The sequence below is a fragment of the Schistocerca serialis genome, chromosome 5 (assembly GCF_023864345.2).
Source record: "Schistocerca serialis cubense isolate TAMUIC-IGC-003099 chromosome 5, iqSchSeri2.2, whole genome shotgun sequence".
NCBI lineage: Eukaryota > Metazoa > Arthropoda > Insecta > Orthoptera > Acrididae > Schistocerca > Schistocerca serialis.
In genome coordinates, this window is record NC_064642.1 from 302935693 (window position 1) to 303007781 (window position 72089).

The window sequence follows — 72089 nt, forward strand, 5'->3', positions numbered from 1 at the left end:
CGAGATCCGATCCGGCGACCCTCGGATTACGAACCCGAGCGCTTACCGTTGCGCCACGACGCTGCAGGAAAGTATAAATCGTAGAGAGTATTTCACCGCAACGGTTTCTTTTAACTGTCGATTTTCTCGACAACGGCTGAGAAGTGCATCTTGGTGCTCTGCCACATTACACCTCTGGCCATGAGATTTTATTATGCGCAGTATTAATCGAATCTGAATTTCACAATTGGCGGCCTCCCCTTGGTTTTACATAGGAATCCATATACGGAAAAATCATCCAACGACTCTATAAACCCTTCAGAGTCCTAAACGACGGTACCTGTAAATGTGTATGCTGTATATACAGGGTGTTTCCGTGGTGATGTGTATTTTCTACGTCTATGGAGAAGGATAAACGTATCAATTTGAGATAAGTGCCCTCTACCGGTAACGAACGTTCGAAAGTTATAAGCGAAAACCGTTCTGATACCGCTGACAGTAGAATACATGTACCGGTACTATTGTTGCTAAGACTGTAGGATAGGCAGCTTTCAGAGGTGATAGTGTGGACCAAAACAAAGAAAAAATATAAAGCAAACACGGGTTCTAAATTGCATATCTGAGGAGCTTTGAGCACTTGTTCGTCTTCGCTACCGTGAAACATTTCTCCTCTACTGAACAAGTGCTCATAGCTCCGTAGAGGCGTTAGATTTTGTTTCCGGATATGGATTCTTTTGTATCCCGCCTGGATAGGCGCCATGTGGGTCTGCTCCTGTGAACTGCTTCTGTAATATAGGCCGAGAATGAAGGAAGCGAATAGGAGCAGGAGAGGTGAAGTACTTCGGTACTTCCTGTAACTTTAGCACTTTTAATAGAGTTCAAAAACATAAGTAAATATCAAATGCATACATAACGTTGGCTAGAATGAGCACGTAGGTGTGAAGCCGTAATCCATGTCTAATCCTGTGAATTTAGGATGACTGTTCTGTATAATCTCAAAACTAACAAATACTCGTTGCTGTCCAAACTTTAACTGAACATAACTAATACAAAGTCTCAATAGCAAGCTAGCCCAGTCGGTAGTAGAAGCGATATTTCCAGGCCGTCTGCTCTTGATGAAATGGGTCGTAATCAAGACGGCACTCGCTGAGCTCCACAGCGTCGGCCAGAGGGCGCTGTGGTCGGCGCAGTTAGTCTTCTCTCGTAGTGCCAACATAAGAGAGCGTGCACCTACGTTGTGGCATCGTAGCTATCGACGCCACAGATCCCTATGTAAAACTTCGTCTAAGTCCCATCTACAACATCTAGAAGAGCGTAACATGAATTTTGAAAGACCCTGTATATTAAAGAAAGGAAACAGTTAACAAGATATTTGGAACATGCAATAATTTTTCAGATATTGCAAGACCTATATGAGAAATGCTATCCTGTACAGCCTGAAAAATTTACAGTGGTAATAAATAGTCTTCTTTAATAAAATCTATTTCAATTTTTTCTCGAGCAGTCTGTATTTTCATAAGCAGCGTGTATCATTTAACTCATCAAGTACCTCATATTAAGATATCCGCAGCATTAGGTGTTTTATATTACAAAGAAACTAATTTCTGCTTAAGCCTGTATGAACTATTTCAATGATGTGTCTACGTTCACTGATATGAAGGGATAAGAACGCCGACGCCAGAGTTGACACGTACCTGCTTCAGGTCAGAAAAATCTAAGGTTGATTGGTCTAAACACTGACATGTAACAGCTTATCGTTCGTGTTTCGTAAACAAAGAAAGCCACGTTGCGAGTAATGGGACGAGTTTCTTGACGTATGTGATCTCTTTAGATCAATATGTTGCTGCAATTACCGGTATTTAACAAGAGATTTTTTTTTTCAGACACATTCCATGGGTTTCCCAAAAAGAAGTATAGTAATACTATAATTTCGATGTAATGCTGTTAAACGTCCATGTGATCACAACTCGCTTTTCAAATGGGTCATTTACACTTTTTGTTGCATCTCTTGCTGAATTCTTCACAGTTTCGCACTGACACAAACGTGTTTTTGACTTGAGAGGCGTTATAAGTGATCCGATTGTGTGTGAGAATAACTAAATGCTCGTGATTAGTTAATATAAAAGCGCGATGACAGTAAAATACTACTTTCGTAGAACAAGTGAGAAGCATTCATCTGGGTCGCGTAAAAGGTTTACTATCAAGATTTGCTTGCACGCATTTTTTTGCGAACTTAATGACACACCCAACTTCCGCCAGCACTAACTGTGCAACGCAGGCAGATGTCGACAAGCTTCACTACAAGTTGTTTTACAATAGTTAGTTGCAGTGAACACTGAAATCCTCTGCTATACCCGCAGGACAGATAGTATAATTTGTGGAAAGGGGCCAAAATGAGGGGCTGTCAGTTGCACTCGAACATACTACTTTATTCATTTGACAAACATTACAAGAGTAAAGAAAACATTAAAAACAGAGCAAGCAACACATTAATTTTATAACTTAATTCCCGGCTAAATGCGCCAGTCTCGCGCCTCAAGAGCAAAACAACTTTAATTTAAAACCAGCCGAAGGCCAATCACTTAAGACTGAAAAACAAGAATTTGAATTTTAAAAGGCAGAAGTCCTTATTCTAAAATTTCTTTGACGCTTATTTCGTGAGATATTTGGCCCGGTCACGATCAATGTTCCACCCCTGTGTATGTTAGTATGAACTCTCTACAGACGCCTCTCTGATATCTTTACGCCAATGGTAATGTACTGTGGTAACTGTAAGCCACCAAAGGCGGTAATGTCCATGGTTCGTGGTGGTAGGTAAATAGTAGAGTAGTATTGCCACACGTACCTAAGTCCATCCATTTGTTATGCGACCTCTTAAATTCTGTGCGTACAGGAACCGATGCCCAAACAACCTCACGCCTTAACGGCAAAACAAATTTAACTTAAAATCGGCTAGAAGCCATACACAAACAAAAAACACGGACAAATAAAAAAAGACAGCACATCAAAGGACTCTCAGAAGTTTCCAAGGGTCGGCCTGGAATTCAAACACTAACGCTCACTTCGGTGAGACAGGCAGTCAGCCCAACAATTCTAAGTTCGACGGCAACCCAACCAACAGACATTTAACGGACCAAGTGACAGGATATCTTCCACTCCACCCGACCAGCACACAACAGGTAGTTCAATGGAACAACGCAGAAGGTATCGGCGCCCACAACGAATTACACATTCAGCTATCAAACTACACGCCATGCTGGACAGTCACAACACGACAAGGAAAATACACTGCCTGAATTTACGTCAACGGCCAGGGTAGGTAACTGGATCGTTAACGGCCACAAGGCAGAAGATTCCGCTGGTGCAATTCAAAAATAATCAAGTTAAGTTAAACTCCACAGGAGGGCGGCTAGAATTTCGCCAACTTGAAAACACACGTTGTTGCTCGCGGGAATGTCCCAACAGCCCACAATGAAATCCAAACGACACATTGTGAACAGTTGGGGCTGGCGGGTAGATGAAGTAAAGACTCAACTTTCGTGTCTGGGATCGGTGAGCCACGGAACTCGTAGCAACGGGAACAGCCTCTCACACTCCGTCCGAGCGTGGACGCCGCCAGCGGCTCTGGCCTGACTACGCGACACGGAGACTTCCTCGCTGCTCCTCGCCACCCGACCAACTGCCCAGGCCCGAAAACGGTGAAAGGACCAAACATACGTCGGCCGATGAGACGACCAACCAACGGTCGTCCCGCTCCAACCTCTCTCCGTCGGACAGTTCATGTGTGTCACCAGCGGTCGGCGAGCACTGGCTGTCCGCTCCGAAGCGGCGCTCCATCCCCAACTTCACTGCTGCTGCATCCCGAGTTCACTGCTGGTCCGTCTCCAGCCAACTGGCAGACACACGACGACCCGGAAATACTATCAGTCGCTCCAGAGATTGTACGACAGTGCACTTATCGATACGCGCTGCTGCTGCCGCTCACGGGAAAATAAGGCAGGAAGTTAGTGATGCCGGTAAATGGAATAACGCAACGAGGCGGCAGTATCGTAACTGAAGATGACAAACAATAAATGGCCTGAACACGAGCAGTGCACGGCTCACATACACTTCTATATCTCTTTCGGAACTTGTATGTTCATAAGTTTCCCTTTTCCCAGATGTTTCAGCTGAAACATCCATTTCTTTATTAATCAGAAATTTTTGAGAATGGCAACTTACGGATGATATTCATATTCTATCATTCAAATGATTAGTAAGTCACTTTAATGTTCAATGTAGCGATTCTAGGTCCTTGGCGAAGTTCATTAATGCAGCTCTTCCAAAAGGAATAAAAGCCGAAACTGATACGCGTTTGAAGGAGTCATCGGTTACTAGTACACACAGAATTATCGTATAAGAAATGGATGGACTTAGGTACGCGTGCTAATACTTCTCTTTTATTTACCTACCGCCACAAACCATGGATATTACTACATTTGGTGGCTTACGGATACCCGTACCATAGGCGTAAAGATATCAGAGAGGCATCTGTAGAGAGTTCATATTAACATATATTTCCTAAAGGGAATCGGTAAGATCTTCAGCAGTTGCACGGACGAATGATTAACTGATGTGCCTTGTAACATTATCTAACGTTACCGTGTTATACAAGGTGGAGAAAAATTTGAATGGCAGCGCTGTGGTTGTCGGTTCACACATACAAATGTCCGTAGCCCCTCACTGCCCCAACGTGATACGCGCACGTGTCGACTACGTCTTGCCTTTTGTCTCCACCTCTAGTCAGAGGCATTCACACGTAAGCTTAGCTTCGGAGCACACACATGTCACCTGCGATTTAGTCATACAGTAAGCATGGCGGCACAGTATTCGTTTGAAGAACAACGAGATATGGTTTTAGTTTATGAACTAGCCGACGGTAATGCGCATGAAGCTCGACGTTTGTATGAGGAACGGTACCCAACAAGACGCCACCCACACCCGCAAACGTTTACAGCAGTTCATCGGCAACGTGGCGAAACAGGCTCGTTAGCGGGATATCATGGTGATGCTGGAAGACCTCGAACACGACTGGATGCTGCATTTGAAGAGACTGTTATCGAGCGCTTCAGATGGTTCAGATGGCTCTGAGCACTATGGGACTTAACATCTTTGGTCATCAGTGCCCTAGAACTTAGAACTACTTAAACCTAACTAACCTAAGGACATCACACACATTCATGCCTGAGGCAGGATTCGAACCTGCGACCGTAGCGGTCACGCGGTTCCAGACTGAAGCGCCTAGAACCGCACGGCCACACCGGCCGGCTAGAGCGCTTCGAGGAAGCACCTACGACAAGTACTCGAGCAGTTGTACACGACATGGGAGTCTCTCATCGGTTAGTCTGGAAGGATTTGAGGGATGACGACCGGCACCCATTTGGTTTCCACCCTGTCCAAGACCTAAATCCTGTGGCGTACTATGAACACAAGCTAGAGTTTTGCCGGTGGTTTCTGCGACGTGTTGCACGAGATCCCGACTTCCCCACCAATTTGTTGTTTACCGATGAGTGCACCTTCCATCGGGATGGCCTTTACAACACTCGAAATGTTCATGACTGGGCAAGGGGAAATCCTCACGTCACGTACGTCCACGGACACCAAGAACGATTTTCGTTCAATCTTTGGCCAGGCATTATGGGTGACCATCTAATTGGGGCGATCTGACTACCTCCTCGACTTATCGGGGCAAATTACCTTTACTTTTTGCAAGGAACTCTACCCAGCCTGCTGGAAGATGTTCTCCTGGACATACGGCTACGCATGTGGTTGCAGCATGACGGGGCGTCCGCACGTAACAGTCGCGCTGTGCGCGGATATTTAAATGATCGACAGCCGGGTAATTGGCAGACGTGCTCATAGGACATGGCCCCCGCGATCACCAGACCTCACGCCACCGGTGTTTTTCCTGTGGAGGTTCTTCAAGGTTGTAGTTCACCCACCCGGACGCGAACCACCTATAAACGAAGAGGAATTAATGGATCGCATTCAACATGTCGCCAATCTCATCAAGGAATCTTTGAAAGAGTTCGGCAAAACACCGTTCGACGTTAACAAGCCTGTGTCGCGTCAGAGGGTCGCCAGTTTGAGCACCTGCTTTAAGTAAACAATGTCGTAGCTACAAAAAAGGTCCTTTTCAGGACCGACACAATTTATAAAAGACTTTGTTTTCTAACTAACAGCTGTTGACGGGTTTTTATAATGAAACTACAATGGATTCGCCTTCAGGCAACCAGAGTTGAAGGCTGGCGCGCTACCACCGAGCGTGCGGGCCGCCTTGGAAACATCGCTATCTCCGGCAGGCAAAGCATTCGCGGTCATGCGTCGTCCAGAGCATCTGGCAACAGGGCAATCCCGCAGCCAATCGGAGCGTGTGGCGCCAGGATTCCGTAGTTTAAAAATTGTACGTTGTCGACATACACAACATGAGTAATTTTGGTTCCTACTGGCATCAGCTATACAGGGTTAAAATTTCGTGACAATTTTTCGCCCCCCTGTATATGTACTATGGCAAGCCTTTATATTTCCGAATGACATACAGCTCTCTTACAGGGTTCAATAATGATAACATTTTCAAAAATAAAATATTCAATAGTTAAGATAGTTCGCCACTCTGACAGCCAGGTGGAGATTACTCAAGAGGGAGTTGTTATCACATGAAAAATCTGCTATTCTACTGGTATGAGAGCTGAATGTTAGCTCCCATACAGGATAAGAGAACTTGAGAAGAGATATGAATTGTCTGAAGCCGGATTTAGCAGGAATTACTCAAGTGTGGTGGCAGGAAGAACTCGATGTCTTGTTATTTGAGTATTGGATTTATCATTACAAAAAGAAATACGGTTAACGAATGCAGTCAAACAGGTAATAACGAAAAAGGAATGTGGTTGAACAACTACGATCAGAATAGCCGATGTATCATCATCTCACCACAGTAGAATATTTGCCTCAGAGCTCTGCAGGTAACGAAGAGTTTTAAAAATGTAAGCTGAGATAAAAGAAATTGCGCAGAACGTAAAAAAAGACTAAATGTAATTTCAATGCTGGTTTAAATTCGATGGCTAGCCAAGGGAATGAAAGAAGAAATCGTCTGGTAGATTTTGTACAGGCCATAATTAAACCACTGCATTAGGACTCATGATAGAACGCTATGTATGTGGACAACACCTCGAGGCAGCGGACGGTTTCATACTAAACCTGCGATAAACGCCCTGCGCCAAAGCATCCACCTGATCCTTTGGTTAATTAAAATTAAATTTCAGTAGAGTTTCTTAAGAAACACAGATCAAATCAGTAATTATCATGGTAAATACTTTTGAATAATAATCTTATTTTAGCTAATGCGTTTACCAGAAACGTCGTATAACGTAGCAATGTTACTAACTTAAAAAATATATTTCGACATTTTTTAATAATTTGTGCCAATGTCACAAGCTTTAACAATTATTTCAACCTTTTTTGTAATTCTTAATGTTCTGAAAGGAGAATTTCTCAGTGGTGGGTTTTTGATCGTGAATATTTTAATGGAAAATGCGTTGTAAATCGTCGAAAAATTTACAGTCAATGCACCCAGTTTCAGACTATTTTCAGACCTCTCTACTCAAACACGAAAATGTATGTAAGATTCTACAGCTTTTGCTACGAATTGTTAGTTATTTATGCCAATAAAAGACTAAATAGCCGCTTCCAGGCATTAAGTTCACATCACAAAGTATCCAGTTCAGAATTTTATGCCATCAGTGTAATTTTGACACTTGCAATGCGGAGATTATTATCTCTAATAGTCTCAAAGTCAACGGGACGTAAACCACCAATCTTCCATCTTTCGTTGTGTGTGCAACCTGGTCAGCTGACCTCTATTCTATTGTGTACACAAATGCTATTCCATCAGGTGGCGAGGTGGAGGGTGCCTAGGATCCGTCTCCGGTCATTATCTAGAAGTTGTGGGCAGCGGCTGAGATGTCAGTGAATCTCAATAGGTCCCTGCCATTTGCAGTATGCCATGAAATCAATGCTATGGCGCACCACCACCGTCGTCAGGACAACAGAAGGTGTTGCTCTAGACTAGGCTAATCCAGTAGCACATGAGTGTAGAGCTGTTGCGACTACCAACACAGACGTAACATATGCGAATAAATTTACTATGGAAGAATCTCGTGATTGGACTTTAAATAGAATCAAAGCATGGTGAAATCTGATTTTGGAATCTAACGTATGAAGTGAACCTAATTCCATGCCAGCTGCTGTCGATCTGAAAGTTACGGACTAATTTCTTAATGGTGGCATTTCTATTTCAGTGTGTTCGAAGAACTGTCGGTTACAGAGAACATAGACTCCAAAAAATAAAATAAAAAATACAAAGGTTAATGATGCTTGAAAGGGAATATCAGTTCTCACAGAAACAAATCGAAAAAGAGCATTGTTGTAATTAATGTGAACAGTAAGCTGCACACGAAGAGATAACTAGCGATCACAGGGGAAACAAGAACGAAAGCAAAGTTGAAGCCTGCTACGTGTCTCTTTCTCTTCAGTATTCCTGTTAAATCATGTTTGCGTATATGTTGTTAGTTTTCTAAAATTTAATCAAATTCTGGATTCGCTAGTATGGAATTAACTAAGCTGGGAGGGTATTTTCAGTGCCTCTTGTATCACGACGTGTTAAGTTTTACATCAGACAAGCAGGTGGGAATTGGCCTGGTGAACTAACTCGCAGTTTTTGCATGTCGACCCAGGAAACATTGTTTTCATCTGCCTGCACCAGCAGTTGTTTTCATCTACACTGACGTTTCTAGTTGCGTCACAGTCTTTGTACACGGACAACTGAGAACGCTGTAAGACATTTCCTTTCTCCGCGTAGCGAGAGTAAGGTTACTGCATAAAAAATTCAGTGTACTTGACGTACAGGAGTAACAACTGAAGTCTCAAGTTTGTATATGCTGAACAATATAACAATCATTACAGACGCAACAGCTTACGCTACCTAATATGTTCCAAAACGTCGCGTATAAACGTGGGGTTTCCCGCGTCTCATGCCTCGGTTTCTGTTGGTGACAGAAAGGGAGGGTCATGTGTTTAGTATAACCCTTGTGCTAGGGACCATTTGTACTCATATACTCAACCGAAGGATTGTCTTAGTGTCACTATCCTACAGCACAGCGTCAAAGTATGACTATTACATCCTTCCCCCTGCTTAGGCAAAGCAGCAAAGCAGTTGATGCCTTTCGTATTTGATGTAGTCTAAGGTGGTCCTTAAGTTCAAACGTCCCCTACCCCCCCTCAACAAAAGCTTTTGTTTACCACTGTTTTCGTACCAAAACCGATCCGCCGACTCCGAGACGGTTATGCACAGCGAATGGTACTACTTATAATTTTTATGATGCATTGCAAAAGTCCCGATTTCGAACAACCTTGAAAATTTTCATGGTATCTTTATCCGTTTCCGAGGTGCAGAGATTCACTCTACACGTAAATTCCTGTACAGTCCGAAAACGTTTTTTGTATATTGATGTAACACGGAGAAATATGCTATAAAGCGTCTTCGTTATCGTCAGAACGATTCCGGGAACCCCATATTGTAGTACTGAAGAATATGCAAAATTTTTGTGCCCGTAAAACACAGTTTGAGATGTAAACTTACACTACTGCCCAAAATTAAAGCAACAAACCACTATTTCCCCGTCCTGTGTCTAATTCACGATGTAATCATACAGACTGTCAACAGATGTCCGTACAATCGTGTCCTGCACGGAAGATGACATTCTGGTCAACGGACAAGACGCCAACAATGATGTCAAGGCACCTATCAAACAGGATAGTGTTTGCTGCTTAGTCCCACACACACAGTCGCCATGTACACAGTCACAGACGGTGCAGTGCGGCACAGAGAAGACGCCTCTGTGGTGGAGGGCCATGGGAACAATGGAAGCGGGACAGTCGCAAACTGATATGGCACGATGGGGTAATGTGAATTGTTGTTTTTCGAATATGGCGACAGTTTGCACCCCGAAGATCGTGTAGCGTCAGAAACAGGGAACCGTTATGTGGCTGTAAGGGCACGACACTATCGCCTTTTTACTGCACTGCAACTGGCATCTGACCTCGCAGCACCCACTGGACGTGTTGTAGAGAGGCCTTTATAGTCAGAGACCGGCTGTATGTGTTCCTTTGCCGCGTCTTCATAGAAGGGAACGTCTGGAGTGGGGCCGTCAACATGCCAGCTGAACGGTCGAACAGTGTGCCAATGTTCTTTTCATAAATGAGTCCCCATTTGCTCCGAACAGTGTTTCTCGACGGATTGGCATGTGGATTAAACGTGGAATACGATTTCGGGACCCAACCATTGCGGAAAGAGACCGATATCGAGGAGGATCCCTAATGGTGTGGGCAGGATTCATGTTGATCCCTTAAACACGTCTTGATGAAATTGTATGGTTGAATCGGCAAGGTTTAACTGCTGTCAGGTATGGTGACGAGATCTTGGGACCTCATGTGTGGTTGTTGCGAGATGCTGTTGGCTCAGACATCGCATTGCTCGACCTCATAGAGCAAGGGTGGCTGATGTTTTCCCGGAAACGTAAGATATTGCACGCATGGCATGGCCTGCTCACTCTCCCGATTTCAATCCCATAGGGCACGTCTGGGATCCAATAGGGACACGGATTGCATCACGTCAGCATTCACCAACGACTCTCCAAGCGCAACACAAAGAATGGGCGTTATTGCCTCAACATGAGACTGATGACATCATTCACAGCATTGCCCGTCGTTTGTCAGACCTGTATTGCTGCCAGAGGTGGTCACACCCCATACTGAGCGCATTAACCAGTTGTCGGAATGTGTGTATAAATCCGTTAAGTTGAAAAAAAAACGAAGAACTTTTTGTCTACCGTTATGCATGTTGCAGTTGTTTACGTTCTCTTTTCTTTATATTGTTTCTACTTCACTGTCACCTCATTATGCTGTTTCGTGGCAAAATAAAGGCTACCTTGCAAAATTTCGGTTTGTTGCTTTAATTTCAAACAGCAGTGTACTTTTCCGTTATTTCAATTGTACATTCGTAAACTATTAAAGTTTTACTGGCTCACAAAGTTCTTTCCATACGAGTGACATCATCTGCTGAGACAGAGAAAATATGGAGACCAGAGGAAAAATGATTCTATCCGAGCGCAAAATAGGCATATATATGCCTGCTTAAAATACTAACTGAAAAGTGGGGTACCACCTGCCTCATTCTATCTTCATTCCCCTTAAAAATTTTCTCAAAAATTATGGTATGCGAACATATTCGTGTTTTTTATACTGGGGTGAACGAGACAGAAGCAGTGGGAAAAGGACGGAAAAGAAATACTGGACGATAATAGACAGTGATTGTGGTTTAGAAAGAGGGAAGGGCACAACAGCAGTGAGAGAGGAACAGGAGGACACACTGGCAGTGTAACATATCTGACAGTGACAGAACAGTGCTAGGAAAAGAGTGGAAGATTCATTACCTGTGACACAGGAGGAAAGAGAAAGAGAAAGTAGGTTTGGGTGAGAGCTAGTGGTAATGAGACAGTTTATGACAATGACAAAGAGGGAGGGAGAGATAGTGAGAAGAGACAACAGCAGTGGGAAGGAAGGTATGAAATATAGCAGGTAGGTAGTGCAAGAGGGAGATAGAGACAATGAAAGGAGAGTAGTAGTGGGACAGAACGAAGGAGACTGTCACCGTGAGACAAAAGACAGTGGCAGAGAGACACAAAGAGATAACGAAAATGTGTTGGGCTGAATGGGTAAGTGAGAACGGGCAAGTGGGAGGGGATGGGTATGACTATTGGGTGAGAGACAGTTACAGATGACAGGAGCTTTTGGGAGCGAGGGTTGAGTTTCATGTTAAAAAAAGCGCGAGTATATTCGCATGCCAAAACTTTTGGACAAATTTTTAAAGTTGCTGAGGAAGGTAGGATGAGGCAACTGGAAGCCATTTTCAGTCTTTTAAACAAGAACATATTGGCCTTTACTGTGCTCCGATAGCAGCATTTTCTGCTGGCCAATCTATACTTCAACCTCACAACAATGTTACACAGCTGTAAAACTTACTTTCACTGTCAGTGATCCGCAGTGGAAACCAGACGTCTGAAAATTCATCTAATGTCTAAATTAAATACTAAATTCTTGTAGTTCTGGTTTACGATTCTAAAAGTAGTTGAAATCTTCTGAAGCTCGTGAATTATCTCAGTGCGAGGCTACTTTCTTACGGCGTGGCGTTGCCAGCTCTTTGAATTTTAATCTCCTCAACTGCTCCGTGTTTTTATGGTTTCTCTGTCAACACCAGTCACGAACCTCCAGTCAAAGAACAATTTACTGTTGTGACACTATTTTAAGGCTGCATTGAAGCTGCTATCCAAAATATTGCTATAACATTAACTGCCTCTCCTTATTTGAGTATCTAATTTACTTTGTAAAGGCGAGGAAACGATGCAGTCTTTCACTTCAATCATTTTACCAATATCGTTTCTTTATAATCTATCTCTATTTTTTCATTAGTACGTTACCATAGCGAATAAATTGGAGGCACACAATACATACCTATAGTTATTCGTCAAATAAATTTGTTCATAAGTCATTTCCTAATTTTCTACAATGCTGCTACGTTAACTTTTACAGCATCTACTAATGTTACACTGCTTGATAATTAGTAAGGAACACCTGAAACTTGTGAAGGAATAACTGCCAAATGCTACGGATCAGCCGACAATTGCTACGTAACACACGACCAGCTAAAAAAAAAAAAAAAAATGTAGACGGTGGGACGCGTTAACTGCAGCCAGGCGTGTGCACGAAGAACTGTATAATTTCGACAGTTCACGCATGATTGACGAAGATTGTTGTGGAACCGATTAGTGCGACATTCCATGTGGTACGGCGACATATCTACAAGAAATCATTTGATTGCTTACGACCTTCGAAGAGCAGTTGCACGGCGCGAAGCAGGTTATTACTGTGACCACAGAAAACCGCGTGTCCAAAAGTGCCATCTCGCGATTAAATAAGGCGTCAGTGGCCGTAGACGGTCCACCACACGGCACACAAAGCGCTAGTATCGATACGTACCCGTAGTGGCGAAAAGAAACAGACATCTCATTCCTAGGCAGACCGCTGCAGACCTTGCAGCCGCTACTGGTACACGTGTCTCTACAAGAACAATATCGTGGATATTAAATTAGGCTGGTTTGTATGCTCCGAAGCCTGATGCATACATCCCACTTCAACCACGCCAACATTGTTGGTGTAGGGAGCATGTTGGATGGGGTCAGCAACAGCGGTCGAGTGATCTTCTCCGACGAATTCCATTTTACTGTGACAAGTGATGCTGGCCACTAACTAGCGTATAGGGGGAGGGGAACATGTTCGTGAACGCCATCCATATAGAATAGGGATTATGCTGTGGATAAGCATTATGCACTATGTCCGAATATCGCTGCGTGTCTTCGAACGAGGTACCGCCACAGCAGAGCTCTATTGGAGGGGAATATTGACGAATATGTCTGTCTGTTAAGAGGTGCGTCAGGTCCAGACTTCCTGTTTATGAATGACAGTGCCCGCCTACACAGGACCGCTGAGATGTCGGGAACAATGGAAAGTGAAGGTATTGGACGTATGAAATGGCCTATGTACTCCCAGGGCCTAAACCCTACAGAGCATGCCTGGAATGCTCTTGGAAGGCTTGTTTCTCAAAGAACACCCCTTTCCCGAAGCGTGAGAGCTGAAAACGGCATTGATCGGGACAATATCACCCAAGCATTCAAGAGCTTGGTAGCCAGCATGAATAGCAGGTGTAAAATTAGCATTAGTGTCAAATTTGAATGTTTTTATGTTTCTTATATCTTTTATCCTGCTTTACCATGTGGTGGTGTCCATATCACTTTTCATTATAAGTATACCACTACACATCTTCTTTGTATGTACTGTGTTTATGTCTTCCATCATTACCTGCGATTGTTCCTGTCCAACTATGTCACTGTTCCTTAGCAATTGTCAAGCATTGTACATGACCTTGTGTGCAACTTTCCTCTGTGATCGGGTTCTGTTTGCTGTCGGTCGTCTCTTCATTCCGAAGAACAAGTTATAAATTTCTATATTGGCCACAGCCAACCTCTACACAACCTCGTTCTATTGGTATGGTTGTGTTACATCACCAATTAACATGTTCTGTTACTGCATTTATTACGATTACTATTAGCATCGTCTAACATCGACACTGCTACTTTTCCCAAGTACTGCTGGTTTCAACATTACTACTTCCACCATTTTGATTTTAGTCTGAAAAAAATCGCTACTGACACTTACAGTACATCAACTATTAAACTTTTTGAGTAAAACGTCTGCATTACAAGCTGCACTGTTTAACTTTGCGTAGAGGTACTATCTTGTCTCACAATTCCCTAGGCACTTTTAAGTTTAGAAGGGTATGCAGTTTTTATTTCGAGATTAAAACAGTTATTAACGTGTTCCATGACAAATAAGCTGTGTTGACGGATTCAGCTTTGTTCTGCTGCATGTAGATCAAATGGCGAGGAATCAGAAACACTTGCTATCACAGTAGCTTGTCTGTCATACACAGGGTGTCCCAAAATGATGTATACACTCTTTAATTTAAGGAGACAGAAATAAAATTTTTACGAGTAATAATTTAGAACGCGGGGAAAAACATCACAATGCTTTCTTTTGTTTCAGGATTGTCAGTGTTATATCCTAGCCAGTAATGCCACCCGAGCCCGCTGCCAAAAGGTTGGCAGCATCAAAGTCCGGACGCCGTCCGCATAATCAGCGCCAGCGAGACAGGAAATCGCCGCAAGTCTGCGCGCGCCACCGCTGGCTTCTGGTTTCTTAAGCGCTGGAGTCGCGAGCGCTAGGACAGTTCTGTATTCGCCGCTCAGTTGTATACTCGCCACCGAATTGTGTACTTGCTAGTCAGTTGTGTGTTCATCGCAGCAGAGTTGTTGTTTGTCGTCAGCCGACGCTGACCTAGCCGCTCCGACTCGAACTAGACAGATTTCTGTAGACACGGAGTTCACTACTGTGTTTCTGTATCTTCGTTAATAAAGATAAGTACCGACTTTTATTTAATCAGAGTGTTTGGGTTTTCATCTTTCTGTTCACTGTTCCAGCGGACCGGTCGGCCCGCTATTAAAAGTGTGGCGGTGACTGTGTAAGCCGTTTCCACAACGAATTGTTTGTCGCTACGAACGCCGCCACAAAAGTCAGCAAACATCGCGTTATCTTTTGAACAACGGAAATGGGTGCTAAAGTATTACTGGAAAACAGAGAATGTGAGTGCGGTACGATGATGTTGGAAAGTTGAATTTGGAACGCCACCACCGACAATAGTAACAATTACAAGAATCAGAGGTAAGTTTGAAGTCGAAGGAACGGCACATGATATGAAGAAGGGACACAGCGGACGAAAGAGAAGTTCAACAGACAATGAGAGTGTTGATGCAGTAATATAGGCATACACATGATCCCCGGAGAACTCTGTGAGGCAATGCTCTCGTGAGACTGGGATCTGCAGCAGCAGTGTTCATAGAATTTTGCGGTCTTCAAGCCTTACTTTCCAAGACTTCTCCATGCTCTTAATGAGAATGATCCTGATAGACGAAGCGAATTTTGTGAGTAGTTCATTAACAGATATGAAGAACAACGTTTCCAAGATTGCCGGCCGTAGTGGCCGTGCGGTTCTAGGCGCTACAGTCTGGAGCCGAGAGACCGCTACGGTCGCAGGTTCGAATCCTACCTCGGGCATGGATATGTGTGATGTCCTTAGGTTAGTTAGGTTTAATTAGTTCTAAATTCTAGGCGACTGATGACCTCAGAAGTTAAGTCGCATAGTGCTCAGAGCCACTTGTTTCCAAGATCGAATTCTTTGACCAAATGAAGAGACGTTTAAACTTGGTGGAACAGTTAACCGCCATAACTGCATGTACTGGGCCAGCGAGAATCCATACGTAACCGAGCAAAGGCATGTTAATCTACCAGCAGTAACAGTCTGGTGTGGTGTGTCTTCTAGAGGGTTAATCGGGCCGTACTTCTTTGACAACACTGTCACGGGCGACTCGTACTTGGGAATGTTGGAAATAACTCCTGGTCTTAGTGTTTGGAAATGAAGATTATTATTTTCATTAGGATGGGGCGCCACCTCACTTTCACCTGGATGTGAGGGCATTTCTCAATCCTACATTTCCTGCCAGATGGACAGGAAGAAGAGGTAGTGTGGAGTATCCCGCTCGATCTCCAGATTTAACTCCTCTAGACTTCTTTCTATGCCGTACTCTCAAGAACACAGTTTACGCTGCGAGACGACACATATTGAATGATCTTAGAGAGCAAATTGAGCAAGCCTGTAATGCTATTCCGTTGGAAACAGTAAAGCTGGCATGTCGCTCAGTTTTATGTCGTTGTCAACGGTGTATTGCGGTGGACGGACAACAGTTTGAACATTTACCAGTCGCACCATGAGGCACCTAACACCACTAAAATTGTATTTCTAACCCCTTTCATTAAAGAGGTGTTCAGTTTCAGCGAGTGTATACATTATTTTGGGACACCCTGTAGTTACTATCTCCTTTCAGTAGCACGCATCGGTCCAATTGGCTAAATATGAGAGTATTGTTTTCAACACTGCGACACCTTATTACGTGGCAGGGAGGGCCCTGTTGACAAGGAAGTGTAACGTCACTTACCGCTGTGAATAAGGTAGGTGGAGATACCTTTGTAATTCGCAGAAACATTTGAGACCTACTTGTGTTTTGTGGTGGATTATCAAATCTATAACATTAATAGTTGTCTAGTGGTCGTTGCTTTGTCCAGGGTTGCAGACCACGGCTTCATGTAAAGCTCAAAGTGATTTTAAATGGTTGAAAAGCAAACAAAAACTTTCCATGAAGATTTTTTGTTACCTTTTAGCAAAAACATGACGCAATTCTATATTTCATCATCTCGCAACCAGTGTTGCTACCACATTACTTATTAGGATCTAACATCTGAAACTATTATTCCCGTTAATCTGCTAATAACTCGCCTAACTTACTAAAAGCTCTACACAACAGCCCACAACTTGACACCTTTAGCTAATGTGGTTTATTTATGGTGCCTTACGATGTCATTCTAAGCGTCTTATCAGTCCAATTATAATTTTTCCAATTGCACTGAAAGCTAATTTTCACCATGGTGCGTTACTCGCAATATAAAGGAGGATTGATTGAAATGAGTTTACGCTTAAGACGTACCAAAATGTAACCCATTACAAAAATTTCAGAATTGAAAGTTGAGCACATGTATATTTTGAACGACTGCATTTGGTCCGAGATTAAAAACCTGATCTTGCATTTTCCCAGGTTGAAGTATCTGGTAAGCTACCGATGCATATACACTACTGGCCATTAAAATTGCTACACCAAGAAGAAATGCAGATGATAAACGGGTATTCATTGGACAGATATATTATACTAGAACTGACATGTAATTACATTTTTACGCAATTCGGGTTCATAGATCCTGAGAAATCAGTACCTAGAACAACCAACTCTGGCCGTAATAACGGCCTTGATACACCTGGGCATTGAGTCAAACAAAACTTGGATGGCGTGTACAGGTACAGCTGCCAATGCACCTTCACACGATACCACAGTTCATCAGGAGTAGTGACTAGCGTATTGTGACGCTCCAGTTGCTCGGTCACCATTCACCAGACGTTTTCAGTTGGTGAGAGATCTGGCGAATGTCCTGACCAGGGCAGCAGTCGAACATTTTCTGTATCCAGAAAGGCCCGTACAGGACCTGCAACATGCGGTCGTGCAATATCCTGCTGAAATGTAGGGTTTTGCAGGGATCGAATGAGGGGTAGAGCCACGGGTCGTAACACATCTGAAATGTAACGGCCACTGTTCAAAGTGGCGTCAACGCGAACAAGAGGTGACCGAGACGAGTAACCGATGGCACTCCATACCATCACGCCGGGTTATATGCCAGTATGGCGATGACGAATACAGGCTTCCAATGTGCGTTCACCGCGATGTTTCCGAACACGGATGCGACCATCATGATGCTGTAAACAGAACCTAGATTCATTCGAAAAAGTGACGTTTTGCCATTCGTGCACCCAGGTTCGTCGTTGAGTTCACCATCACAGGCGCTCCTGTCTGTGATGCAGCGTCAAGGGTAACCGCAGTCATGGTCTCCGAGCTGGTAGTCCATGCTGCTGCAAACGTCGTCGAACTGTTCGTGCAGATGGTTGTTGCCTTGCAAACGTCCCCATCTGTTGACTCAGGGATCGAGACGTGGCTGCAAGATCCGTTACAGCCATGCGGATTAGATGCCTGTCATCTCGACTGCAAGTGATACGAGGCCGTTGGGATCCAGCACGGCGTTCCGTATTACCCTCCTGAACCCACCGATTCCATATTCTGCTAACAGTCATTGGATCTCAACCAACGCGAGCAGCAATGTCGCGATACGATAAACCGCAATCGCGATAGGCTACAATCCGACCTTTATCAAAGTCGGAACGTGATGGTACGCATTTCTCCTCCTTACACGAGGCATCGCAACAACGTTTCACCAGGCAACGCCGGTCAACTGCTGTTTGTGTATGAGAAATCGGTTGGGAAACTTTCCTCATGTCAGCACGTTGTAGGTGTCGCCACCGACACCAGCCTTGTGTGAATGCTCTGAAAAGCTAATCATTGCACATCACAGCATCTTCTTCCTGTCGGTTAAATTTATGTCTGTAGCACGTCATCTTCGTGGTGTAGGAATTTTAATGGCCAGTAGTGTATATATCGACCGTTCAACTAATATCAATTAAAACATTGCTTCCTGGATGAAACAAATTACTGGTATCAATGTGATCCAAACTCGTACATCTACCATCATATCTCAAATATTCCAAAACGCTTTTCAAAGATAGAGTCGAACAGCAGGTTGAACACCGCTCTCGTATTAGGCGTTGCGTGGTCAGTTAATGGAAAATATCCGGCACAAAAAGTGTTACGTCGTTACGAAAAAAAGACGTTTCTGGCTTCCAATAAAAGTGATAAAACGTGCGCCTTACCAGGCTGTGAAGGCCAAAGAGTTGTCTGACGGCCACCGTGTCATCCCTTGCCTGGTGGAATCAGGCGGATATGGTCAGAACACCCCCATCCCGTTCTGGCAATTTTGCAGACTTCCCAGATTGATTCAAATGGCTATGAGCACTATGGGACTTAACATCTGAGGTCATCAGTCCCCTAGAACTTAGAACTACTTAAACCTAACTAACCTTAGGACATCACACACATCCATGCCCAAGGCAGGATTCGAACCTGCGACCGTAGCGGTCGCGCGGTTCCAGACTGAAGCCGCTCGGCCGCACTTCCCAGACCGTGGAGCCCCTTTTGCTCGGTCAAGCAACTCCTCAGTCGGCATCACGAGGTTGAGTGCACCCCGTACCAGTCCAGTGTTGCTACCCCATTACTTATTAGGATCGAACAACTGAAGCTATTATTCCCGTAAATATGCTAGTAACTGCTAAAGCCTGGCAGTACCGGGAATCGAACCCGAGACCTCCGCAGGCAGCCATCTTTGCTGACCGTCACGCTGCAGATAATTTCTAAAACAGAAACCAAACACAAATACTTGAGTTACACAAGAAACCGCTGATAAAGTAAATGTACGTAAAATAATCGACACCTAAAGAGACTGTTGAAGTCAAGCAATTATTTGTAGTGACCTAAACTGTCTACTACACCACAACCAACTTTTATTAAGCGAAAATCTGGGCTACAATGAACTAGGGGTCTTCTTTCTGAAGCACTCGGTTAGGTACAGACAGAGGGCTCGAACCCATTTTTGATTTACGTAACAGTGGATAATTCAGAACAATTTTGTTGCACACTGACAGTTTCTAAAAACAGTTCATCATGTCTATTCCCTTCTTGACACTCCTAAATGCGAGGTTACTGGCAAGGGGTACCTTAGAATTTCCTATCGAACACTGGTGAATCCGGTAACATTTGTTATTGGATATACAACGTCAGCTGACAGATAACTCGTATTACAGATAATGGTTTTAGTTGTGGTTAATCTTAAAGAAACGTCCATTTATGAGTACACAGCTATTTAATTTATTTTATTACTCGTTCTTTTCGTTGTAATAGAATGACTGTGAGAACAGAACAGAATCGATGCGTTTGAGATGTAATGCTGCAGAAGAACGCTGAAAAATAGAAGGACTGATGATATAAGGAATGAAGTAGTTCTGCACAGAGTCGGTAAGGAACAGAATTTATGGAAAACACTGACGAGAAGAAGGGAAAGGATGATAGGACATGTCTTACGATATCAGGGAATGATATCTTACATGGTACTAGATGGAGTTGTACAGGGTGAAAACTGTAGAGGCAGATAGAAATTGGAATACATTCAGCAAATTAATCTGAGATGAAGAGGGTGGCACATGTGAGGAATCCGTGACGGGCCCCATAAAACCAATCAGAAGACTGATGACTCAATGACTACAAAACAGTAAATAAATAAAGGTAAAAAATAAAGAGAAAGAGAAATAATCATACAAACTAGACTCGATGAGGTATCATAACTCACACATAAAAAAAAAAAAAAAAACTTTAGCGTTACTCTGCTTCCCAGAACTCTGGAAGATAGACGTTGACTGCGGACCGTATAAAATTTTTGAAAACATTATCAGCGATCTTATATTAATGTAATAATTAAAAAACATTCTTGATAGCAAATATCTATTAATCCATCTTCAGACTCCAGAATGGCAGGTGGGCTTTCATGGAGCAGGTTGCGCCGATCACGACGCTGAACTGACTGCTCAGTACAGCGTCATGGATCGGCGCAGCCTGCTCCGTGGATGTCCACCTGCCATTCTAGAGTCTGAAGATAATCCTTAAGGACTGAAACCGGTCACTTCGATTAAAAGAAATTTGCAATCAAGACTGTTTTTTAATTATTACAGACACAGTCCCTTTGACTGTTCAGAGATGTCACTAAACTCGCCCAAAGATGTAAAAAAAACTATACATTAGAGAGAGTGGGTCCGACAGCCGATCACTTCCACTCATTCAACAAGGAGATACACGGCTCGTGTTCTCTGTAGTTCAACCATGCCCGAACGATCAATACCGCAGTTCGATCGCGTCCGCATTGTTACTTTGTGCCAGGAAGGGCTCTCAACAAGGGAAGTGTTCAGGCGTCTCGGATTGAACCAAAGCGATGTTGTTCGGACATGGAAGAGATACAGAGACAGAAACTATCGATGACAGACCTCTCTCAGGCCGCCCAAGGGCTGCTACTGCAGTGGATGACCGCTACCTACGGATTATGGCTCGGAGGAACCCTGACAGCAACGCCACCATGTTGAACTTTTCGTGCAGCCACAGGACGTCGTGTTACGACTCAGACTGTGTGCAATAGGCTGCATGATACGCAACTTCTCATGACGTCCACAGCGTGGTCCATCTTTGCAACCACGACACCCTGCAGTGTGGTACAGATGGGCTCACCAACATGCCGAATGGACCGCTCAGGATTGGCATCATGTTCTCTTCACCGATGAGTGTCGCCTATGCCTTCAACCAGAAAATCGTCTGAGACGTGTTTGGAGGCAACCCGGTCAGGCTGAATGCCTTAGACACACTGACCAGCGAGTGCAGCAAGGTGGAGGTTCTCTGCTGTTTTGGGGGTAGCATTATTTGGGGCCGACGTACGCCGCTGGTGGTCACGGAAGGGGCCGTAACGACTGTGCGATACGTGAATGTCATCCTACGACCTATAGTGCACCATATCGGCGGCATACTGGCGAGGCATTCGTCTTCATGGACGACACTTCGCGCCCGCATCATGCCCATCTTGTAAATGACTTCCTTCAGGATAACGACATCGCTCGATTTGAATGGCCAGCATGTTCTCCAGACATTAACCCTATTGAACATGCCTGAAAAGGGCTTTTTATGGGCGACGTGACCCACCAACCACTCAGAGATCTACGCTAAATGGCCCTTGAGGAGTGGGACAATCTGGACCAACAGTGCCTTGATGAACTTTTGGATAGTATGCCACGATGAATACAGGTATGCATCAATGCAAGAAGACGTGGTACTGGGTATTAGAGGTACCGGTGGTCTTGCTGTACGGCGGTACAACATGCAATGTGTGGTTTTCATGAGCAATAAAAAGGGCAGAAATGATGTTAATGTTGGTCTCTATTCACATTTTCTGTACAGGTTCAGGAACTCTCGGAACCGATGTGGTGCAAAACTTTTTTTGATATGTGTATAAGGTGTACTTGAAGTGTAATGTCTAAGGAGACTTCGCCGACAGAAGTATGACTATATATTCAGCCTAATAATTTTGACGCTGTACTGCAAACCGCTAGAGGATGTCGAGATCTTCTCACAGTCTTTTAGAGTCTTAGCTCCTCTAATTTACCGACTTTTATAGACAAAAAGAACTTTCAACTGAAATCGCGAAATATCAACCACAGATATGTGTTCCAACAATATTCACAGGCAAAAAAAAGGACGGAAGGAAGACCACGAGTTCACTACAGACAGTCATTTTCACAGGCGCCTTCGTAATACTCACCTAGCCTCGGAATTCTTTTAAAGTCTGCTGTTCTCAAGTACTTGATTTCTGCTAAGGTCACTTTTTAACATACAAACCACATTTTGAAAATAAGATGGGAAAATCATGTTCATTTGCATACGGTTCCGCTGTTTAATAGCTCCTTAACCCTTGTGGCGCTGTACCCCTCTTTAGACATTAACAGACGTCGTACCTAACACCGAGGTGACGAAAACTTTCACTCAGGTACGTATAATAATTCAGCTTGACCGTTTCAGACATCTTTTACTGAGTGGACACCACAACTAATTTGAATCACTTCTATGAATTGGTTAAATTAACTTTGTGCAAGCTCGGAAGCAGAGAGAGAGAGAGACAAAAATACTGTCATTCGCATAACATCAGTACCGTGGCTTTTCATAAAGTGACATCTGGGGCACAGTCTAATACATACAGTCACGAAAATTGTTGCCGGTCGACAGCTGCAGCGACACTAGCGCTTCAAGCGATAACAAAGCAGGCGGCCACATGCTTCGCAAGGAAAATTTTTGTTTATAATTATTTTATACTTACTTAACGAAATAGTTCATATATTTTTGCGTTCCGAGCGATAGTACAATACCAAGAAACATGAATTATTGTGAAATACACATAAAAACAGCCAAATCAAACTGATTCAGCGACATAAACTAGTTTTATTAATAAGGAAATACTTCCGAATATTTGGGTATTTACAGGTTACTCCGCTGAAAGGAAGAGTATATAAACATGTATTTCCTGCATCATAAGCATGTATTTTATTATCTGTTGTCATTATCGTAGGCACTTTCCTCCACACTTAATGTTTTATGGGGTCTAAGGATTCGCCCGTTAGTATGCTTCACTCGACTTCCTAATACACGAATATATTTGTGAATGTAATTACAAGCTACAAATTACACATTTTTGCTTCAAAAGCGAACGTGTTGAAGATTCTTTCCGTTTGTAGCTCAGGTGTAAGAACAATTGTGGAATTGGTTTTTTCTGCGTTGGGAGACAGTGTTATTGCTTTTGACGATTTATATCATTATGTCTGAGTGGTTTTCCCTCAAGTTACAGGTGTGGAGCCTTACTTGGTAAAATAATGTAGGTATTAGATTCCATATAGGTTTCGTACGTTCCACAACAACTCATTTGAATGAAAGTGCGCCGGCCGTTCTGGCCGAGCGGTTCTAGGCGCTTCAGTCCGGAGCCGCGCTGTTACTACGGTCGCAGGTTCGCATCCTGCCTCGGGCATGGATGTGTGTGTTGTCCTCAGGTTAGTTAGGTTTAAGTTCAAAAAAATAACTCTGAGCACTATGGGACTCAACTTCTGAGGTCATTAGTCCCCTAGAACTTAGAACTAGTTAAACCTAACTAACCTAAGCACATCACACACATCAATGTCCGAGGCAGGATTCGAACCTGCGACCGTAGCGGGCTCGTGGTTCCAGACCACAGCGCCTAGAACCGCACAGCCACTTCAGCCGGCTAGGTTTAAGTAGTTCTAAGTCCAGGGGACTGATGACCTCAGATGTTAAGTCCCATAGTGCTCAGAGCCATTTGAACCATTTTGAATGAAAGTGCAGCGAGCAAAATTCTGCTGTATTGGGTAGTTATACGACGTCTTTCTGTAAAAATTCAGGTCTTCTGGTGTTTACTAGCATTTTCTTGTTATTAAAGGAAACAATATTGTTCAGAAATATCTGTACGTTACGGCAGACTCGTAAATAAAATGACCTGTAACACACCGTTTCGTACCTCCTTCGGAAATTAAAACACTACATACACTCCCCATTGTATAATCTACGTTACAAATCAGTATCAACGTTAGTATTCACACTCATCCGATATCGTATTCAGAAGTGTTGCCTGTCGGCCGCTTAGAGCGCTGCTATCTGTTTGGGTAATAAAAATATTAGACTATGATCCCGATTATCTCTGCTATTGTCCATTAAAATCGATGTATGATGCACTTCAAACTTAATTCTAGCATTCTCAACAAAACTCAATCATGAAAAAGAGCAGTCTTCTCCTGAGGAGATAAGATGCACTTAAAATTCAGTTAAGAAATCTTTGTGGATAATTAAACAATTTTTCACTTCCATCGATGCGCTCTATTTGAACAACACTGATAGTCAAAGTTTTGCTACGTATCCTGAAATAATTTATTTTATGTAAATGAAAGGCCGGTAACACAAGCCGACAAGATCTTCCACCGCATGATGGCTTTAGCCAGATGAACAACAGCAGACAGTCCTCTGCTTAGTGCCAAAAATGTTGCCGTCGTCGTGTTACTGCATTCTCCCACGACATGAAACAGATACAAAACAATCCATTCAAACACACAGTTTCAGCTTGAGAAACACACAAATTACATTGACAATAATGTTCCTAAATATCGAATTTAATGTTCATAGAATACATATAACACATGATTACCTGTAAACTGAGCGGCAGGAGAGAAAGTGTAACTGTCTTGGTGTTGGTTGCACTACACGCCCACGCTCGAGTACACCCTCCTGTACTCGGTATTTTGTTGTGTGCATTGAGCCGAAGCGTTGCTTTCAACCGACTTGGATAATGGAGAATTACTGCTCCTAAAACAGCGCCCCACGCACTGTGCAATCAAGCGAAAAGGACGCTGCAGGCTGCTGATCAAACAACAGAGCGCCAAGTACGTCAACATTGCGCGTCTGTTCCCTTTATCATGGTAACAATACATGCACCTGGAGCCACACGATCGTGTCCGTGAACTGGATATAAAGAAGACAGCCAGCAGCTAAGGAAGACGCAGTCCCTCTGTAGACAAGTGCGAGCCATATGAAAACCATGGCACGCTTTGTAACGTTGTTCATCGCCACTCTCATTGCTATTTCACAGGTAAGGACGCTGGACGATCTGATGTAGACCAAATAACTGTGTTCCTATGTTTTACGGGATATGTGTGAGGTTGCTTTCAATTCTTATCCCATCAGGCTTCTGGTAGCAAAGGTATAATCTTCGAAGAAGAGTTTGTAACGCTTGTTAGGATTTTTCTGTCACAACTTCTTGTTCCGATTTCGCCTGTGTCAAAAACGCCCGTTTCCTCCGCGGTTTAGAGTCCATCTTAAACTGTCAAATTGAAGATCGTAGGAAGGCACTGGCCTACTATACCAAATACGTCCATGCCTGGTGCAGCACACTGGTGTTCAAATCTTCAGGCTGGGATAGCTTTTCCGCATCTTAATCTTTTTATGATTCCTTTTGTACACAGCCTTGAAATATAACCCCTACTAGAACTGTAGCAGTGCACGGAGCTTCATGGTATCTTAGGATGACATCGAGACTTGGCCAAGTTGAATAACAACATTCCGTTCAGGTGAATCTAAAAAAAAAAGCAAAAAAAATAGAAAGTAAAAGATGCAGATCAATAAATATCGCAGGACAAACACATGACAATAGTTGTGTTAACTAACATTGATTTGTAATTCTGTCAGAAACGTACACTGATGAACGAAAACATTTTGACTACCGGCTGAATAGCCTGTTTGTTCGACTTTGGAACGAAATACGTCACTGATTCTGCTTATCAGGTATCCGACTATTGTTGGTAGATTTGTGGTGGTGTGTGGCATTAGATGCCTACACATAGGTCATGAAATTTCATCTACATCTACATTTATACTCCGCAAGCCATACAACGGTGTGTGGCGGAGGGCACGTCACGTGCCAGATCCCTTTCCTGTTCCAGTCGCGTATGGTTCGCGGGAAGAACGACTGCCGGAAAGCCTCCGTGCGCACTCGAATCTCTCTTATTTTACATTCGTGATCTGCTCGGGAGTTATAAGTAGGGGTAAGCAATATATTCGATACCTCATCCAGAGACGCACCCTCTCGAAACCTGGACAGCAAGCTACACCGCGATACAGAGCGCCTCTCTCGCAGAGTCTGCCACTTGAGTTTGCTAAACATCTCCGTAACGCTATCACGCTTATCAAATAACCCTGTGACGAAACGCGCCGCTCTTCTTTGGATCTTCTCTACCTGCTCTGTCAACCCGACCTGGTACAGATCCCACAGTGATGAGCAATACTCACGTATAGGTCGAACGAGTGTTTTGTAAGCCACCTCCTTTGTTTACGGACTTCATTTTCTAGGGACTCTCCCAATGAATCTCAACGTGGCACCAGCCTTACCAACAATTTTTATCTGATCATTCCACTTCAAATCGTTCCGTACGCATACTCCCAGATATTTTACAGAAGTAACTGCTACCAATGTTTGTTCCGCTATCATATAATCATACAATAAAGGATCCTTCTTTCAATGTATTCGCAATACATCACATTTGTCTATGTTAAGGGTCAGTTGCCACTCCCTGAATCAAGTGTCTATCCGCTGCAGATCTTCCTGCATTTCGCTGCAATTTTCTAATGCCGCAACTTCTCTGTATCCTACAGCATCATCCGCGAAAAGCCGCATGGAACTTCCGACACTATATGCTAGGTCATTTATATATATTGTGGAAAGCAATGGACCTATAACACTACCCTGTGGCATCCCAGAGGTTACTTTAACGTCTGTAGACGTCTCTCCATTGAGAATAACATGCTGCGTTCTGTTTGCTAAAAACTCTTCAATCCAGCCAAATTTGCGTAAATAACGGACCGCTGATTTGCGTACGTGCTGATATCGCCAGATAGCGACACAAATGGGTTTCGTAGGACTTACATCAGGCGAATTTGGTCGTCGAGACATCAACATGAGTTCACTATAACACTTCTCAAACCGTTGTAGCACGGTTCTGGCTCCGAGACATGGACAGTTATAGGTCTACTACTGAAAGATGACATCGCCATCCGGTTCTAGGCGCTACAGTCTGGAACCGTGCGACCGCTACGGTCGCAGGTTCGAATCCTGCCTCGGGCATGGATGTGTGTGATGTCCTTACGTTACTTAGGTTCAAGTGGATCTAAGTTCTAAGGGACTAATGACATCAGAAGTTAATACCCATAGTGCTCAGAGCCATTTGAACATCGCCATCGGCAAAGTATCAAGTATGAACGGATGCAAGTAGTTCACAGCTGTCAGGGTGTCTTCGATTGTTACCACAGATCACATACAAGCGCACAAGAGAACGTCCCCCACAGTATAATTTTGCTCCCACTAGCTTGTGTGTGAGACGCGCTGAACGTTTCGAGCCGCCGTTCACCTCGATGATGCCATTTGCGGAGACGACCATCAAAGTAGTGTAGCAAAAATGTGATTCAACCTAAGAGCTGGCCTTTTCCACTGATCAACGTTGGGAACCTGATGGTCTCGTGCCAACTGAAATCGTTATTTAAGATGTCGTTGGGTCAACACGTGAGCACGCAGAGCTGGTTGGCTGCGGAGTTCCACGTTCAACAATGCACGACGAACGACGAGCTCGGCAATACTTGTGCGTGCACCAGCATTGTACTCTTTTTGGCATACATGACAGATCACCATCTATCCCACTTTACAGATCAGACAAGTCTCTGAACCCCACATTCTCTTAATAGCCGTGGACGTCCAACAATTTAGCGTCTAGTGGTAGTTTCACTATGCTTCTACCTCTTTCCGTAGATTCTCACGATAGTAGCACGTGGACATTCGACTGGCTTCGCTGTTTTCGAGATACTCGTTCACAGGCTCTGCATAATAATAATAATAATAATAATAATAATAGCTTCACTAGGGAGACCCCCCAACCGTGTTTGCTCCGCTTGCATACATCTGTTACCGCGTCACGTACCCAAAACGTCACCAGGCACCATTTAAAGTCGCGGTGGGCAGTGGTCGTAATGTTTTGGCAGATATGTGAACATATTGCACACAGTTGCGACTATATTACTTTTGCCCAAAACTTAGCCACTTCCAAAGCATTTTCTTCTCCTTGCTGAATTCCATCTTCAGTGCAGGAAGCTGAACACAGTCGACATTGGAGAAAATGATGAACAGTAGCAAGATTGATTATATTTGAGCTAGACTTATTTCAGTAGTTGTGAGACAGTGTAGTGGGAAAGGAACGAATTTTACTTTTAAATTCATACAGCTTGTATACAGCATATGATAGTAATCAGATAAAAAACATACGTATAAGTTATTTTGGCCAACAACTCCATTAGCTAGTACAGCACACTGTAGCTGGAGTGCAGACTTTCAGTCGTGTTTCATGACGAATGTAATCTTGAGAGAGAATGTTTCAAAATTAGTGTTCCATAGACCAAACCAGACGAGGACTCTATTATTGCAGACATGGTGGTGGACATACCTGGTGATAGTACTGGTCAGATTTCTTGAAAATGACTTTGGGCACTGCGAGGAGTATGTTCATGGAAAATGTTTCTGGAAAAACGTATACCTATGGCGTTGTAAAAAAGGTAACAGAACAGTCCGGATATCCTTCTGAAACTATTCTGCAGTGGCTAGTATTTTAGATGTATAGGGAACTGCAAGCTATTGTTCCTCATGACGCATGAAGTCAGTGCTGTGTGTCACTGATTCACACATTCCAGTAGTTACTGCTAAATTCACAAATGACTGTTACAGACTCCAAGGTAAAAACTTCCGCCATGGTTAACTAATCCCATTTATTCTCCCGTTCCATTTTTCGCTGCAACATCGAGGGGTAAGTGACAAGGTGTATGAGGAAGCCTAGTGAATGGCGCACTTACTTGTTTCCCAGCTTCCAGCAAACCTTGGTGGTTCTCGCTGACGCTCTACATACAGCATTAGTCCTAATTTGTCGCTAGTCGCCGTGCAGTGGGTGCTCTTCTGAAGCGGTTGTCTAGGCGATGTAGAGAGTCTCTGTGACGGACCTTAGGACAGGGAAAGAAATCTTTGCGACAGACTATGACATTCCTGGAGAGCCGTCTAACACCGTCAAGACAGTTCACGTTTGTAAATAAATCTTGCTGATAAAAGTACGATGAACGAGCCAGTCGAAGGGACATGACAAGGTTTATCATTCAACAGGACAGAGCTGATAGATTTTGCTAACTTAACCATTGCTCGAAAATTGAATGGTTTTATAAAGCAGCATTCTTGACAAGTGTTTCTTTTTTTTCTAGTGTGGAAACATAGGGCACTGTATCACATCAACAAATGTAGCTAACAAATAATTTGGTTTGTGAGACGAGGAACCTGAGCTTTTAAATTTTTTTCGGAGGATCTATCCTACCTCCCACAGCCTGAATAAATGGTACGACGTTGCTGAAATTCAATCAGTTACAAGTTAATTACACAAATTGTGCTCATTGTCACCGCCCTCGCATGTTCACGATGTCCACTAACTCAGTATGAAGCTCGTAACAGTACACAAATTACTCAGTAAATAAAACGCTGATGTCATCGACTCAGCGTTTTAGTGCTCTATGATAATACGTTTCTGATCATGTCTTTAGAAAAGATCGTTCTCATTTTTTACAATACAGCTTAACACCTTAGTTTGAGGTGAGCTCTTTTCTAGAGTTCCGTGCGTCAGCCGGTAAAAACGGAACCCTTATAGTATCACTTTGTTGTCCTTCTGTCTATGTGTCTGATTTTCTCAGGAACGGGTAGTCGCATGAAGTTGAAATTTGTGTCACATATTAAGGTCTACGGTCCCTTTGTGATGGAAAAAGTGAAGCTTGTAAGTCAATGCAATCAAAAGATACGGCAGTTTACGTCACATATTTTGTGTTCCCAAACTCAGTCATCAGAACCTAAAGGGTTGACATAGTCATGAAATTTACCAAGAAGCAGTATTTCATACTACACCCACAGGAAAAAATCTGAAAATTCTGAATTTCTAATTATATCTCACTAAATATGTTTTTCATATCACGCCGTCCGTCCGTCTGCCCATCCGGCTATTAAGACCTCTTTTTACCGGAAACGGGTAGACGCATAAAGCTGAAAGTTATGACACTATCTTAGGTCTATGCTTTTCTTTCGGTACAATAAACAATGCAGCCAAAAGTTCTGGCCATTTACGTCATAAATTTCTACACTCGAAAACTCACCCATTAAAATCTATAGCTGCTTCCCCTTGTCGTAGATTCACGAAATTTGGCAGGAAAAAAGGTTTCGGAATACTATTAAAGAAAAAGAAAAAAAGGAAGTTTTTAATCCGTAATTATATCACACGAAAAAATATTTCCTTTGACATTTGTTATTCGACTTCAAACTTGAAATGAAAACATTCACGGAAGTCTTGGAATCCCTGGGACTGATAACTTTTTACACTACTGGCCATTAAAACTGCTACACCACGAAGATGGCGTACTAAAAACGTGAAATTTAACCGACAGGAAGAAGATGCTGCGATATGCAGATGATTAGCTTTTCAGACCATTCACACAAGTTTGGCGCCGGTGGCGACACCTACAACGTGCTGACATGAGGAAAGTTTCCAACCGATTTCTCAAACAGCAGTTTATCGGCGTTGCCTGGTGAAACGTTGTTGTTACGCCTCGTGAGAGGAGGAGAAATGCTTACCATCACGTTTCCGACTTTGATAAAGGTCGGATTGTAGCCTATTGCGATTACGGTTTATCGTATCGCGACATTGCTGCTCGCGTTGGTCGAGATCCAATGACTGTTAGCAGAATATGGAATAGGTGGGTTCAGGAGGGTAATATGGAACGCCGTGCTGGATCCCAACCGCCTCGTATCACTAGCAGTCGGGATGACAGGCATCTTATCCGCATGGCTGTAAAGGATAGTGCAGCCACGTCTCGATCCCTGAGTCAACAGATACGGACGTTTTCAAGATAACAACCATTTGTACGAACAGTTCGACGACATTTGCAACAGCATGGACTATCAGCTTGGAGACCATGGCTGCGGTTACCCTTGACGCTGCATCACAGAGCGCCTGCGATGGTGTACTCAACGACGAACCTGGGTGCGCGAATGGCAAACCGTCATTTTGTCGGATGAATCCAGGTTCTGTTTACAGCATCATAATGGTCGCATCCGAGTTTGTCGACATCGCGGTGAACGCACGTTGGAAGCGTGTATTCGTCGTCGCCATACTGCCGTATCACCTGGCGTGATGGTATGGGGTGGTATTGGTTACACGTCTCGGTCACCTCTTGTTCGCATTGACGGTACTTTGAACAGTGGACGTTACATTTCAGATGTGTTACGACCCGTGGCTCTACCCTTCATTCGATCCCTGCGAAACTCTACATTTCAGCAGGATAATACGCGACCGCATGCTGCAGGTCGTGTACAGGACTTTCTGGATACAGAAAATGTTCGACTGCTTTCCTGGCCAGCACATTCTCCAGATCTCTCACCAACTGAAAACGTCTGGTCAATGGTGGACGAGCAACTGACTCGTCACAATACGCCGGTCGCTACTCGTGTTGAAGCTGCATGGGCAGCTGTACATGTACACGCCATCCAAGCTCTGTTTGACTCAATGTCCAGGCGTATCAAGGCCGTTATTACGGCCAGAGGTGGTTGTTCTGGGTACTGATATCTCAGGATCTATGCACCCAAATTGTGTGAAAATATAATCACATGTCATTTCTAGTATAATATATTTGTCCAATGAATACTCGGTTATCATCTGCATTTCTTCTTGGTGTAGCGATTATCATGGCCAGTAGTGTAGTATTAATGTCGATAACACGCAAAAATCGTTCAGAGCCTCTATTTCTGGAATGGATGAAATGTCTGTATACATAATTGAGCTTCAGTGTGCAGTCCTACTCGCACCTAGCCAATTTTATGTGTGTGCGTAAACGTGTTGAGACACACATGTGACATCTCTCCTCTAAAAATCGTGAAAATAGTGAAAAGTGCTGCAACGTAACTAATACATGGAGAAAGAAGCTTTTAAATTAGGATTATGCAGTGCATGGACAGTACTTTTTTTCTGGTTTGATCCCCCCCCCCTCCAGGAATTCCTTTCCTGTACCAACCTCGTCTTCTCAGAGTAGCACTTGCCACCAACGTCCTCAATTATTGGCTGGATGTGTTCCAACCTCTGGTTTTCTCTACAATTTTTACCCTCTGCAATCCTCTGGTATCACTGAAATTATTCCTAATGTCTTAACAGATATCCTATCATCTTCTCCCTTCTCAGTGTTCGCCATATATTGCTTTCCTCCATGTTTCTGCGCAGACCTTCCCCTCCTCACTCCTTACCTCACCAGTCCAACAAATTTTTAACATTCTTCTGTAGCACCACATCTGAAATTCTTCGATTCCCTTCTGTTCCAGTTTTACAACAGTCCACATTTCTGTACCATTCAACCTGCTGTGCTCCAAACGTACATTCTCAGAACGGCCAGGATTGCTCTTTTTGGCAGTGCTAGTCTGCTTCTGATGTCCTCCTTGCTCCGTCTGTCATTAGTTATTTTGCTGCCTAGGTGACAGATTTCCTTGACTTCACCTGCTTCGTGACCATCAATGCTGATGTTGAGTTTCTCGCTGTTCTCATATACGCCACTTCTCATTACTTTCGTCTTTCTTCGATTTACTCCCAATCCATATTATGTACCCATTAGAGTGTTCATTCCATTCAGGAGATCCTGTAATGCTTCTTCCCTTTCACCGAGGATGGCAATGCCATTAGCGAATCGTATCATTGAAACCCTTTCACCTAGAGTTTTATTTCCACTCTTGGACCTTTCTTTTATTTCCATCATTGCTTCTTCGATGACTAGATCGAACAGTAGGGGCGAAAGACTGTATCCCTGTCAATACAACCTTCTTAATCCGAACACTTCGATTCTGGTCTTCCTTTTTGGCTCTTGTATATGTCTTATATTACTCGTCTCACCCTACAGCTTACTCCCTAGTCTCCTAAGAATTACGAACATCTTGCGCGATGTTACATTGTCGAACGCTTTTTTCAGTTCGACAGCTCTCATGAGCGTGTCTTTATTTTTCTTCAGTCTTGCTTCTTTATCAACTGCACCGTCAGAACTGCCTCTCTGATGCCTTTACATTTCATTTCATAAAGTCAAAGTGATCGTCATCTAATAGATCCTCAATTTTCTTTTCCATTCTCTTGTATATTATCTTAGTCAGAAACTTCGATGCATGAGTTGTTGAGCTGATTGTGCGGTAATTCTTTCACTTGTCAGTTCTTTGCGGTCTTCGTAATTGTGTGGATGATACTTTTGAGAAAGTCGGATCGTATATCGACAGACTCATACAATTTTGCGCAGCAACATGAGCAGTCGTTTCGTTGCCACTTCCCCAAATGATTTCAGAAATTTTGATGGAATGTTATCTATCCCTTCTGCCATATTTGACGTTAGGTCTTCCAGAGATCTTATAAATTCTGTTCTAATACTGGTTCCCCTATCTCTTCCCTATCGGCATCTGCCTCTTCTTCAGTCACATCGGGCAAATCTTCTCCCTCATGGAAGTCCTTAATGTAGTCTTTCCACCTAGCCGCTCTGTCCTCTGCATTGCACTCTTAATGTTACCACCCTTGCTTTTAATTTCACCGAAGGTTGTTTTGACTTTTTTGTTGCTGACTCTGTCGTTCCGACAGTCTACCAGGAATTCGAATTGGCTATCTTCCGGTAGTGTGTGTTGCACTATCAAATATGAACGACCTCTACTACAAAGACGGTTACTCGAGTAAACGAAAATACAGTTTTATAAAATAAAAAATTAAGAAATTAAAATTCTAACAATTGAAATGTGGCCAATATAATATAATGCTGAGAAATTTTCTTTGCTTTCTCAGGCTGCTCCTCGGCCGCAGAGCGGAACCACAGACAACCAGAAGGCGAATAGCGGCTCTGCCTCTTCGTCCCCTGGAAACGTGTCAAACTCGGCATCAAACACCGACTCCTCGGGAGCGACAGACCCTATAGCTATAATAATTCCTCGTGAATACGCTAACAGCTTGTTAGCTTCCGCCATCATCAGCGGACTCACCGGCAGTAGTAACAGTGCCAACAACCCACTTGCAAACAACCAACTTGCCAACAACCCACTCGCTGCCCTGATCTCCGTCATCCCGAACACCATCAACGCTGAGAGGGATCGCTTTTCGTCGGCCGTCGAAAATCTCGTCAAGGGTAATGTTGACCCCATCGCCGATTCAATAGAGAGTGCGGCGACGACTGGTGGCAGGGTCTTGTCCAATGGCCTTAGGGTATTCAGCGCTTGGCCAACATTCTTCGGGCACGTGATAGGCTGATGGAAGAATTTCACAGATCAATTTCACCTGCCAAAGTTCAATGTTTTACTCTCGAATACTTCTTAAATAAATACGTCGTGTAATGTAATGTACCTATAACTCGTAGTCTTAAGTCTGAGAGACGAAACTAATACGCTATCAGTATTTGTACATAGTATGTAAATAATATGGTTTCAAAATACTAACAAAATTTTTCTACTTTCCAAGTTGTATTTTACCATAATAGTAATATTTTTTACCACACAGATTACAAAAGCATAACTAATTCCGAGCCGGCCGCGGTGGTCTCGCGGTTCTAGGCGCGCAGTCCGGAACCGTGCGACTGGTACGGTAGCAGGTTCGAATCCTGCCTCGGGCATGGATGTGTGTGTTGTCCTTAGGTTAGTTAGGTTTAAGTAGTTCTAAGTTCTAGGGGACTGATGACCACAGCAGTTGAGTCCCATAGTGCTCAGAGCCATTTGAGCCATTAACTAATTCCGAAGCTTCACCGGTAAGTGTTTACCATCCCTTCTACGAATCATTCAAACCAGTTGTTAAACATGTATTACATATCTCAAGAATGCAACTACTACTCAAATGAACCCAAAGATTTCAACCAACATTTTCTCCTTCTTTAATCCGAATTTTGTTTCAATACGTTCCACCGTACAGTTATTGATTTCTAACATTAAATGAGTACTAACTATAGCAACATTTTTTTTCTAACTCGAGCTTCCATGCGCACATTATCGTGACTGAGTTGTTTGAACAACAATGTCTTCTTGTCTTGGTCGCTATGGTCTCTTAAACCCATTGATTCCCATCCTTTACAAAGACCTTGGCTGCATACAGTGGAACAAGCCGGTTGTTTTGAGAAACTGCGCAGAGAAGTTACAATAAAATCTCGTCAATAAGATATTTCAAGTACATCCACTGTAACTTTTTTATTCAGGTAAGTCACTATATTCAAATTTTTCTAGAGTAACGATATTTTTAAAATCATAAATTCTGTCCAAAATTTCTTCTTAAAAATACATCAGTGGGTACTTTATACTGTTTACCTGCGCACTGAGTGCCTGGGTTAGCACTAACTTACCACTGTTTACTCGGTGTGGGCGTTTATGAAATATTAATCTGAAACTTTGCAAAAATACAAATTTAAAATGTGCATATTGTTTCAGTTTATGGTACTAAGATCTGTATTACCAATGTTTTCAGTAATTGCGGGTACAAACCTCAAAAAATATATGATTCAGCACAATATAAAACTAATTTTATTGCCGCCACTTTAAACGGTGGTCCTTAACATTTTTGTTATCACACTGCCGCCTAAATTCACGTAAACTCTAATAAGGGACACAACATTGTTACTTGCTTGAATAATTATTTGCAGTTTACCTGATTAGCACCAACTTCTGTAGCGCATTTGCGTCAGGGCCTTATCCAGAGTCATCCACGAATTTCTATACATCACCACTGAAAAGTATGTTCTTGGCATGAACACCGCATGCGTTACTAATACTGGCAACCATGTTTTCGGCACTCATCGCTGTTTACATGTAGACAGTTTCCGTTAGTGAGAATCTGAAATCACAAAAAATGGTTCAAATGGCTCTGAGCACTATGGGACTTAACATCTGAGGTCATCAGTCCCCTAGAACTTACAACTACTTAAACCTAACTAACCTAACGACATGACACACATCCATGCCCGAGGCGATCGCGCGGTACCAGACTGACGCGCCTAGAGCCGCTCGGCCACACCAGCCGGCCTGGTATTATAGATATGGCTGGTATTTCTCGGTTTATCGTGTAACCACCAACTAATACGAATAAATACATGCAATTCCTCAGTTTCTCATATATATATATATATATATATATATATATATATATATATATATATATATTCGTATTAGTTGGTGGTTACACGATGAACCGAGAATATATATATATATATATATATATATATATATATATATGTGTGTGTGTGTGTGTGTGTGTGTGTGTGTGTGTGTGTGTGTGTGTGGGCGCGCGCGCGCGGGTGAGGAAAGAAATTACGTACTATTAATAAATTAGCTGCTAACTTCACCTGAGCAATCACCACTTCAAGTGCGAACAATCAACGGTCCAAATAATACCTCGGAAAAATATATATAACTTCAGCAGTATTCAGGTTCATCAAACACAAAAGGCTATGAAAATTAATTACGGGCGACCAACACTTATCAATTATAAACGAGTAACTTTGTCTAACAATGAGTGGCTTGTGGCATGTTTTGTATCGGTGAGAGTATGCCATTAGTCATGGAATAAATATTGAAACAATGAAGCATATGAGTAATGCAAAACAATTAAAGACGCACGATACACTTCGCAATAACACTATTTTGCCCAATGTCGTTAGAACCGAACTTACGGGTCTCGTGCTTAATAAAGCAAAATGCTGCGCTTTCTAACGACCTAACCTGTGTTTGTGTTATCAAATTATTGCAAATATTTACTTGAAAACATGAACATGATCATGAAACTCCAAACATTAAATTCTGACTTATTTAATTAGCGTTTGGAAAGTATTCTCACTTTTTTACGGTCCCGTATCTCAGTCTGTAAAAAGGGAACCCCGATATGATCACTTTTTTGTTCCTTTGCCTGTCTGTCCGACGGTTCAAATTTTTTTTCTCAGGAATTGGTAGACGTACGATGTTGAAATAAAATGTCACATGTTGTGGACTATGATTCCCTTGCGGTATAATAAATGTTAGCTTCTAAGGCAATGTAATCAAAAGATATGGCCATTTATGTCACATATGTCGATACTCGCAACCCCACTCATCAAAATCTAAAGGGTACTTCCCGTTGGACTAAAATCACGAAATTTGGCAAGAAGAAAGGTTTGACAGTACAAGTAAAGAGAAAAAAATCCGAAATTGCTAATTTGTGATTATACGAAAAAATTTTATCGTTTGTTACCCGACTTAAAGCTTAAAATGGAAACATTCTCGAAAGACTTGGAATCCCTGAGAGCGACGACTTGCCACTATTAACGTCGATGACCGGCAAAAATTGTGGAGAGCCTCGATTTCCACAATGGATGAACTGTCTGTATACACACTTAAATTCGTGCGCAACCCTCAGCGCAAGTCCTGCTCACACATTGACAAATTTTCTTTTTTTTTTTAATTTCACCCTCGCTGTTGTTGGTCATGCTCAAAATTGTTTCAAATGGCCTGTTATTTGAGAGCAGCAAAATTTCCTTGACAGTAGGTATATAATAGTTTTTTTCTTAAATGTTTCACCTTAGTTTTCTGATATAGTGGGTAAATGTATTTAATTTGTGAAACAGTGTTCCATTTGGTTCAAATGACACTTTCATACATAAATAGTATATACTGACAGATGACGTTTCAAAATATTTTCATAAGAACGATTTCTGATAAGTCATAAGAGCTTTCCCATATTTGAATAATTTTTAGTTGAAGTAGATAATATTGGAAAATTTTTCACTCGTACTTAGGTTCATACATCATAACCGAAAGTCTACCACCTATCAATTTGTCTCGAGCTTGCTAGCCTATCACAGGCTAATAAGTCTTTTAATTCTGTAATACCTTCATCAATATACACTACTGGCCATTAAAATTGCTACACCACGAAGATAAAGTCGGTGCGTTCAGGAGGGTAATACGGATCGCCGTGCTGGATCCCAACAGCCTCGTATCACTAGCAGTCGAGATGACTGGCATCTTATCCGCATGGCTGTAACGGATCGTGCAGCCACGTCTTGATCCCTGAGTCGACAGATGGGAACGTTTGCAAGACAACAACCATCTGCACGAACAGTTCGACGACGTTTGCAGCAGCATGGACTATCAGCTCGTAGGCCATGGCTGCGGTTACCCTTGACGCTGCATCACAGACAGGAGCGCCTGCGATGGTGTACTCAACGACGAATCTGGGTGCACGAATGGCAAAACGTCATTTTTTCGGATGATCCAGATTCTGTTTACAGCATCATAATGGTCGCATCCGTGTTTGGCGACATCGCGGTGAATGCACATTGGGAGCGTGTATTCGTCATCGCCATACTGGCGTATCACCCGGAGTGATGGTATGGAGTGCCATTGGTGACACGTCTCGGTTACCTCTTGTTCGCGTTGACGGTACTTTGAACAGTGGACGTTACATTTCAGATGTGTTACGACCCTTGGCTCTACCCTTCATTCGAACCCTGCGAAACCATACATTTCAGCAGGATAATGCACGACTGCATGTTGCTGGTCCTGTACAGGCCTTTCTGGATACAGAAAATGTTCGACTGCCGCTCTGGCCAGCGCATTCTCCAGATCTCTCACCAATTGAAAACGTCTGGTCAATGGTGGCCGAGCAACTGGGTCGTCGCCATACGGAAGTCACTACTCTTGATGAACTGTGGTATCGTGTTGAAGCTGCATGGGCAGCTGTACATGTACACGCCATCCAAGCTCTGTTTGACTCAATGCCCAGGCGCATCAAGGCCGTTATCACGGCCAGAGGTGGTTATTCTGGGTACTGATTTCTCAGGATCTATGTACCCAAATTGCGTGAAAATGTAATCCCATGTCAGTTCTAGTATAATATATTTGTCCAATGAATACCCGTTAATCATATGCATTTCTTTTTGGTGTAGCAATTTTAATGGCCAGTAGTGTAGCTGTATTTATTTCCACTAGGTGGCAATAACATCGACTTCCACAAGCGCATCCATGACTGTCCATTCTCATTATAGTCGTGACACTGGTTGCTGTGAGGTACTGCGAAACGCATAGGGAAAAATTAAAGTCTCAACCCGCTGCTTGGTCTGCTATAGGCTGCGAGCAGTGTTTAGTTTCCTATGGCAATAGTGGACTAGCCCAAAATTTGTACGAGAATATATACACCTGGGAACCAAGGGAAACAATACTGGGTGTTCCTTAGACTTACAGGCGAAATCGAACGCACTTCGCAGATTGATGAGAGTCACCGACTAAGTGGAAGGAAGTAACTTCATCAGCCACTGGCGGACAACTGGACCACTCCTGAACAGTGGTACAGAATATATTAATAAGGGCGTTTCGGGTGCACAGAAAAAGGGACACCGAACAGTTACAAAGAAGTGCACGTTCGTGAAGAGGGCTCAAAATTCTACTCGTCACTGATCTGCTTATTCTTCCGTCGCAGAGTCACCTGAGATGGCTATAAGCCTTTTCAACGCATTAATGATCTTCCAGGTGTCACTGCAGCTATACAGCAGCCGATATGCTGGCATCTGCTGTGGGCATCCACGGGGGCGAGACGTCTTGTTGGGGGAGCGCCCACTGGCATGTTTACTACTCAGTGCGCCTTCGCATCCAACGCTGTAGCCCACATAATTCTATGTGCTCCCATACAAGACGACACACTCGCTTAAAACGGGAGCCAATGACTTCACTCACGTCCAAATATGGATCAACATTTATAATATAATGTATACAGCGTGGTCCATTGATAGTGACCGGGCCTAATATCTCACGAAATAAGCATCAAACGAAAAAACTACAAAGAACGGAACTCGTCTGGCTAGAAGGGGGAAACCAGATGGCGCTATGGTTGGCCCGCTAGATGTTTTGCCATAGGTCAAATGGCTATCAACTGCGTTTTTTTAATAGGAGCCCCCATTTTTATTACATATTCGTGTAGTCCGTAAATAAATATGAATGTTTTAGTTGGTCCACTATTTTCGCTTTGTGACAGATGGCGCTGTAATAGTCACAAACTTATAAGTACGTGGTATCACGTAACATTCCGCCAGTGCGGACGGTACTTGCTTCGTGATAGATTACCCGTGTTAAAATGGACCATTTACCAATTGCGGAATAGGTCGATATCGTGTTGATGTATGGCTATTGTGATCAAAATGCCCAAAGGGCGTGTGCTGTGTATGCTGCTCGGTATCCTGGACGACATCATCATCGTTCGCCGGATAGTTACGTTATTTAAAGAAACAGGAAGTGTTCAGCTACATGTGAAACGTCAACCACGACCTGCAACAAATGATGATGCCCAAGTAGGTGTTTTAGCTGCTGTCGCGGCTAATCCGCACATCAGCAGCAGACAAATTGCGCGAGAATCGGGAATCTCAAAAACGTCGGTGTTGAGAATGCTACATCAACATTGATTACACCCGGTGGTGATGGTTGTTGGGATGTTTAAGGAGGACTAAACAGCTAAGGTCATCAGTCCCCCATTCCAAAAACAGGCGAGACAAAGTCGCGGAGCAGATAAAACCCCAAGGGGAAGGAGACTCCCCCCCCCCCCCCAGGCGCTAAAGAACACAAATTAGGCAACGAACACTACAAAAAAGAAGAGTACAGACGAACACCAGACGGAAAGACAGAAGAAAAGAAGATGGCCGGAGACTGGTTGACTGACCACAAGAACAAAAAAAAAAGGGAAAGAGTCAACCATCCGACGACACACTAAAACAGCAACAAATATTGAGAGATGCGAGGACAAAAGACACAGAAAGGGAAAGGTGCAGGACCCCCCTAAATGGAACCATAAAAAGGACTACCATGGATAAAATGTAAAACATTGTCAGCCATGGAGGCATCGTCGCATAAAATCAAAGGCAAAGTGCCCGGGAGATTAAAAAGACTGCCGGAGGGTGCGCAGTCGGGGACACTCCAATAAAATGTGGGTGACCGTCAGCCGGGACCCACACTGACACAGGGGGGGATCCTCCTGACGCAAAAGATGACCGTGCATCAGGTAGGTATGGCCGATGCGCAGCCGACACAAGATTACAGAGTCCCTGCGAGAAGCCCGCAGGGTGGAGCGCCACACATCGGTCGTCTCCTTGACAGCCCGCAGTTTATTCGGGGCTGTCATGCCATGCCACTCAACAGACCACAACCCAAGCACCTTACGGCGCAACACCAGCTGCTGATCGCGAGCCGTAAGGCCGATCTCCAAAGCTGGGGTGTCGATCACCCCTTTGGCCAGCCTGTCAACATGTTCGTTCCCTGGGATGCCAACGTGACCTGGTGTCCAAACAAAGACCACCGAACGACCAGAACGGGCAATGGCAGAAACAGACTCCTGAATAGAGGACACCAGAGGAGAAGAGGGATAGCAGCGGTCGATGGCCTGAAGGCTGCTCAGGGAGTCACTGCAGATGACGATGGACCTACCTGAGCAGAAACTCATATGCTCAAGAGCGCGCAATATGGTCACCAGCTCTGCAGTAAAAATACTGCAGCCAGCCGGCAAGGAGCGCTGCTCAACATGGGCAGCGTGAGCAAAAGCGTAGGCAGTGCGACCATCAACCTGGGAACCATCAGTGTAGACAGTCTCACAGTCCGAAAATGAGGCGAGGAGCGCAAGAAAACGGCGACGGAGGGCCACAGGCGGAACCGAGTCCTTGGGTCCCTGTGCCAAGTCCAGATGGACGGACGGCCGGGACAAACACCAGGGAGGCATAGGTGCATGGACCCGGAAGGGAGGCAGAAGAGGGAATGACCCCAGTTCCGACAGCTACGGAAAGCCCAGACCTAGGTCGCCATTCAGGCAGATGGAGGACCATGGCAGGGAAAAGCAGGCGACGATTGGGATGGCCTGGCGAGCAATGCACGTGGACAGCACAGTCGGCGAGCAGTCGATGGCGGCGAATCCGCAGTGGGGGAACCCCGGCCTCCACCAGTAGACTATCCACGGGGGTGGTACGAAAAGCGCCAGTTGCAAGCCGAACCCCATAGTGGTGTATGGGGTCTAACAACTTCAACACTGAGGGTGATGCAGACCCATAGGCCAGGCTCCCATAATCAAGCCGGGACTGCACAAGGGCTCTGTACAATCGCAGCAGCGTGCAGCGATCTGCACCCCAAGACGTGTGGCTAAGGCAGCGGAGGGCGTTGAGGTGCCGCCAGCATTTTTGCTTCAGCTGAGTAATATGAGGAACCCATGTGAGCCGGGCATCAAACACGAGTCCCAAGAAGCGGCAAGTGTCCACCACTTCAAGCAGGTGGCCGTCGAGGTAAAGGTCAGGATGAGGGTGGACCGTCCGACGCCTGCAGAAGCGCATAACTCGTGTCTTGGCGGCAGAGAACTGAAAACCATGAGTCAGAGCCCAGGATGCTGCCTTGCGAACGGCGACTTGCAGCCTGCGTTCGGCGACACCCGTAGTCGTGGAGCTAAATGAGATGCAGAAGTCGTCGGCATACAAAGAAGGAGACACCGACGACCCCACAGCTGCAGCCAGACCATTAATGGCCTCTAGAAATAAGGAGACGCTCAACACCGAGCCCTGTGGGACCCCATTTTCCTGTATGTAAGAAGAACTAGAGGTGGCACCGACTTACACCTGGAAAGAGCGGCGCAATAGAAAGGTTTGAAGAAAAGCCGGGAGCCGACCATGAAGACCCCACTCACGCAACGTGGCGAGGATGTGATGCCTCCATGTGGTGTCATACGCCTTCCACAGATCGAAAAATACAGCAACGAGATGCTGACGTCGGGCAAAGGCCGTACGAATAGCAGATTCCAGCCGCACCAAATTGTCTGTGGCAGACCGGCCCCGACAGAAGCCACCCTGGGATGGAGCGAGGAGACCGCGCGACTCAAGGACCCAACACAAACGCCGCCCCACCATACGTTCGAGCAATTTGCACAAAACGTTGGTGAGGGTAATGGGACGATAGCTGTCCACCGCCAGTGGGTCTGCACCGGGCTTCAAGATGGGGACAATAAGACCCTCTCGCCGTTGCGACGGGAACACGCCCTCGCTCCAAATGTGGTTAAAGATGGTGAGGATGTGTCTCTGGCAGTCCCTGGAGAGATGCTTCAGCATCTGTGCGTGGATGCAGTCCGGTCCTGGGGCTGTATCAGGGCAATCGGCGAGGGCAGCGAGGAATTCCCTCTCGCTGAAAGGAGCATTGTATTTTTCAGAACGATGCGTGCGGAATGATAACGGCGTCTGCTCGGCTCGCTCCTTGAGAGAGCGAAAGGCGGGGGGATAAGTTGCAGTCGCAGAGCTCTTAGCAAAGTGCGCAGCAAGGTGTTCAGCAATGGCGGCAGCGTCCGTGCAGACAGCGCCGTCCAAGGAGATCCCAGGGACACCCATAGGGGTTGGGTGTCCATAAATCCGCCGGATCCGGGACCACACGAGCGAGGGGGAGACACGGGAGCCCAAGGAGGAGACATACCTCTCCCAGCACTCCTGCTTACACCGTGTAATAAGACGACGGGCGAAGGCACGGAGCCTCTTAAAGGCGATGAGGGTCTCGAGAGACGCGTGCCACCTATGACGCTGGAGGTCCCGCCTACGGTCGCGAATAGCCTCAGCAATCTCCGGCGACCACCAGGGTACAGCCTTTCTCCGAGGGAGTCCAGAAGAGCGGGGGATGGCAGCCTCGGCCGCCGAAATGATTGACGTGGTTAAGACACGGACCACCTCGTCAATGTCACCCTGTGGGGGAGACTCAATGGTTGCCGCGGAAGTAAAACCCAGCCAGTCAGCCCTGTGGAGAGCCCAGCAGGGCAGGTGCCCAGAAGAATGACACTGGGGCAGTGACAAATAGATGGGAAAATGGTCACTACCACACAGGTCAGGATACACTCTCCAGTGGAGGGATGGGACAAGTCCGGGGCTGCAAAGAGAGAGATCGATGGCCGAGAACGAGCCATGGGCCACACTGAAATGCGTGGGAGCACCGGTGTTCAAGAGGCTAAGGTCGAGCTGAGCCAACAAATGCTCCACGGCACGACTGCGGTCATCGGAGACAGTCCCACCCCATAGAGGGTTGTGGGCATTGAAACCGCCCAGCAACAAGAAAGGTGGCGGCAGTTGGGCTATCAGAGCAGCCAGGACATGCTGCACGACAGCACCATCCGGTGGAAGGTAAATACTGCAGACGGTAATAACCTGTGGCGTCCACACCCGAACAGCGACAGCCTCTAAAGCCGTTTGGAGAGGAACAAACTCGCTGTGAAGAGAGTTAAGGACATATATGCAGACGCTACCAGACACCCTTTCATAAGCTGCCCGGTTCTTAAAATAACCCCGATAGCCACGGAGGGTGGGGGTTCGCATTGCTGGAAACCAAGTTTCCTGCAGAGCAATGCAAAGGAAAGGATGAAGGCTGATAAGTTGGCGGAGCTCAGCTAGATGGTGGAAGAAACCGCTGCAGTTCCACTGGAGGATGGTATTGGCCGTGGATGGGAAAGGCGTGAAGGGACTGGGGAGGCAGATTACGCCTCCGGGGCCCCTGCTGCTACTGAGTCACCACGTGTACAACAGCCAGCTATTGCGTCCGAGGGACTGGCGAGATCCATGTCCTCAGCGGACGCCAGAATCTCCACCTCATCCTCAGACGCAGAGCTTGTAGGAAGCGGTGGAATGGGTGACACCGCAATGTCGGTAGCCTTGGGGAGTTTCTTCTTCTTCTGCTTCTCGCACTGTGCCTTTGGTGGTTCAGGCTGGGAGAGCGTCACTGGGTCAGTCTCAGGGACAGACGACGACCATGTGTCCCGACGACCAGGGACCAGCGGTTGTTTAAGCCACTTGCGGCTGTCGGCTTTGGTACCGGTTGGAACTTGGGAAGGGAGGTCCCTAAGGGACCCCTTCCTTACGAGAGTAGCCAAAGAAGTCTTACGCTTCTCCGGCTGGGAAGGGGGAACTGATGTCCCCGATGGTTGGGGGGGCGTTGCTCCTGAAGTAGATGGAGCAGGAGCAACAGTGGGTTTAGTGCCCCCCACCATCAAGGGGGCAGGTGTGGGCCATCGACTCTGAGAGCTGACTGGAGTGGATGGAACTGTAGCAGGAGTGACAGTTGCGGCATAAGAAGCTGTCATGCGCACTGGATGAAGCCGATCATATTTTCGCTTCGCCTCAGTGTACGTCAGGCGGCCGAGAGTCTTGATTTCCATGATCTTCCGCTCCTTCTGCAGAATCGGACAGTCTGGCGAGCAAGGCGGATGGTGCGCACCACAGTTCACACAGATTGGAGGCGGGGCACAGGGATGATCAGGATGGGATGGTCGACCGCAATCGCGACAGACGAGGTCGGAAGCACAGCATGAAGACATATGGCCGAACTTCCAACACTTGAAGCTCTGCAACGGGGGAGGGATATATGGCTTGACATCACAACGGTACACCATCACCTTGACCTTCTCAGGTAATGTGTCACCCTCGAAGGCCAAGATGAAGGCACCGGTGGCAACTTGACGATCCCTCGGACCCCAGTGGACGCGCCGGACGAAATGGACACCTCGGCGCTCCAAGTTGGTGCGCAGCTCGTCATCGGACTGTAAAAGGAGATCCCTGTGGAAGATAATGCCCTGGACCATATTCAGACTTTTACGGGGCGTGATAGTGACGGAGACATCCCCCAGCTTAGTACAAGCGAGCAAGGCCCGCGACTGGGCGGAGGATGCCGTTTTTATCAACACCGATCCGGACCGCATCTTGGACAAGCCCTCCACCTCCCCAAACTTGTCCTCTAAATGCTCTACAAAGAACTGAGGCTTCACGGATATAAAAGATTCCCCATCAGCTCTGGTACAGACAAGATATCTGGGCGAATACGTCTCACTTTCATGCAATGCCTTTCGTTCCTCCCGTGGTGTGGCGAGGGAGGGGAACGATTTGGGGTCATAAACGTTACCTTTAAAATGGGCCCTCGAACGCTTAGAGACTGCTGGTGGCTGGCCACCAGCAAGAGAAGATGTGCCACGCTTCATTGCGTGTCATCCACACTGATGCCACCTACTCCGACCAAGGGCCCTCCCCACGGGCGCCACCCAGCCACAGCAAAGGCCACCTGGCAGGATGGCCATTGCCAGGAGTCCCGATGCCCCAGGGAGATGGGCATCGACTCCTTGGCATACGTGGGGAGTTAACGGCGCAGGCATCAGTAGAGCGATCCCTGTGTTGTCAGGTGGCTACAACCAAGAGGGTACATGGCGGCCCCACCACAACGGACTGGCTACCGTGCTGGATGTTAGGTGACATGTGGTCCATGGGCGTCGTTAGTGCAGAAAATGGCCCTGCACAGTGCTTGGCAGAAAGTGCACGGCGGAGTGTATCCATGCCCAAGCGATGGAGAGCGGGCAGGACTGCAATGCAACGACGAATAAGATGGCGAAAGTTCTCAACACAACATGGACACAATGCACCAAGTAAGGCGCCCTTCCCCAATCGGCTCGCTCTTCGGAAAAATTTTGAGATATGGAGGTCAAACATGACAGGGCACCATCACAGAAGGCCGAAACGTTTGAGACTCCTTTTAGTCACCTCTTACGACAGGCAGGAATACCGCGGGCCTATTCTAACCCCCGAACCCGCAGGGGGTGATTGCACCCGTACCTATTTTCTATGCACCAGGAATTGCATGGAGACGACTTTGAACGTCGTGTACTGTTCTGCCACTGGGTACAAGAGAAATTACGGGACGATGACAGATTTTTTGCACGCGTTCTATTTAGCGACGAAGCGTCATTCACCAGCAGCCGTAACGTAAACCGGCATAATATGCACTATTGGGCAACGGAAAATCCACGATGGCTGCGACAAGTGGAACATCAGCGACCTTGGCGGGTTAATGTACGGTGCGGCATTATGGGCCTCATTTTATCGATGACAGTCTACATGGTGCAATGTATGCTGATTTCCTACGTAATGTTCTACCGATGTTACTACAAGATGTTTCACTGCATGACAGAATGGCGATGTACTTCCAACATGATGGATGCCCGGTACATAGCTCGCGTGCCGTTGAAGCGTTATTGAATAGCATATTTCATGACAGGTGGATTGGTCGTCAAAGCAGCATACCATGGCCCGCACGTTCACCGGATCTGACGTCCCCGGATTTCTTTCTATGGGAAAGTTGAAGGATATTTGCTATCGTGATCCACCGACAACGCCTGACCACATGTGTCAGCGCATTGTCTATGCATGTGCGGAAGGCAAACTACTCGCTGTTGAGAGGAATGTCGTTACACGTATTGCCACATGCATTGAAGTTGACGGACATCATTTTGAGCATTTATTGCATTAATGTTCTATTTACAGGTAATCACGCTGTAACAGCACTATGCGACTTAAATTCTGAGGTCATCAGTTGCCTAGGACTTAGAACTAATTAAACCTAACTAACCTAAGGATATCACACACATCCATGCCCGAGGCGGGAATCGAACCTGCGACCGTAGCGGTCGCTCGGTTCCAGACTGTAGTGCCTAGAACCGCACGGCCACTCCGGTCGGCTATTCGTTCTTATAAATGAGAAGTTCACAAAGGTACATGTATCACATCGGAACAACCGAAATAAAATGTTCAAACGTACCTACGTTCTGTATTTTAATTTAAAAAAGCCTACCTGTTACCAACTGTTCGTCTAAAATTGTGAGCCATATGTTTGTGACTATTACAGCGCCATCTATCACAAAGAGAAAAAAGTGGTCCAACTAAAACATTCATATTTCTTTACGTGCTACACGAATATGTAATAAAAAATGGGGGTTCCTATTTTAAAAAACTCAGTTGATATCCGTTTGACCTATGGCAGCGCCATCTAGCGGGCTAACCATAGCGCCGTCCGGTTTCCCCCTTCAAGCTACACGAGTGTCGTTCTTTGTAGTTTTTTCGTTTGATGCTTATTTCGTGAGATATTAGGCCCGGTCACGATCAATGGACCACCCTGTGTATTGCCACATACAGCTGCAGTCAGGGGCCCATTCTGAATAATTAAGGTATGATTACTAAAATGGATTTTCTGGAGCCTCAAGCACCTGTGATGTTTATATGCAGACTTGAGCGAAGAATGAAAATTTGAATCGAGGCCAGGATTCAAACCTGGGTCCTCTGCTCACCAGGCAGATGCACTAACCACTGCGATAGCCCGGCACAGAGGCTCTGCACAACCGCACGGACTACACCAGCACACCTCCGTCCTTGCGGTGGTATTCCACTACAGTGAGACGAAAATCAAGCAACATACTGAAGACAAGAATGGCATTGACCACACCTATATACAATGTGGCAGCGCTAGTGTACATATACACTGTAATACATTCTGCAACAGTTGAAGTGCAATTATGCAATGAACCTTATAAAACCATATAAAATGATTAACAAAAGACCAAGTGTTAAGCAAACAGACACAAAAATAACATCATTACTACGTACAGGAAGATGAACGAAGGAAGGTAAACTGTTCAGAATTTGTTATTAGTTTATGATGGCGCCTTAGGCCACTAGAACAGTGGCAACCTGTGGAACTGTTCAGTATCCTGGAGACGAGGCCGGCCGCTGGACGCGCGTCAGCGGGGAACACGAGTTTGTGAGCTGCAACCGGGCTTCGCTGGCAGCGAGTGGACGCCGCTCACCGGAAGGCGTGTGAGGGGCCCCAGCGCGTGTTTCCATGTTGACTTTATTTGTGCAACTGTGCCTATAGCTTACCTAGGTACTAACTAAAACCTAGTGTGTGGGAGCTAATAAACCATGTAGGCGTTTTAACAAGTCAACGTGCGATTACACATGAACATTAAGTAGCAGGTCGTGGCTATAACAAGAGGACATTGTCAGAAAGTAAAAAATCTATGTTACCCAAAACCCGTTAGCACACGCTGGATAGAAACAATAAAATAAAATAGCTTTAAAAGCTGTGAGCAAACCAGCTCCGAATGTGTAATCAGATACAAAGAGAGTTGGACGTGAAGTAGGTCACCGTAAATGATTTTACAGAGAAGCTATAGAATCAAATGCTGTACATTTAAGCTATACAAAGTTTGCTTGTGCAGCTGACGACTGCCTCTTGATATCTTTTGAAATGGTCTGAAGCGGTTGAATTACAGATATGAACAAAATCATAAAATTTATTGTAAAAGATTTCATGCAGTGTTTTTATCGTCTGAGCAATTACGATGGACCACTAAATTTCCAACAAGGTAATGAGGACATAAGAATGTAGATTTACGTCACTTACACGTCACGTTCTTCAGGTAATTACATTATTTTCGGGTATTTACTTTATTTACAATGAAACTGATAATCACTTTTCGTGTGGTAATGGCCACAAATCACTGTATCTACCTTACCAAGACTTATTAAAAGTTTATCGTCCTAGAATGAAAGGTAGGAGTCGAGGTACTGGCGGAATTAAAGCTGTGAGGACGGGCGTGAGTCGTGCTTGGGCAGCTCAGTTGAATTGCCGGCACGGTAGCTCAGCGTGTTCGGTCACAGGGTTAGCTGCCCTCTGTAATAAAAAAAACTGAGTTAATGGATCAACAACGAACTGAAAAGGGTGTCTTTCGACGTCCTCCGAGAGCAGATACAACGAACGAAAACGAACAAAATGAGATTTAAATTAAAAAAAAGAGAGAGAGCCGATCAATTTAAAAAAAAAAAAAAAAGTTGGTAGAGTACTTGTCCGCGAAAGGCAAAGGTCCCGAGTTCGAGTCTCGGTCCGGCACACAGTTTTAATCTGCCAGGAAGTTTACCGTCCTGTTCAGATAACCCCAGTTTGTGTTGTTTAATTGTAGAAGCAACACGTTTCTTTGACTTAGTTACAAATTTCACTGTAGGTTTTACATCCAAATCCAATACACATTACCGCTTAAGGTTAACCCTGTTTACAGAAGACTGTTTTATGCATCTTGCGCTGTATGCGCCCTGACTCAACCTCGAGAGCACACTGTTTTGTCATAGCTGAACAAATTTTGTAATATGTTCACCATTAAGTTCGTCTTCCATTAAACCAGTGGAATGCTGCATGTGTTTTTTGCAGGGAATTCTGAGGTATCGGAGTTTGGATGCCCATCACTGCTATGGTCATAGATATTCGGAGTTTCAATGTGGTACCTTAAGCTGTCAGTGTAGGTGTAGCATGGTTTCACATGATTTGGCAGATAATTAATTTGGATCAATAGTGTAACTCGATTAGTACGGTTTTCGAAACGTTCGAAACAGCCATTCCTTTTATCAAAAGCTACAAGAGAGCTGATGTTCAATAGCAAACTTACAAAGTACTAAGGTTTAAAAATATGGTGCAACCATTAATGCAGCTGCCCCACATGTTTATATTATTTAAAATCAAATCAATCATAATTTTGCATTTGGTAATGGATATCGCTAATCTTTCACAAATTTTGCGTGGTTTTTCCAAAATACAATTTTTCATCACTATGAAAAGGTTATTCCCTAAATTATTGCTTCCACTCAGGAATTTTGGAGGAATACATCACTTCATGCAGGGACCTTCCATAAATGATGAAATGCGATGATTTTTTCATCCAGTTCATGTTGCAAACATAGTTTCAGTTTGCTGGTAGTAAATAACATACTTTTTCTTGTCGTATAAAATCTGAGGTAATTTTTTTGGTTTCTTACTATTGGATGAAGCTGACATTTTTCCTAAATGTAAGGCAAACATGGTAGTTAATTGTGGGTACTCCTGTAGTATTAAAGATCTATTTCTAAAACACACTTATGTTGTAACTGTCTGGTACATTTTCAATCACATACTCTCTGTGGGGAAAATACTCTCTGGAGGAAAATTTGCAACATCATACAGCTCTATAGGCTATCCGCATGAAGATATATGCTGCAGTGTAGGTCAAGTTTGTCATCACAATCGGTCATGAATCTGTTGTAGCAACTATATGTGTGTAAGAACAATGACCAATTCCACCTCTAATGCCTCTTTCAACAAACTGGAGCTGTTTGATGTTGGTTATAATCTTTATTACTTTTCATTGGAGTATCTCACACCAAGCCATATGGAATAATGTAATGTGCAGGATCCTGTTCACAAATCTTAGGATTTCGCCACTTTCGGACGCATCAGCAACGAGTAGCACGTCAGTTTTCGAAAATGAATCGGAATATTCTTCAAGTGTTTCACACCTGAATCCACTCCATGGACTGCAAGCTCTTTGGTAATTTTCCTCTGTGACTGTTTAACCTGTTAATAAACATTTAAACCCTTCGACTGGCGGCACGCCATCTTCCAATGAAATCGATTCGTTACTCACACATTCATACATTCATATAGGCACGAAGTGTGGGTTGCTGTGCTTTCTGCGATCTAATTTTGGCTACTTCATGTGGTCGCCAAACTATCCACTTGTGGCTACTTTGCAAGATCACCATCCAAAAGACACACGTAAGTCATCATAATAGCAGAAAATACAAAAATTAATAAACATTTTGTACACTAAATGTACCATATGTCTTTACAATTGGAGTTCATCCACGCTAAATAGCCTTTTCCAACTATTTTATCGTTGTTCAAAATCACATTGCTGTTTCCTTGGTAGTATCCTCGCACACAGAAACCATGGTCTGAAGGCTCGCAGTTGCACATCTTCATTTTGCCCTGCAAAATCTAGTGTTATATCCAGGAACATAAGGTAACAGTCCTTTACATAACGGTGCTGCAATATCCCGGGTACCAAACCCATTATTACAACCATTTTAGCGCCAGTCAGTTCTATTTTATATGGTACACCCACAAGATTTTTATATTTCCTTGTAATAGTTTCCAATTCTTTCCAGTATACGTCTTGTTGTCACAGTATTGTTCCCAAGAAGGAGAGCTGGTAACTTTGCCTTGACGCCATATCATTATTCTACTTCATATGGTATATCTACAGAATTTTTATATTTCCTCCAAACGGTTTCAAGTGCTTTCTTGCCTATGTTTTCCAATATTCCTCCTGATGTCACATTGCTGCTCCCATGTAGGAGAAATGGTAAGTGTGGAGTGACGGCACATTTCGCAGAGATGAACTAGGTGAATTTCTCAAGCAGGTAACTGTTAAATAAATCACACATTTTCTTCTTTAACATTACAGACTGTCACTTCTCTAACCGTTCCTGGCAGTCGATCTTATCACAAAATTTGACCACCATAATGTTGTCACAAAAAATGTCCCGTAAAGGGCACACGCGCATTGAAACTCTTACTGCTAAGGAGCATACGACTTTCGGTGTAATTTACGTTAGCAGTACCAATAACAAGATTGTCCACGCTCTCCAACAATAACCACAAACTAAGACATTTTAGCATTTTGGAGGAAGATATACTCGTATTTTTACTTTTCACTAACACGGATCACTGGTCAGTTGCAGTTATCAAGGATCGTTACACAGCCGGAATTTTTGCTGATGAAGCAGCATTCCTGCAGATCAAGCAGAATTTTTTTTTTTCGTTGGGCAAATTTTTGTTGACGGAACTGTGTATCAGGTTACAAGTTTCACACAAAATAAGAAACTGAGAATAATTCTCTCCCCAACAGTTGCTGAATAAGTTGGAAGTCTCAGAAGTATTCAGAACTATTCAGGTGATTGGAATGGTTCTAGTCATTAAATCCATAAAAGAGTTAGTCTGCAGAGAAAAAATTAGATAAATATAGAATTCAAGAATATGACTCCTTTGCTCTTCTCCAATTACTAGTTGTAAAACGAATTATATGATTCTTCTGTAGAACTAGATTGCAAGTTAAAAATTAAAGTGGATGATAACAAACCCACGACAAACAAACATAAAGGAAGAGTTGTTTTCCGTGTGCATATATACATTTAAAAATTAATAAATATGTTGTACAGTAGTATATGTTTCTTTATTCGTTACCCTACCAAAAATACTAAAATACGAGGGCAGTTCAATAAGTAATGCAACACATTTTTTTTCTGAAACAGGGGTTGTTTTATTCAGCATTGAAATACACCAGGTTATTCCCCAATCTTTTAGCTACACAACACTATTTTTCAACGTAATCTCCATTCAATGCTACGGCCTTACGCCACCTTGAAATGAGGGCCTGTATGCCTGCACGGTACCATTCCACTGGTCGATGTCGGAGCCAACGTCGTACTGCATCAATAACTTCTTCATCATCCGCGTAGTGTCTCCCACGGATTGCGTCCTTCATTGGGCCAAACATATGTAAATCCGACGGTGTGAGATCGGGGCTGTAGGGTGCATGAGGAAGAACAGTCCACTGAAGTTTTGTGAGCTCCTCTCGGTTGCGAAGACTTGTGTGAGGTCTTGCGTTGTCATGAAGAAGGAGAAGTTCGTTCAGATTTTTGTGCCTACGAACACGCTGAAGTCGTTTCTTCAATTTCTGAAGAGTAGCACAATACACTTCAGAGTTGATCGTTTGACCATGGGGAAGGACATCGAACAGAATAACCCCTTCAGCGTCCCAGAAGACTGTAACCATGACTTTACCGGCTGAGGGTATGGCTTTAAACTTTTTCTTGGTAGGGGAGTGGGTGTGGCGCCACTCCATTGATTGCCGTTTTGTTTCAGGTTCGAAGTGATGAACCCATGTTTCATCGCCTGTAACAATCTTTGACAAGAAGTTGTCACCCTCAGCCACATGACGAGCAAGCAATTCCGCACAGATGGTTCTCCTTTGCTCTTTATGGTGTTCGGTTAGACAACGAGGGACCCAGCGGGAACAAACCTTTGAATATCCCAACTGGTGAACAATTGTGACAGCACTACCAACAGAGATGTCAAGTTGAGCACTGAGTTGTTTGATGGTGATACGTCGAACATCTCGAACGAGTGTGTTCGCACGCTCCGCCATTGCAGGTGTCACAGCTGTGCACGGCCGGCCCGCACGCGGGAGATCAGACAGTCTTGCTTGACCTTGCGGCGATGATGACACACGCTTTGCCCAACGACTCACCGTGCTTTTGTCCACTGCCAGATCACCGTAGACATTCTGCAAGCGCCTATGAATATCTGAGATGCCCTGGTTTTCCGCCAAAAGAAACTTGATCACTGCCCGTTGATAGGATTGGGAGAGAGGAAAGAAGGGAGGGGGAGGAGGGATGCATGGCTTTGATATCACTGACAAGGAGGTCCTGCCTTTTGAAGTTACAGTAGATCCACGGTCTTGATCTAAACAAAACAGTCAACTAAATAGGTCAGGAGTGTAATAGAAATTAATACTTGTTTTGGCTTATTTAAAGCCCTATTTTACTTCAAAGAATGGTTCAAATGGCTCTGAGCACTATGGGACTTAACTTCTGAGGTCATCAGTCCCCTAGAACTTAGAACTACTTAAACCTAACTTAAGGACATCAGATACATCCATTCCCGAGGCAGGATTCGAAACTGCAATCGTAGCGGTCGCGCGGTTCCAGGCTGTAGCACCTAGAACCGCTCGGCCACCCCGGCCGACCCAGGTACAAACATCAAATTACAGTAGTCGCCAAGTGTACATTAACCTGTAAGTTAGATCAGTAGTGCCAGTAAATGAGCTGTGTGCATGATGTATTATTGTACAACAAATCTTTACGTATTTTTATTAATAATACAGACATTTTTTGGTTTCTTTAACGCGCTATATGGCTTTGGCACTAAGGTGACCACAGTCGTCGTGTTTTGGCACAAAGTGGGGTACAGAGAACAATATGTCTGGGTTCGGGGTAAATACTATTGGGCTGTTTCAATTTTAATATATAAGAACCCAGGCGTCTAACGTCACTACAAACGGTACCAAGACGGTAAGCTCTATACTTATAAACCGTTAGCCAAAGGCTCCATAAATATACTCATTTAATATTCTTTAATGAAGTTTATCTTGTACTGTTCAACATTATGGCGCCGCTGTACAGCAGCTGCTACGTCACATCGATACAGAAGGCCGTAGTGTACTTTACAAAACTTACAGCAACGAATTTAGATTGTATTTTGTACCAAATTATTTCATTAGCCCCTAAACGATGTGTTTCTATTTTGCCCAGGCTTATGATAATTTTGCATAATTTCTAACATTTTGATGCATCAACAGCTGCTACTAATGATGTTCAACAGAAAAGTCACCTCTTATTCTTACAAGCTACACACAGTACGAAGAACATTTACAATACTATCAAAGGAAACTTTTAGAATTATGTACTTTGTAAAGAAATAAGTTTTTTTTCTGTAAGCTATTCAGTGTGAAAAATTAAACATACATATGTTCTCTTTTCAAGCATGATCTTATTACTACTACTACTATTAGGTATCCATTCAGGCACTACACGAATCCTCAAGCGACTTTTGGAGGGACAGCTGCAAAAGCGAGAACAAAACACGTTACTCCTTTATTAAACATACACTACTGGCCATTAAAATTGCTACACCAAGAAGAAATGCAGATAATAAACGGGTATTCATTCGACAAATATATTATACCAGAACTGACATATGATTACATTTTCACGCAGTTTGGGTGCATAGATCCTGAGAAGTCAGCACCCAGAATAACCACCTCTGCCGGTAATAACGGCCTTGATACGCCTAGGCATTGAGTCAAACAGAGCTTGGATGGCGTCTACAGGTACAGCTGCCTATGCAGCTTCAACACGATACCATAGTTCATCAAGAGTAGTGACTGGCGTATTGTGACGAGCCAGTTGCTCGTCCACCATAGACCAGACGTTTTCAATTGGTGAGAGATCCGGTGAATGTGCTGGCCAGGGCAGCAGTCGAACGTTTTCTGTATGCAGAAACGCCCGTACAGAACCTGCAACCTGCGGTCGTGCATTATCCTGCTGAAATGTAGGGTTTCGCAAGGATCGAATGAATGGGAGTGACATGGGTCGTAACACATCTGAAAAGTAACATCTACTGTTCAAAGTGCCATCAACGCGAACAAGAGGTGACCGAGACGTGTAACCAATGGCACCCCATACCATCACTCCGGATGATACACCAGTATGGCGATAACGAATACACGCTTGCAATGTGCGTTCACCGCGATGTCGCCAAACACGGATGCGACCATCATGATGCTGTAAACAGAACCTGGATTCTTTCGAAAAAATGACGTTTTGCCATTCGTGCACCCAGGTTCGTCGTTGAGTTCACCATCGCAGGCGCTCCTGTCTGTGATGCAGCGTCAAGGGTAACCGCAACCATGGTCTCTGATCTGATAGTCCATGCTGCTGAAAACGTCGTCGAACTGTTCGTGCTGATGGTTGTTGTCTTGCAAACGTCGCCATATGTTGACTCAGGGATCGAGACGTGGCTGCACGATCCATTACAGCCATGCGGATAAGATGCCTGTCATCTCGACTACTAGTGATACGAGGCCGTTGGGATCCAGCACGGCGTTCCGTATTTCCCTCCTGAACCCACCGATTCCATATTCTGCTAACAGTCATTGGATCTCGACCAACGCGATCAGCGATGTCGCTATACGACAAACCGCAATCGCGATAGGCTACAATCCGACCTTTATCAAAGTCGGAAACGTGATGGTACGCATTTCACCTCCTTACACGAGGCATCACAACAACGTTTCACCAGGCAACGCCGATCTATTGCTGTTTGTGTATGAGAAATCAGTTGGAAACTTTCCCCACGTGAGCACGTTGTAGGTGCCACCACCGGCACCAAACTTGTGTGAATGCTCTGAAAAGCTATTCATTTGCATATCACAGTATCTTCTTCCTGTCTGTATCACGTCATCTTCGTGGTGTAACAATTTTAATGGCCAGTAGTGTATCAAAATGTTTCTGGAAGTTTTTCAAACATTTTCGCAAACTGGGGCATAAAAAATGTTATTTTATAGATGTAAGGATCGGGTCTTGTCACAACAACATACTAGTATTGATGTGAAATTAGCTAATGCACCGTCACTTGCACGTCACGGGAAGTCAAGTCGATTGAATTGGTGTCTAGATGCTTACACTAATAAACGGCGCGAGGGGAAATGTGTCTAACAACGGTTTGGAAGTTAAAGGTGGAAGCAACGAGCCGGGAAAGACAGAAACCAACCCAACTCAAGGGCTTGCGTGCGCCACATGGAGATTCTCTCATCGTCGTTTTTGCCGCTGCCAATGAAGCACGCTATTTATTAGTTCAGAAGCTGCTGAAACCTGTCACGAACTGAAGAACGGAAGTGCGCTGGTGAATAGCTGCGCGCCTCAAGGGCTTGTCACTGAAACATCAGGTGTTATAAACAATCCTCTCGTAAGCACACATGCAGCACCAACAGTTTACGGCTTTGCGACGTGCTTGTGTGCCTGAGCTATTGGTCATATAGCCTCACGTTACGACGAGTTATGGCACAGGTGATTCGAGCCAGAGTGCATGCTCTTCGAATGAGAGCTCAGTCAGCTACTGTGCCTCGTTGATCAGTGTTGTTCTCCTCAGGTACCCCACTAGTGTCCCTGGCTTTATGTAATACGCCCCTGCCGCATCTACAGGTAACATACGAGGAGTGACCAAAAAAATACGGTGAATGATTTTGTCAGAAACAGTAACAAACTTGATTAAATTTGACTTACTCTCCTTCAAAGTGCTGTCCTTGACTCGAAATGCGCTTATACCAACGTTGAATCCATGTCTGGGATATGTTTTGAAAGCTGTTTCTTTTGAAAAGGCGTTCAGCTCAATACTGTTTTAATTTTTGGAAAGATCCAGAAGTCGCATGGTCCCATATCTGCTGAATAAAGCGGTTGTGGACAGACAGGAACACTTTTTCGGCCTAACATTCGCAAATCAAAAGCGAGGTGTGGCACGGTGCATTTTCGTGATGAAGAAGGGAACCAATAGCCCGTTTTTCTCATCTCTTTCTGCGCACACCATTTCTCAGACGTTGTAGCACGCACTTATAAAATTCGGTGTCTACAGTTTTTCCCCTTTTACCGAATTCTAATCGCATTACGCCTTTAACATTGACTTATGTATTCGATTCTGACTGACGTGCCTTTTTAGGACGAGGAGATTCGCTGGTTTTCCAATGGGAACTCTGGATTTTCATCCCAGTTTCATCTCCACTTACGATTTTGGACACGGTTTGTATCCGAACGAAGGCGATCCTTGAAGTCGGTGCAAATTGACACACAGTTTTTCTTCTGGTCATCATTCAAAAGTCTAGGAACAAATTTTGCACTCACTCGTCCCATTTATAAATTATCAGTTAAAATGCTTTGTACGGACCCGTATGAGATGCTACATTCTTCGGTACGCTCTCGAATAGTTATTCGCATGTTTGAACGAACAATTTTTACCATTGTTTGGACGGTTTCTTCTGTTTTTGAGGTTAATGGACGTCTCGAACATCTTTTGTCTTCTACGACTGATTTCCGCTATTAAACGGCTCATTAACTTGTAAAAAATCTTTAGAGTTGCAGAATTCAACATTTCGTTAGTTTCATTAGCAATTTTTTGAAACTTGAAACAGAACTTAATGTTCACGCTTTGTGCGTGACATACGCGGTAAACACAACCTCGCTCTAGCGTCTCTGGACGCTGACTGACAAAATCAGAACGTGTTCCAACTTCAAGCAGCCTGTCTCAGTGGATCAGGCTATCTGACAAATTACATCAGGCAGTTGTAGTGGCAGCATCCTGAAAAAAAAATGTTTACATGGTAGGACTCAAAAACCAAATCAAAGTTTCAACAATTGTATATGGGAATAGATAGCAAAAACTGTTCAACTAGGACTAAATATTTTGAAAATAGATGTGCTACATGTTGTTCTATGTTTCAATAACGGTTCAGTGTCAAGGCTTAACGTTATGGAACTGATGGGAGTGCCTGGTGGACTAAATATGAACAGAGCTCTAATACCCATTGACTGAAGGAGACAGTCGAAGCAGAAAAATCAGTGTTGGAAGCCACCAAAGAAGCAAGAATAAGAAGAAGTGTAAAAAAGAGAAGGGTGGAAGAACAGCACATGAAACAAGATGAATGTGGACCTGGGATGCATTAGTGCTATGCAAGTTTAATAGAAAAAGCAAGTTTTAACTGTAATTTGCATTTTGCGAAAGTTAAATTATTTCGTGTTCTGGTACACTTCGCCTAAAAACTATCAAAGATAGTTTGCTGAAATTTTGTATAATGTCTTAAAACATGTTTCACTAAAAAGTAGACTACTCTGGTGACTTAGCTTTGAAAATAAAATGCTTTTTTGAAAAAAAACCTGAATTCATTTCCTAAATATTTGATAATCATATTTAAAATATTTTTAGTACCACAGTTTATGTCAGCACCATCTTTTCAACAGTCTGCTTTAAAGATAATAGTGTAAACAACTTACAGAAAAAACTAAACCTTCTACTTAGTTTGTATTTTGAATAATGTGTGCCTATGATGTACATAAATAATTAGCATGGTTTATTTCACATGCAATAAAAATACAGTAAAATATCGTGTGGGAGCTAAAGCTGTGGTTCATCCATAAAAATGTTCTCAAAAGATGTTTTAAAAGATGGCAAGCATTGTATGGCCTTGTAAATATTATTCTTTGAGTTATACTGTTTAGAAAACTGTCAATTTTTTCAAGGTTTCCCCTTTTATTCATGGATCAGTCCCCTTCAGGTTTCATAGCGTGAGCTCGGATTTTGTAGCATATGTTTTTGCAAAAATATTTTGTAATATCAAGTCACTGTGTGCTCAGATTTAGAAGTATACATTCGTAAAAAGGTGTCACAGTATCAAAGTACTGAGTGCTCAAATTTCGCAGTATATTTTAGTAGAAAGGTTTAGTAGTATCAAATCATTGTGTGTTCGGATTTCATAGGTTTCGTAGTATTTGTACAGGTTTCACAGCATTTGTTCAGATCTCGGTGTTAATTTTTTTCCTACTTGTTTCAGCATACATCCACCAAATCGTGGATCAGCTGGCAGCTGAGAAGGAACAGCAGCAGCAGCAGCTTCAGATACATTTTCTTTATCATAGTACTGTGTAGCTGTTAGACATATTATCGTGTCTGCTTAAAAGAATTCATCATATACATAATATGATGTCTGAGGCACATTCTTCGTTATTGTTGTAGATGATTTCAAGGAGTAGGAGCAGGAATGAGCAGAGGTTGTGGCGCCATATGCGTCACTGCTATCAAGTAAGTACATATTTGTTAATTAAATTTTTTCTTCGATTTTCGAGCGTATACTTTTTTATTAAATCAGTATCTTGCTGTTTCACGTGACTTCACTTAAGACTTCCGGGCTGATAGGCCGTGATCGATGTACAAATCTCAAGCCTGACAATATCGGCCGTGAAAATCTACATTGTATATTTCATGTGATTTCGCAGACCTCGAGCGATGGATCCACAGTGGTTTGGGCAAGGAGATGCTTGAGTTGGCGGAGGAGATGCAGAAGGAGCTACGTCGAAATGGGGAGATGCCAGAAGACCTGAAGGATACCGCACAGAGCCTGATAGAGATAGGTAATTTATACACTCCTGGAAATGGAAAAAAGAACACATTGACACCGGTGTGTCAGACCCACCATACTTGCTCCGGACACTGCGAGAGGGCTGTACAAGCAATGATCACACGCACGGCACAGCGGACACACCAGGAACCGCGGTGTTGGCCGTCGAATGGAGCTAGCTGCGCAGCATTTGTGCACCGCCGCCGTCAGTGTCAGCCAGTTTGCCGTGGCATACGGAGCTCCATCGCAGTCTTTAACACTGGTAGCATGCCGCGACAGCGTGGACGTGAACCGTATGTGCAGTTGACGGACTTTGAGCGAGGGCGTATAGTGGGCATGCGGGAGGCCGGGTGGACGTACCGCCGAATTGCTCAACACGTGGGGCGTGAGGTCTCCACAGTACATCGATGTTGTCGCCAGTGGTCGGCGGAAGGTGCACGTGCCCGTCGACCTGGGACCGGACCGCAGCGACGCACAGATGCACGCCAAGACCGTAGGATCCTACGCAGTGTCGTAGGGGACCGCACCGCCACTTCCCAGCAAATTAGGGACACTGTTGCTCCTGGGGTATCGGCGAGGACCATTCGCAACCGTCTCCATGAAGCTGGGCTACGGTCCCGCACACCGTTAGGCCGTCTTCCGCTCACGCCCCAACATCGTGCAGCCCTCCTCCAGTGGTGTCGCGACAGGCGTGAATGGAGGGACGAATGGAGACGTGTCGTCTTCAGCGATGAGAGTCGCTTCTGCCTTGGTGCCAATGATGGTCGTATGCGTGTTTGGCGCCGTGCAGGTGAGCGCCACAATCAGGACTGCATACGACCGAGGCACACAGGGCCAACACCCGGCATCATGGTGTGGGGAGCGATCTCCTACACTGGCCGTACACCACTGGTGATCGTCGAGGGGACACTGAATAGTGCACGGTACATCCAAACCGTCATCGAACCCATCGTTCTACCATTCTTAGACCGGCAAGGGAACTTGCTTTTCCAACAGGACAATGCACGTCCGCATGTATCCCGTGCCACCCAACGTGCTCTAGAAGGTGTAAGTCAACTACCCTGGCCAGCAAGATCTCCGTATCTGTCCCCCACTGAGCATGTTTGGGACTGGATGAAGCGTCGTCTCACGCGGTCTGCACGTCCAGCACGAACACTGGTCCAACTGAGGCGCCAGGTGGAAATGGCATGGCAAGCCGTTCCACAGGACTACATCCAGCATCTCTACGATCGTCTCCATGGGAGAATAGCAGCCTGCATTGCTGCGAAAGGTGGATATACACTGTACTAGTGCCGACATTGTGCATGCTTTGTTGCCTGTGTCTATGTGCCTGTGGTTCTGTCAGTGTGATCATGTGATGTATCTGACCCCAGGAATGTGTCAATAAAGTTTCCCCTTCCTGGGACAATGAATTCACGGTGTTCTTATTTCAATTTCCAGGAGTGTATATATACTCACTCTGCTGAATATAAAATCTATATATATATATATATATATATATATATATATATATATATATATATATAGTGTGATTCAAAAAGAATACCACAACTTTAGGAATTTAAAACTCTGCAATGACAAAAGGCAGAGCTAAGCACTATCTGTCGGCGAATTAAGGGAGCTATAAAGTTTCATTTAGTTGTACATTTGTTCGCTTGAGGCGCTGTTGACTAGGCGTCAGCGTCAGTTGATGCTAAGATGGCGACCGCTCAACATGTGTTATTGAGTACAGCAGAAGTGAATCGACGACAGTTGTTCAGCGTGCATTTCGAACGAAGTATGGTGTTAAACCTCTTGATAGGTGGTGTATTAAACGTTGGTATAAACAGTTTACAGAGAATGGGTGTTTGTGCAAAGGGAAAAGTTCTGGACGGCCGAGAACGAGTGATGAAAATGTAGCACGCATCCAGCAAGCATTTGTTCGCAGCCCAGGAAAATCGACTCGCAGAGCTAGCAGAGAGCTGCAAATTCCACAATCAACTGTATGGAGAGTCCTACGAAAAAGGTTAGTTATGAAACCTGAACGTCAACTACCCGAGGCGATGGATCAGCCGCCAGGCAGCCCGTGACAGAGCACTTCATCACTGGCCTCCAAGAAGCCCTGATCTTACCCCCTGCGATTTTTTCTTATCGGGGTATGTTAAGGATATGGTGTTTCGGCCACCTCTCCCAGCCACCATTGATGATTTGAAACGAGAAATAACAACAGCTATCCAAACTGTTACGCCTGATATGCTACAGAGAGTGTGGAACGAGTTGGAGTATCGGGTTGATATTGCTCGAGTGTCTGGAGGGGGCCATATTGATCATCTCTGAACTTGTTTTTGAGTGAAAAAAAAACCTTTTTAAATGCTCTTTGTAATGATGTATAACAGAAGGTTATATTATGTTTCTTTCATTAAATACACATTTTTAAAGTTGTGGTATTCTTTTTGAATCACCCTGTATAGTTAACCATCCTTCATAATTGCAGCAACAGGTGATGTCTGGAAAGGTGTATTTATTTCTCGTTATTCTTTCTCAGAACCATTGTTCATGTAGTATACAGTGGCGCAAGTACCGAGGGCGGTGAAGGTAGAACTGTAGAAGAGGTTCTGAGTGGCATGCTGCACCATGTACAATGAGCCTCGTCAGTGCACAGGAAGCTGCTGCTGCACCAGCAGTCACAGCCACAGTCGCCCCTGTCTCCGCCCCTGCCTCCACCAACCTTTTTCTGGAGTCCATGAGCCATCCTCCTTCCAGCATCTGGCTCATTTGACTTGCATTTCTCCAGGCCATAAACATGAAGCAATGTTCTGGTACTCCGTGCCTCAAATTCAGAACAGCAGAACAAGCAGGATAAACATACTGTCGTCCGACCCCTCCATTTCTCAAAATTTGTCAGTAAGTGTAAGTGCATGCGAACGCTTTGTTATTCTTAGCTGAGGAAATTAAGGAGAAAGGCAATTATCATTTTGTTTGTATCAAGGACCTGACTCCTTGCCTCCCAACTAAGTAAATGTAAGGATATACAGCATATTGGATTAAGGTGTCCCAATGTCTTTTCCCCAGAAAAGTTATTAGGAAACTATCTAGTAGACTGCACTTCAAAGAATTCAGTATGTGTTATGCAAAAAAATGGTTCAAATGGCTCTGAGCATTATGGGGCTCAACTGCTGAAGTCATTAGTCCCCTAGAACTTAGAACTAGTTAAACCTAACTAACCTAAGGACATCACAAACATCCATGCCCGAGGCAGGATTCGAACCTGCTACCGTAGCGGTCTTGCGGTTCCAGACTGCAGCGCCTTTAACCGCACGTCCACTTCGGCCGGCACGTGTTATGCCTATTGAAGAAAACATATTCGTAAAGTTTAACAATATTCACCATCAGGAGCGTTACCCATTTGTGGTGTATGTCAACTTGGAATGCCTCCTCGTTCTTGTGACCCACTATGAAGGTGACCCTACATATTACCTTTACGGGAAAACACGTACACTGTGATGCAATCTAAAGTCGACCTGTCGCCTCATGACGATAGTCGCCTCATGACGATAAAAGGGTCATTTGGGATTACAGGAATGAAATTCACCCATACTCAAACTATTCGCATTTTGAGAGAGCGTAGGTGAAAAGACTCTGACGGAATGAGAGGGCGAGAATGAGATTGGGTGATACTGCAGAATAATATGATCCTTTTATCATAGTGTAAGTAATTTTGTGTGTATATGTGTGATGTAAATATTTATTTATTCATGGAAAGCATGTGTGTGAGGAATGTGTGCTGTGTGCACTTGTAAAAACATATATCTTGTAAGGGAAATCTACACATCATGCTGATCGGTAAAAAATTGTATTTGTAAAATATTTGCACAGCATGTGTGTCGACAAGAAAAGCTGTATGTCGGAAATATATGTAGTTACCTTGCACATTATGTAAATAAAACAGATTTTTTAAGTTTCACTTGCCGCTAGCCATCCAGGATATATATATATATGTATATATATAGTCAACCATCCTTCATAATTGTTGTATAGCAACCACATCACTGTTACTTTTAGCATAGATTTATATACCTGACAATTGTAAATATTTCAACCAGAGAAATTTTTTTGTTATTACGCAAAAAATAAATCTCTTTCTTGAATATTACCAAATCGAAATCGTACCTCAAGAACAAATTATATCTCAATAATCAAATTGTATCTGTGAGAATTGAATAAATGAAAAAAACATTGTTACTATACATCTTTGTTGTCGTCATTTACAGAACGCCTATCCCAATTGTATATATGATGATTGTATATAGGATGAGCAAGACACAAATGACATTGGCTTTGAACATGTAGGTGAAGTTTAACATGGAAGATAATAAAATTGTCACATGGAATTACTCATACTGGGCAGCACGAATTGTCTTATAGAGGCAGGAGGCACATGAAAATATCCACTTCCAATGGCATATGGCTAACATCTTCTAATGACATACGGCAAACATGTCGAAATTTATATCACCAGTACTTGAAAAAAATAACAGACCTATGAAAAAAAGGGTATACTGTCGAAGTAGGAACAGGCTGAAGAGAAATCATAGATGGATTGTGAGGTAAAAAAGTAAAATAAAAAATATAAAAAAATTGTTTTTCATCCTACTTAAAAGAAACTTTACATTTTCATAAGGAGACACAATCCTATTTTCACACATCTTCTTCTTTTTGAGTCGATGGAGAGCAGGACACCCATAAAATTCCAGGTCTTGAATAGCAGCAAACTTGGAGATTCGACGCATCTAAGTGATCTTCTCTTCGCCTTTGACGTAGATAATTGTATTCATGAGGTTGAATAATCAAAGCGATGTCACCATATCTTTATGTGGTATACCAGAACCATCTAGTGAATTCCGTGGTATGAAAATGTTTTAACATACGTCATATCCTTGAAACCCCTCAGCGATGTAATTTTTACTGAGAATCTCTCTATTGTTCTGGCATCTTTTGTGTATTTTATGAATGCAACACATTTAAATGTGAAGTATGTATGCTCATCGTCGTAGAAACTTTTATCATCTACAATGATGTTCACACGTCTGTTTGTCTGCGTGCAATCAGTAGCACTGGGTACGCGAAACCTCCCATGAATGATAAGATAATGGTGGAAATACACCGGCATTCATAACTTTTGTAAGCTTCAAACACTGCTCATTTGACGCGTGGCATTTTCCACATCATTTTATTGATGGTGATCTCGTTCTTCTGTTGAGCTCCTTGAACATATCAGTTGTTCTCTGTTGCACTCTCTACCAGAATAAGTTCCTGTTTAATATTCAATATAGCTCGCCGCATGTCTTCAGAGTATCCAATAAGAAGTTTTAGAGGTACACATGCAGTTGGTTGGTTGGTTTGGGGAAGGAGACCAGACAGCGTGGTCATCGGTCCACATGCAGTAAATTTATTGTACTCTTCCACTGTTCTATCCACTGGCTCGCGAATGAACCATCCAGCATTTTCTAAATTGTTCAAATCATTTTAAGAGTTGATGTTATGTGTACAGTCCATGACGATCTACCTCGACCCCATTAGTTTCATATTGCATCTCATAATACAGGATACCTAAAGCATTACATGTGAGGTTCGATGCCATTGTAGCAGTACCATCCCTTTACGTAAATGATCCATCAAGATATATGAAACTCCTGCACGCGAGTGTTAAAGCATCTTGGTGCTGAATGACAAACCTAATGTCATCATTCTTGTTAAATGTGGTTGATGCTTAAAGCTTATGCTAGAAGTATTCCCGGTGTATAATACGGTCATTAACTTCCACTAGGGTAGTTATATCGAGCGTCGTTGCAATGTTTCAGACCTGCTAATTTAAGAAACTTGTAGTTTGCGTGTGTTATCACCTTGCTGCCTGCTGTGAAGCGCCGCGCTGTGCATTGTGCACATTGGTTTTATACCTTAGGTTCATCCTGTCTTCATTGACAGTATGAGGACGCTGTGGGTTGCTGCGATGCCTGACTGGATAAAGGTTGCACCAGTGCTTTCTGTCTAGCAAGTTAAATGTCGTTGCAACTGCCTTCAACAGGTCCCAGATGGTTGACCACTTCTGCATCTCTGTGTGTTTGACATCACTGCTAATTCCACTTTAGATGTAGCCCTACAATGATTTCCTCGCCGCAGAAGTTGAAAAGTTGATTATTCTGGTCCACAATACGGAGCCCCACTGTTCAAACCGTTACTGGGAGGTAAATATCGTTGGTAGGGATCTCAACGATCTTACGTCCTCTTCCAACTGGTGGGAAGAGTCTGTAAATTGTACGAATCAATCTATTGTAGAGATAAGAATTTGTTGCAATGTTACACTCAACACGGATAGTACTGATGGGATGTATATCCACAGACTGATGATATCTGTAAACTTTACTAGGATCTTTCTTGAAAAACCTGTCCTTTTGTGAAACCCAGTAGCCGTCCAATAGAACGTTTCTGGTTAAAGCCAATCGTTGCTTTAGGTATCTTTATTTCATATTTAAGTGTATTGATATTTTCATGTAGCACAATCCCTTTTCCAGTCCATTTTAAAACGGTGTTCCAATAGCTGTATCATATTCACATGGTTCTCTTTCCACAATTTCTCTTCCACTTTTAATTTCCAGATGAACTTCATTGTTAGCCTCTGTGATATTCTGAATGTTGTTATACATCGCCAGTGTAGTCAGCACAATACTCCACTCCCCGTTGCTTGAATCAACCGGGGGGGGGGGGGGGGGGGGGGAGTAAGTTCCTCATAATACTGACGATCATTCCTTTAAAGTCAGACTATGCGATATTGCATTTGTATCTTAACTGATGAGTGGATGTCTAATGCATGTTAGGAAGAACATGATGCTCGTATCTCACACAATTAGGTATTAAAGGCCTGCTAGCGATAAAAATTGTGGAACACGCTGATGGTGAAGTATCGTTGTAACTCTTCTGGTGGCTACAGGTCTCACTAGAGGTCTCCGAACGAGTCGAAATAAACAAACAACCAAATACCGTCCGAGCACGCCTTGAAGGTCCAACGGTACCGACCGCCACCGCGTCATCCTCATTCAGCCCCTAGGCATCGCTGGATGCGGATACTGAGGGGCACGTGATCAGCACACCGCCCTCCCGACCGTTGTCAGTTTTCGTGATCGGTGCTGCTATTTTTCGATCAAGTAGCTCCTAAGTTGGCCTCACCAGGTCTGCGTGCACTTTGCGTGCCAACAACAACTTCTAAATGCATACGAGTAATTCCACATTTTCCGGATTTCCACATAGTCTTCAGTAATTTATGCCGCATAAACACGTCACAGACTCTTGGACGGATGAACTTTTTCCTAACAAACTTGAACAGATCTGTATTTGTAAGCAGGATACCTAACGGGATTTATTTTTATTATTATTATTATTTATGAGACATAGTCCTTTCCTGTATGCTTTCAGATATAGACCTTTCGCTGTGGCTGCTGTTTCCATCATGCGGTTATGTTTTCTTGCTTTCTTCAGCTGCTCCCAGGATTCTGTGCGTCTTGACCATTCTGGCAACAGCCGCAGCACCACCAGTCAGTGACCCCATCGCTGAGAGACCTATAACGACAGGAATGAGGAAGGGGATAATTCTTCCTGATGTTTTGGATATCAGCGGAACCTAGGGTGCTTTTACTGGTCTGTTATGCTTCAGTGCACTTTAACTGCATACATCACTGTCAGGATACAGTTTTTTTATCACCACTTCTTCGCCATCATTGTGTTCTTCTTCTTCAGTGCACGATGTGCAGTATTCATAACTTGCTCGAAACCCACAAAGAATCCCAGCTTAATTTTATCACGCATGGTTTTATGAACTACAAGTGCTGCAACGTTCTGCCCTATATCAATATCCTTTATCTCATGTATTGCTTTGGCTTTACCAACCAAAATTCAATTTGCAGTGTGACTTCCTGGGAGACCTTTATGTTCTGTGTATGCAGTATCGTGTTCGAACGTGCCTCGTCGACCAGATTGATCTCTGTGTCACCACAAGCTAAATATGTTTGAAGCTTTGTACCAGGTATACACTAATTATACCCAAGAATGTGCAACTTTACTGGAAGTTTGGCGAGAATACCACCGCCTTCTATAATGTGCCTCCTATTATGCCTGTTATGCTACTGTGTCGGCTGTTCTCTATACATCCCATTATATAGTATTGTCAGCATCAATCCAGCTGTTTTGTGTTGTATGACACACTATATGAGAAACACGTGTCGCTCCGAGATCTTCAGCTTTTCCTCTGTGTGAAAGCCTCCTAAAATTTCAGTGTCACGGCTATCCTTTAAGATTCAGGCTCGGGATTTCTTCTCAGCACTTTCGAAACTGTGGATATGTCATTCGACCAGTTTGGGAGGTATACCTTCTCAAGTGCTGTCTTGTGTTTTCAAATACAACCAAATCATCCACACTAAATTTCTGTTCACATGGATCCAGCATTTTCATAAAATAGTATACCATACCCATTAGTCCATTTTCATGAACCTGTCCCTTTGTATGAGCTGTGAAGATTAAAATGCATCCACAGTTGACCTTTTATTGTTCTATTCAAATGTTCCATGATATTCGTATGAAGTTGGGTGAATGTTGAGTGGTGATGTATCCCATACTGCTGCATCAAGATCTTGAAATACCTGTTGTAAAACTCGCCACGATGATCGGTTTGGAGATTGTCCGAGCATCGATTCATCACTGTCTGCAACAAACGCTCAAACACCTCCATAACATCTCTCTCTCTTTGTTTTAATAGGTAATCCAGAGGAAATTTGGAGTGCGTATTGATAACCATTAAAATATATTTGAATCTATTATTAGCAAGTGAATATTCCTGCATATCTACCGGATCAGCCTGCCATAAGTTATCCAAACCTTCAATCATGACATGCCTAAGAGGGTTTGTTTTGCATACTTATTCGATTATACCTCTCTCTCTAAGCTTTACTGAAACAATCTCATTCGAATGAGCAGTATTACCACCAGCAGCTGATGCTATGAACAGTCAAAGCTGCTCTATTAGCTCATTGGGGTCGTTATAGTATAAATACTGTGGGGGTTGATAGCTGACTCTTTTCTGCTGAAAGTCAATACCATCATCAGCGCTATATTGAGAACATAATATATGTTTTGTAATGGTTCTGTATTTCACACTGCACCAGATTCCGACTTTCATATGTACACCAGTCAATGTCAGTATTTCACCATACATCTCCAGATCTTTAGTGAATAATTTACCATTTAGGAAAATGAGGTTCATTAGACCAGCCATTTTGTTAAATTCTCTATCACCTGTCTGTATTGTTTTTCTATTAAACGTATAGACTGTGTGCCCAGCGTGTACGATTTTTCACCACTGACAACAAATATTTTGTCTACCCTAGAATCGCTGTGATGATTAATGAAATCAGCAACACCATCGTTGTTGTGTAATTATGCTGAGATTTCATCAAGAGATTCAGTAAGTGTCTTAAAGGTATCTCTCAGTGTCTGTCTCGATCCAAATGTGCTAACCTTAGCAGTCATTACTTCTCTTGAATGGCCTTCCATGCTGCGATGACCTTCTGCTTGGTCGACATCTTGTTGTATACTAAGCAGACTCCTCAACAGGGTTCAGCCTGTATACATTCTGTCTGCTTCTAGCAACCTTTACAGATAACTAGTGGACATTCATTTTAATTCAGTCAATCTTTACAGCTACTTTCTTTCTCACAATTATCTGCATGTGCGTCTCTAGTTCCTCAACGTTAGCATTTAAGTCCTCGATCAGTCTCAGAAGGGCCTGAGCATACGTCTCTAGGTCCTTAACTTCACATTCGAGATGTTGAAATTTTTCATCTACGTATAGACACAGACTCTGCCTATACACACCTATCCTCTTCGACTGAGTGGCTGACACAAGTGTACACTTGTTCTTGGTGTATTTTGTATTTTATACTAATGTACTCATCACTATTTTCATGTCTGTGTACAAAGAAGCTCTTGGAATTTCTGTCTGTATCTATTGTCATGCAGTTTTCTAGATTTATAAATAATGATAAACCTACACTTTGTGTGATTCCAGCATTCTACGCATATCTTTACAAAATCGTTGAATGACATGTTAGTTCCTACATGTGCCTGGTAAATGTGTTTTAAATTCAAATTGTCTTGTTTGAAAGCTATGATGAGATTTGTCTTATTCCTCACCAATTGTTTCAAGATTCGGTTCAGAGGATGGCTTTACTCAAATAAAATATGTCAGTACCCATATGATCGACGAATTTGATCCTGATTTTCTCCAGCAACATTGCCGTGTATGAACAGGATGTTTGGCTTTACTTTTTCTCATGGAGTGGTTTGACTTCTCTGACTGAATATCGTGTATCTCATTTCATCTACCCCCTGCAGTATCTTTTGCAGTAGCCGGTACTTGGGCTGAAACAGCGTTTTTGAAAATACACATACAAGCTCAAAGCAGACTCCATCTGGTTGTGTTAGCAGTGACATCAGAACATTTGTCTTGCCACATGTAGTGGTTAATAAAAAAGAAAAAGAGAAGAGAAGAAAAGAAAAGAAAAGGTTGATAATGTGGGAAGAAATGATGAATAAAAAGGGGGTTTCAAAATCGTCAATGACCGTGAAAATAGGAAAAGAATGAAATGCAAATCGGACTTCGTATTATAGAAAAGTTGTCGGACTTCGTGATTCGGAAAAGCTATTGTTGAGGTGCTCCTTGTGGCGTTTCTGAGCAAAAGTCAAATCAATTTCCACTATAAAAATTATTTGAAATAGAACAGAGAATAACAAAATGTGATTAAAAGAAGGAAATGGCGTAGATAAGAGTTCATCCTTTACCATGTTAACACGTCTTCTCTCGTGAGGCGTCCAGGTCTTGTTGTCCAAAAATGTTTTCTTCCACACAGTGGCTTAACAAAACTTAACGAAAGGTTACTAAGTTACACTTCTGAAATAAATTAAAGCTAATGTGTTTCCAAGTTACATTCTTATTACACTTCGTTCAACATCTGTAATCATGATTATGTTCACTCTGCTTTTCTTGCATTCGTTTATTTTCAAGGGCACTGAAAATTGATTCACATTTCACATCTTGCACTCGCGC

General features: G+C 43.7%; 1 protein-coding gene and 1 long non-coding RNA gene across 2 annotated transcripts; both read left to right on the forward strand.

Moving 5' to 3' along the window:
- The first annotated feature begins 25387 nt into the window (after positions 1-25387).
- On the forward strand, positions 25388-34892 carry LOC126481521 (uncharacterized). The gene is made up of 2 exons (XM_050105324.1): positions 25388-25524; positions 34346-34892. The coding sequence occupies exons 1-2, from the start codon at positions 25465-25467 to the stop codon at positions 34802-34804; spliced, it is 519 nt and encodes a 172-aa protein (XP_049961281.1). The 5' UTR covers positions 25388-25464; the 3' UTR covers positions 34805-34892.
- Positions 34893-60400: 25508 nt separating this feature from the next.
- Positions 60401-64986, forward strand: LOC126481288 (uncharacterized). The gene is made up of 3 exons (XR_007587544.1): positions 60401-60642; positions 60837-60971; positions 63483-64986. It is a non-coding gene; the product is annotated as an uncharacterized LOC126481288 (long non-coding RNA).
- Positions 64987-72089: the final 7103 nt, after the last annotated feature.

Excerpts from the sequence above, each read along its gene's own strand:
- LOC126481521 (XM_050105324.1), top strand. The coding sequence starts at position 25,465 with ATGAAAACCATGGCACGCTTTGTAACGTTGTTCATCGCCACTCTCATT. Across the intron at positions 25,525-34,345 it reads CTCTCATTGCTATTTCACAG|GCTGCTCCTCGGCCGCAGAG; the intron begins GTAAGGACGCTG and ends TTGCTTTCTCAG.